The sequence below is a fragment of the Megalobrama amblycephala genome, linkage group LG3 (genome assembly GCF_018812025.1).
Source record: "Megalobrama amblycephala isolate DHTTF-2021 linkage group LG3, ASM1881202v1, whole genome shotgun sequence".
NCBI lineage: Eukaryota > Metazoa > Chordata > Actinopteri > Cypriniformes > Xenocyprididae > Megalobrama > Megalobrama amblycephala.
The window spans coordinates 23,891,797-23,963,885 of NC_063046.1; the positions used below are offsets into that span (position 1 = coordinate 23,891,797).

Consider the following 72,089-nt stretch of genomic DNA (forward strand, 5'->3'; position numbering starts at 1 on the left):
GTCCCACGATTCATAGTTTAATTTAAATTTGGGGCCCCAGATTTCACAGCCGTACAAAAGAATGGGCTTGATGATGGCATCAAAAATTTTCATCCACAGTTTTATGGGTGGGTTGAATTTGAACAATGATTTTCTTATATTGTAATAAGCCCTGCGTGCCTTATCGGTCAGATCTTTCATTGCCATTTCAAATTGTCCAGAAGCTGAGATTGTGAGACCCAAATAATTATAATATGTGACATGATTGAGAAGTGTTCCCCCGATTGTAAAATTATATTTTTTGTCAGTAAGGCGAGGTTTTTTTTGGAAGATCATGATTTTGGATTTGTCCATGTTAATTGGTAAGGCCCAGTCGCTACTGTACTGCTCTAGAATTGAGAGGCTTTCATGCAGTCCTTCTTCATGAGGTGACAGCAGCAGAAGGTCGTCGGCGTACAGGAGGCATTTGATTTCTCTGCCCTCGAGGGTCAGACCAGGACAGGAGGACTTCTCAAGTGCTGATGCCAACTCATTGATATATATATTAAAGAGAGTCGGGCTGAGGCTGCAGCCTTGACGGACCCCTTTATTTTGACTGAAATAATCAGTTCGTTTGTCATTGATCTTGACACAGCATTTGTTCCCGTTGTAAATGTCCTTTATGATATCATATGTCCTTCCTCCTATTCCACTTTGGATAAGTTTTAGAAAAAGCCCATCATGCCATACAGAATCAAAGGCTTTTTTAAAATCAATGAAGCAGCCGAATATTTTTCCTTGTTTTTTTTGATGAACATATTTTTGAATTAGTGTGTGAAGTGTGTAAATGTGATTTGATGTTCTCTGATTGGGCATAAATCCAATTTGACAATTCTTTAAAATTTTGTGTTCTTGAATGAACTGAACTAATCTGTCATTAATAATGGAACAGAATAGTTTTCCGAGGTTACTGCTCACTGTGATGCCTCTGTAATTATTTGGGTCGTACTTCTCACCTTGTTTAAAAATTGGAGTTATCAAATTTTCTTTCCATATTTCAGGAAATTTTCCTGATTTTAATAACAGGTTGAACAATTTTAGAATGGCATCTTTCAGTTTGAGGCTGCTGTGTTTCAGCATCTCATTAGATATTCCATCCACGCCACAGGATTTTTTGTTTTTTAGGGATTTCATCTTGTCTGTCAGTTCATTTAATGCTATGGGCTGGTCTAAATTATTTAGCTGGTCTTTTATAGTGCGTTCCAGGTTATGTAGTTGGGAGGTCAGATGTTTTTGGCTAAGGGTTGGTTGGTTTGGTGAATAAAGATTTCCAAAATGTTCGGTCCAGATTTTAGGGTCATAGATGGGAAGGTGTTTGGCTTTTTTGGATTTGTCTAAATTGTTCCATAATTCCCAAAAACAATTTTGATCTACTGCCTCCTCAATCTTGTTTAGTTTTATTTTCGTGTGATCAGCTTTTTTCTGTATTAATAATGACTTGTACATTTTAAGGGTTTCTTGATATGTGGCTCGTATTTGTTGGTTTGCTGGGTCTCTGTGTTTTTTGTTTGATAATGAACGTAATTCTTTTCTTACTTTTTGGCATTCTTTATCAAACCAACCAGCATTAGCCATTTCTTTTTTGCTTCTATAATTCTTTCTTTTTCTCAGGGCTTTTTTGGCCACTGTAGAGAAGATTTTTGTTAACTGTTCAGTTGCTAAATTGGTTGTCGTCTTCTCTTCACTAAAAGAAGTCAATAGAAATGAGTCTATCATGTTCTGAACATTAGTGCTTTGGAGCGCAGCTTCATACTGGACAGGACTGTCTTTACTCCATATAAATTTGGGGGGGAGTGGATACAGTTTAACCTTCTGATCTGAAGATGGCAGAAGATTCACTGACCTGTTCAGACTGAGGACCATGTGACTGTGGTCTGATAACGGTAGCTGTGGCATCACTGTGAAATAATTGATTTTATTTTGGTCTATATCTGTGATGGCGTAATCTACCGTGCTGCTGCCTAAATGTGAGCAGTAGGTAAATCGACCCAGAGAATCACCCTTTGTTCTGCCGTTAACTATATAAAGACCCAGGCTTTTGCAGAGTTGCAGGACTTGTTTTCCATGTCTGTTTATTGTGTTGTCATAATTCTGACGTGTTTTAGTATATCGTTTTTGTTGATGATTAAGTGGACCGTTTATATATTTGTCTCCATCAGAGCTGATGTAGTCCACTTCCTTCCCCGTTCTAGCATTCAGATCCCCCATTAACAGGACTGATCCTAGAGACTGAAAGTAAATGATCTCTGACTGTAGGGTTGAGAAGATGTCATCATTATAATAAGGTGACTCATATGGGGGGATATATGTGGCACACAGGTACAGGTCCTCGTCTAAACACAAAAGCTCTTTTTTAAGTTTTATCCAAATATGTGTTTTCCCTTTTTTCACAGGTTGAATATAAGGCCACAGATGGTCTTTGAACCAAACTATGATTCCTCCTGAATCTCTTCCATTTTTAACATTAGGCTTTTTGATTGAGGGTATTCGTAGCTCTCTGTAGTTTAAAGGAGTGCGGGTTTTGGAGTCTAAACGACTCCATGTTTCAAGTAAAATTAATATATCTGAACTATATACAGTATTGACAAAATCAGGGTTAGTCATTTTCTCTCCAAAAGCTGAAGAGAACATCCCTTGAATATTATAACATGTTATTTTAAACGATGACATTGAAAAATATTGTATTTACCGGAACAATGTATGAATTTATGACCAAATCATGTTTTAAAATATAGATTAATCAATTAAAAAAGTAATATAAAAGGTATATAGAAATATAGTGAGTGAATTAATTTTACAAATGTTACATTTAAAAATAAACTAATAAAAAGAAATAATGAAATCATTAAGAAATAATGATCATACTTGACTACAGACATACTGTGATTCCTTAAGCTAACAGGTTGTCACATATCATTTTTAGCATGTGTTTTATCTGGACCAGGTCACTGGTGTCTGTTCTACCTCGTCCGGACACTACAGCGGCGTAGCTGTCTGTCTGACTGACCCTCTCTTCGCGGTCAGGATGTGTTTTCTGGGGGCTTTTCAGGGCTGACTCCTTGATGGTTTTTGCAAACAGTCTCATGCCCTCTTGATGGATGTGGATGTGGTCGTACAGATGCTTGTGGGTGATGCGCTGATGGTCGGCTATGTGGACATTCGGCATTGGAGCGCAGACTCTAGCTATCTCCGCATTGATTGTGCTGATGATCCTGTGTGGCACGTCTCTGCGAGGTAGAAGGGTTGAGATGATGACCTTGGCTCTGGGGTAGATCCTGCTGGCTGTTTTCACCACGTTGGACAGGGCTTTAGTGACGTCCACCCTTCTAGCACTGAGGTCGTTTGTTCCGGTGTGAAGAATGATGTGTGACGGTACACCCAGAACACCCTCTTGCAGCAGTCTCAGAGCAGAGTGTGAGGTGGGACACCAGAACTTTTTCACAGATCTCCCCGGAAACAGTCGTCTGGGGTCAAGATGGTGGCCGTTGGAGTCACAGAGGATGACGATGTTGTCTTTACTCTTCTGTTCTCTGCTGGTGCTCATGGGTGATGTTGTTGTTGTTGTTGTTCGTGGTGGGTGACTCTGTGTGGTGTTGCTGTTCTCTTTCCTCTTGAGGCTCTGAGGGGCTTGAGGAGACTGACGAGTTGCAGGAGTGAAGGAGCTCTGAGGTTGTGTGCTGACTCTCTTCTGATGTTGAGTTGAGTTTGGGACTCTTTCAGGAGAGGAGGTGCTGTGTGTTTGTGTGCTGACACACTGCTGATGTTTTGTGTGTAGCTGGTTCCTGGTCTCCTCCAGCAGTCTCTCCAGAGTGTGGCTGTGTTGTTCTCTTATAACCAGTTCCTCTCTCACCCTCCTCAGCTCCTGGCGCAGCTCTTGATTGTCCTCCTCCAGTTGTCTGACAGCGGAGCAGAGCTGTTGAAGTTGTTGAATGCTGTGGTGGCTGTTCAGGTTCAGGAGCTGGTGGAGGTTGTTGGTAGTTTCCTCTTATACGCAGATGAATCGCCTGCGATAATGAACGCGATATTGCGTGGCTTGTCCGTGAACTACGGCTCCGTCTATTAAAAGGCGCTCCGTTTAAAAACAGGTGATGGCGATTTAGCGGTAATCAGGGAACCGGCTTTACTGACGAAATGCGCGTGAGAATAGCATGCGATTAATCGTGCAGCCCTACCCTCTTATATTGCTCATTTAATTCAGGAACAAAAGCCTTACGATCTGAGTCACATAAACTTCTTGTTGTTCCCCGGACCAAGATGAAATCTAGAGGGGATCGCGCGTTTGCGGTTGCTGCCCCTAAATTATGGAACAGCCTGCCATTATACATTAGGAACGTACCGACGCTCGGCAGCCATTTAAAAACTTATTTCTTTACGATAGCGTTCAATCATTGAAGTTGCGGAGGTTGCGAGGTTACTAGTATCATGCCCTTTCTGATCCTAGTATAAGATGTATTTTGATTGTCATAAGGTTTATTTATATTTTTACTTAGGCTATATAACTATATGGATGTGACCCTTTTTTATAAGTTGTTTCTTACTGTGTCATTGTTTGTACAGCACTATGGTCAACATCGCTGTTGTTTTTAATCAGTGCTTTTTAAATAAATTTGAATTTGAATATAGATTTCTGAAGATCAATTTATTTCCAAAGTATGAAACATGATATGGAAGTTATTTTGCATAAATGATAGTTAGAATTAGTGGTTTTGAAGAACAGTTATACCAGCCTTACATTTCTTCATTTAGAAGATGCTTTTGTCCAAAGTGACTTACAAATGAGGAACATCACAAGCTAAAGCTACAGTTATCTGTGTTTACAGACTTTTAGTTTAATATTCCTTTAGTCTTGTTGCATATGTGTTCACTATTTCCATGTTTTGTTCCTGTTTTCCTTGGTTGCCCTAGTTGACAAATATTGCTTCTAAAATTAATTTTGAACCCTCATCTTTATTTGACAGGTTTTATGATATTTTGAGACTTGAATTTGGAAACCCCAAAAGTTAAACATAGTCTTTTATCAAACTTCAAAATTTCTTGTGTTTATTTATTTATTTATTTATTGATGATGATGATGATGATGATGCACTGTTCTGTGAAGTGTGAAGCTGTAGAATAATTTGTCCACATGCTTATCCAGGTCTGATTAAGAGATGCAATAGGCTCTTTAACAGTCAGTAACTTTAAGTCAGAAAAAAAAAAAGAAAAAAAAAAAACGCTAAAAAACCTTTCCTAAAATTGCATAAATTCGTCTTTGTTTCATGGTCCATATGTAAATGTGGCTAAAGGTTTGCCTTTACTCACAAATTTGCTGATCTGAGGTCAGTGTTGTATTTTTCTCTGAGTGTGATGATTGATTTTAGGTAAAGCAAAAATTGTTTAGATCAACATTTATGAGAAGACATTATTTAGAGTGTTGCTCCTCTTGGTCCATCAGAATTGATATGTCTGCCCTCAGAGACATTGGTTTAACCTCGCTGCACACTGTGCTGCAGATGGCATCTGAAGTTCTTGAAAACAGGGAAATACAAGCACCAAAGGGCCATTTTAAAGGGCATCTGGGGGATCAGGGTCTCTCAACGGTCGATGGGCATATGCCAAACAAGTGGCTACAAAAATAAAGCATTATTTGGAATCCATGTATTAAAACATCTTCCATGATAATGAGAAGATTTTACTCTTTTACTCTACTGTTTAATATTATCATCTTTATTGCAACTCTGTCTACCAGACATATATGGATGGACCTTTTCGCAATAATGACCTTCATAAATCTAGAAAAGTTTTTTATATTTAAATTTTATAAAAAAAAAAAAAAAAAAAATTGTGTCCATTTACACCAATGTTCAACAGTTATCAGCAAGGCTGCATTTATTTGATCAAAATGCAGTAATATTGTGAAATATTATCATCTTTTTTTTTATTGTAATATATGTTAAAATATAACATATTCCTGTGATCAAAGTTTCAGCATCATTACTCCAGTCTTCAATGTCTTTTTTTCTTTTTTTTCTTTTTTTTTTTGTATGTTGAAAACACTTGTGTAAAGTAAAAATGTAGAGGGAAATTTATTACAGTACAATTTAGTTTTCACTCTAAATTATATAATGATTTGTTATTTTTACTTAAATAAATGGTACTTAACAGTATTTTACTGCAAACTTCCTAGAAACTTAAGGTTAGATCTATTAAAGTTTCCTTATATATTGTAAGGGACCTTACTGTTAACTAGTTAACAGGTTTTTACTTTTTTACACTTAAAATTACAATAATTTTTTATTCTCCCTTATACTCCTATAGAAGTTTACCCTGCTTAGACCCAGCTTTACAAACCCAGAAATGTGAAAAGTGCCCATTTTATCTGCATATTCTGTTAGTCTAGGAAAGTAAACCTTTGACTTGTGACTTTGTATGTTTGGATAAGGTGAAACATGAATGAAGTGAGTGTTTTAAATCCTCATAGGCCTATAAACCTCAACATTGCTTGATCTGATCTGACCAAAAGAGAAATGGGCACATATGGTAATTGCAGTGAATTTAGGCTAATTATATTGTCAAGAGGTTTTATCATCCATTAGAAATAGCAGAATTTACTACTCAATAAGCATGCCAATGTATGCACATCTGCCTAGCAGTTTGGAGACTGAATTTTGAAGTTTATGCTGATGAAATGATGTTAGCATGGCCATGTGTTCATAGCCAACCTTAAAAGTCTATAGTGTAGATAATGACTAGAAAACCCAATATAACAATTAATGGACAAATGAATGGAGTCGACTAATGCACCCAGACACACTTTCAGTTAGAGTGCATATTATTTTTGTCTAATTTTCCTAAAATCTATAAAAAATGGTTTTATACATTAAAATCTATACTTGTCATGAGTGATGAATTAGATTCTTTCCAAAATCTTGGAAATAGACTCCAAACAGACACACAAAAACGTTGTGGGGGAGAAATGAAACGCTGTTAGTGAATTGTTTTTCAACATTTCATCTGACTCGCGTAATAGCAAGGCGGAGGAATACTAGGCTATCCGACGCCATCGCGTAATTACCTCAGATTATAGGTAAGCGTTTGGGTTTTCTGTGTGTGGGCCAAAAAGAGAATTTCATTTTAAATGTGTGTTTTTCACTCTATGGAAAGGGTTTCTCTTTCAGACGAAACAGACCACCCATTTTAAAGGTAATAATTTACCCGTCAAGATCGCAGCGGAAGCACAGCAAGACGCCACTTCACTGAGGCACTAATGGAAAAACCATCTGTTTATGTTCCGGAGAATCCCTGAATATTCTTGAATCGGTGTTAAATGTAACTAATCTACCTTTATAAACGTAATATCGTCTTTGTTTCCAATCTCGCAGTCGCAACACATTATGAGGAACTCGGCTAAATTTCTTCATGATTCATTTTTAGACTATAGGGATCGTTACACATAAAAAGGTCTGTTACGTGAGGTGGTTTGAAATGAATCACGCACTTACCACCTCATTACATGGTATTAAAAAGAGAGTATTAAAATAGCGTCTTCTTCCTCATATTTGCTAATAGATTAACTAAAGATGATAAAAAGGGCTACTGTGAATTTGTGAATACTGTGTTTGTGAAATGACCCATGAGAATGTTTATACAAGTGCGCCACCGTCTGATAAGAGTTTGAATTACAGTAGTCCTATATTGCATGTTTGCTGTCATTCGCCTACTCTTTTGTAGGGTGAATATCGGTAAAGTGGGACACTTTCAGATAATTTGTCTGGTAATTTGATTCAAATGTCTTAGCTCCTCATATGATACTATTCTAAATAGAGCTCTGCTAGCTATACAATACAGAATAAAAAAGAAAGAAACATTAAACACAGGATGGCTGACTCTTCCTTAAACACACATTAACCCCAAACCACATTTTTCCATGCACTACTGTCAAACTGGGACACTTCAAACACATCAAATTGTTATTCAAGTGCAGGCCTAATGAATTAAATACACAATAACAATATAATTACAATATAAATATTTTGGCCCTTTTGTTTCTCATTTATGTGCTGCTACTGGGTCAGATCAAGGAATGTTATGGTCTCAATTTTCATAGTTACGCTGTTGATATTCAAATTTATTTTACGGTTAAACCCAACTCAGTTTGCCCACCCCTTTCTGTTATTTGTTGTCTTCAGGAACTTAAAACCTGTATGTCTGATAACGTTTTACAACTTAATGCTGATTGCAGGAGCAGTGCAAGACGAGCATTTGTGGTTAAAAAGTATATACATTTTATTTTTATTTTTTTTAATAAAATGGCTGATCGTTTTTTCTAGATAAGACCCTTATTCCTCATCTGGGATCGTGTAGAGCCCTTTAAAGCTGCAATGAAACTGTAATTTGGACCTTCAAGCTGTTGAACCCCACTGAAGTCCACTATATGGAGAACAATCCTGGAATGTTTTCCTCAGAAACCTTTTTTTTTTTTTTTGACTTAAGAGAGAAAGACATGAACATCCTTTAATATGAATGTGATTTAAAAAAAAATCGGATTCACCATTACATCCTGTAACAAATATATAACAATTACAAATGAACCATGAGTTATATTTTTATTTGTATAACCTTAACATTATTCACCTCAGAATGCTGTCATTTTACTTATCATCATGGTTCACTGCAAGGTTGTTGAATATGGTGTGCCACAACCCCCCAGAAGTGATGTCATAGCCACAGAACCTATATTTTTTTTATCGCATACTTCATTATGATGAGCTCAGTGTTGATTTTTTGTAATGGAATCATATACATGTAAAAATAGAAACTATAAAGCTTAACTGTCCCACTTTAACCATTGTTCCACTTTACCAGTATTCACTCTACATAAACACAAAGTCTTTTTATAATCTTGTTTATTTTCATTTGTACTGCTAATCACATATATGTTTAAAGTCGAGAATGTCAAGACAATCTACCAGACTATATCATAATTTAAATATTATTAACAGTCATAAAGGCTCACTTTAAATTCTCTATTTCAGTCCAGTTTGTAGTAATGTCCATTGTTTCCTCCAAGCAACTCCTCAACCTTGTCCAGCAACTTAACCACGTGAGATTCCCGATGTCCGTTGTCAAGCACATGGCATCTATTCCCACACTTCAGAACCAGCCGCTCCAGGTCACCGTTTCTCTTCACATGCTGATGGACACTCTCTCCTAATGTTTCCCCCCAGGTGAGCAGAACAACAGCGTGCTTCCACGATGCTTCTCCTAACGCTGACATGGTACGTTCCACTGCACGCATGTACTGACCAGTGAATGATACATAAGCAGGTATTACCAGGATGAATGCATGTGGTCCAGGTTGACACAGAGAGATACTTTGAAAGAGATGTTTTTGAAATGTGCCTTTACTGTCAGTCCCATATCTCCATTTCAGGTCCTGAGGCTCTACAATGGTGATTTGCCTGCTGGATATTTCTCCCCTCCAAGGGTTGCTTCCATTTGCATCAGGCCCCACAATTGTACATTTCGCTGGGTGACGGGGCGACCAGGAGTCTCCTAAAAGCATCAGCCTTAGTTCAGACACAGGAAAGGGTGTACCTCCGGTAAGTTGGAAACTAGCGCTTGAAGATTCAAAGAAGTCTTCCTCACTTTTGCTTTCAGAATTGTCACTCTCACCATCTTCCTCCAGTGTTCGTTTAACCCTCTGGTTCTTTACTGATCTGTTGTTTGCACAGTTTATAGTAGCCAACTCCAGTCGCTCTTCACTTCTTGTGTCTGTTGCGTCACAAATGCCACCCTCCACTCCTACTTCTTGACACAATCCATGGATTTTTTCAGCTTCCATGTGTTTCCCATTAATTTCAGTGCTGTTTTTCCATTGGCGATACCCTGAGAAAGGCTCTTTTTGTATCGATTTGAGCTCTGTGTTATACAAATACTTCTCCCATTTCTCAAGTTCCTCTCGCTTCTTTTCCAGCTTGTCTTGTTCATTATTTAGCTCCAGCGTTCTGCTGTCCAGTTGGTTTTGATGTTCCTCAAGCTCTTTTTCTCTCCCATCTAGTGTTGTTTTTAGGAGTTCTAGCATTTGTGTTTTGGCCTCAACATCGCTCTCTTTTTTCTTTAGATCTAATTCTTGGTTCTGTAAATATTGGTGTTTATTATCTCTCATAGAGAGCTCCAATTGCAGTTGATGCAGATCTGTTTCTCTGGTATCTAAAGAGCATTCTCTGTCTTTCAAAACATCCTGCTGTTTCTTCAGACCGTGTAACAAGTCTTCATGATGTTCTTCCCGTTTTTGCATGACTTGCTGTCTTTTCTCCAAAAAGATTTCTTCACTTTTCAGCTTCTGCTCTCTTTGAGAAAGTGCTTCTTCGGCTTTTATCAGCTCTTGCTCCCTTTTTCCTAATGCTTCTCTGATGCTCTCAAGCTCCAGGTCATGCTCATCAGGTGAAGCTGTCTGGTTTTGCTGAGTATTGTCCTGTTTTTCCATATCTCGTTGTTGCTCCATCAGTCTTTGACCTTTGAGTTCAAGGTCCTGCTCTCTCTGAACAAGTTCTTGCTCCTTTTCTTGCAATCCTTTTATTTTTTGCAGAAGATAATTTTCCTTATTGCTCAACTCGGCTTGCCGTTTTTGCATGTTGTGTTTGTTATCATCAAGTTCCTCTGAGCTCTTTGAAAGTTCTTTGGTTTTTACTTCCCACATCTGCTCCCGTTGATTAAGTTCATTTTCTCTCATTTCCAGATTTGATCTGAGCATCTCCAAAGATTTTTCTTCTTCATTAAGGCTGTGTTGTTTTTCAACAAATTTCTCCTCTGTTTCAAACAGCTCTTGTTCTCTCCTTTCTAGCTGCTGTCTAAGGTTTTCCATATTTTTCTCCTGCTTTTCATTCAGATCTTTTATTTCCTTTTCCTTGTTCTCCAATATCCTCTCCATTGCTTGTAGCTCATCCTTTTTACATTTTATTTGCTGCTCTTGCACCTTTAATTTTTCCTCTTCGACCATAAGCTCTTCCGCTTTTTTCTCAATCTCTTCTCTCATTCTCATCAGATCGACAGCCAAACGCTTGTTATTCTCGCCCTCGTTTACCAGATTCTTCTCCTCTTCTTTAATCCTGTACATTTGCACCTCCAAATTCTGCTTTTCATCTGTTAGTGCTTGCTCTCTCCTAGTAATTTCACCCTCTCTCATTAACAAATCTTGTTTGTTTTGTGCAAATTTTTCTTCTTTCTTTTCTACCTCCCTCTCTCTTTTGCAAAGCTCTTGTTCTCTCTCTGTCTCATGCTCTTCATGCCTCTCTATCAGTCTTTTCTCATAATACACCTTAATGTCTTGCATATCACTCTCTTTCTCTTTCTCCTTCTCATCCATCAGCCGTTTTAACTCTTCTAGCTGTTGTTCTAACCCTTTAGTTTCTTTCATCTGTATCTCATAGCGCTCAACTGAAGTCTTTAACTGAGTCTGAAGTCCCTCACATTTGCTTTTCAGCTCTTTGAATTCTTTCTCCAGTTCTGTGTTCAAGTTTTGTAGGACGTCGTTTTGTTCTTGCTGTTCCCTGTGCTGTTGTCTCAGCTCTTCTGAGCGTCTTTCATTGTCTGCGTGTTGCTGTTGTAACTGACTGATTATATTCTCTTTCATCTCCATTATTAGTCTTGTTTCCTCATACTGTTTCTTTATATTTTCCATCTCCTTTTCCATAACTGTATTCTTTCTTTTGTAGACCTCCATCTTTACGTCAAACTCCTCCTCTAGAAGTTTTAGTTGAGCAGCACCTTGTTCAGTATTTGCTTGAACACAGTTTTTCAACTTTTCTATGTCTCTTATATGCTTTTCATGGACTGTTTGCAGCAGTGTCTCCATTTCTTTGTCTTTCTCCATGTCTCTCTCATTTAATTTGGTTATTTCATTTTCTTTTGTTTGTAGCTCCTCATCTAAATGTTTTAGTTGAGCTGCACTTTCCTCAATATGTGCTTGAATATTCTCTCTTAACTTTTCAATGTCTTTTTGTTTTTCACAAATGTTTTCCTGCAGTGTGTTCATTTCTCTGTCTTTCTTCAGGTCTCTTGTTCTTAATTGGATTATTTCCTCATCTTTTTTTTTTAATTCTTCCTCTAAACGCTTCAATTGAGCAGCACTTTCTTCAATATTTGACTGAAGACTGACTTTAAATTTTTCAGCGTCTTGCTGTTGGCCAATAATATTTTTCTTAAGTGTGTGAATTTCATTGTCTTTCTCCAGGTCTCTTTGTCTTAATTTGGTTATTTCCTCTTCTTTCATTTTCAGCTCTTCCTCTAAATGCTTCAGTTGAGCCACACTTTCTTCAATATAGTCTCTTAACTTTTCATTGTCTTTCTGTTTTTTGCTAATGTTTTGCCCAAGTATGTCAATTTCTCGTTCTTTCTCCTGGTCTTTCCGTCTTAATCTTTCATTTTCCTTTTCTTTTACTTTGAATTCCTCCTGTAGATGTTTAAGTTGTGCAGCATTTTCTTCAATATGTGCCTGAACACTGTCTTTTATCTTTTCAATATCATTTTGTTTTTCGGAAATGTTTTGCTTTAGTTTGTCAATGTCTTTGTCTTTCTCTAGGGTTTTTTGTTTTAATTTGTCTATTTCATCTTTTTTTGCTTTCAACTCTTCCTCCAAAACTTTAAGTTCAGCTGTGTGTTTTTCAGTATTTGTCTGAACAGTGTCTTTTAACTTTTCTATATCCCTCTGTTTTTCGGTAATGTTTTGCTTCACTGTCTTCAGTTCTCTGTCCTTTTCTTGATCTCTTTGTCTTAATTTGACTATTTCGTCTTCTTTTTGCTGAAGCTGCTCTTGTGTTTTAGCATTTCGATTCAGCTCTTTTTCCTTGTCTTTCATCGTTTGCTCTATTTCTTTGTCTTTCCCTACAAGTTTATCTATGAGCGTGTTGTATTTCTCCACAATGTCTCCACGCATTTCTCTCTCGGCTTCTGTTGTTTTCACTTGCTCTTGATAAGACATTCGTAGCTGCTCCATCTCTTTTGTCATCATCTCCATCATCTCTCTCAGCTTGTCCATCTCTTTCTCTCTCTTCTCAACCTTTTCCCTGAATTTCTCACTTTGTTCTCTTTCTCTGCTCTCAGCCTTAAGTTTCACCTCCTCAATTTCTCTTAAAATGTTTTCAATGTCATTGTCCTTCTCTTTCAATTTGCTCTCTATCTCTTGCTTTTGCTGCCTGGCCTCTTCTTCATACCTGCGTTGTGAGGAATCCATCTCTTTTTGAGTTTCATCAGCCTTGCCTCTCATACTGTCAATCTCTTTTTCAGCGTCCAGCAATTTGTTTTTAAGTTCATTCATCTCGTCCAAGTGAGCTCGCTGAATTTCGGTCTCTCTCTCTTTTCGTTCTTGCTCTTTCATGGCACCCAAACGCTCCAGTTCCAGCAATTTTATTTGAAGCTCGTCCACTTTCTCTTTAAGTTCTTCCCCCTCGCGTTCTCTTTCCTCTAATCTCATTAGCAGTTGCTTGTTCTCTTTCACTCCCTGATGGTGAGTCACCATGACTTTGCTTATTTCAGCGCTCAGCTCTTGTATCTCTCGCTCCTTGTCTTCCGTTAACCACGCCATCCTTTCCTCCAGCTCACCCATCACACTTCTCCTGTCATCTTCGCCCTTGTACGGTGACTCTTCCCTTTCGGCCTTCTCAGGAGATTGTACTTTGTCTTTTTTGCGTCTATCGAAAAACCACCGAATGCTCTTGACCTCTCGTTCCTTCATCTTCTTCAGTTCTTCCTCCTGCCGTTGAAACTTTTCGCTAAACTCCTTGATCTTCAGTTGAAATTTTTCATTTTTTTGTCTCCCTAACTCTTGAATCTCATGCACTAGTGGCGAGAAGGCCTCACACCGATTTCCCGCCACCATCTTCTCAATCTTCTCCAGAAGTTCTGTTATTTGTGCTTTGGAATTCTGTGATTCCAAATAAGAATTGCTGCTGATGACGTGGAACCTATTCGAACATCGTTCCACCAACCAGCGAAGTTCCTTTCCTCCTCCTTGGATGTGCTGCTCAATTGTGACTCCCTCTCGTAGCTGGTCGCCCCTTGTGAACAGAAGAAGTGTATGTCTCCAAACCGTCTCTCCCAGAAGCTCCAAGTGCTCCCGCACCGACTGTGCTTGGACGAGTGCGTCCACTCTTAATGTCAAAAGAAACGCATGAGGTCCAGGAGGACATAACGTTACGCTCATTCCAATCTCTCGCTTCACTCTCTCTGGAGTTGTTCCCTCTGGTCCGTCCTCCCATCCAGGCACATCCACCACCATCACCAGTCTATTAGATACCTCTGTCTGCTGTCTCGAACACTCCTCTGTCGCCGCTCCACTTTGAAAGTATCCTGGTCCTCCGAGGATAGCGTTTCCAGCCGAGCTTTTCCCCGTTTCTCTCTCTCCCAGCAGAACCAGTCTCAGCTCCGGGAGACGCCGTGAACCTCTGGAGAAGAGATTCTTCTCATCCTGGTCTTCAATTTGAGGATTGTCATCTAGAGGGGACAGGAGACACAATACACAAAAACAAATAAATGAAGTTGTTACTTGTTTCTTTTGTTGACATATCATTTAGATGGATTTTTATGTTATTCAAATCTTTTTGCCAAACAAAGGTTATATACATCACTGTGCTAATGTATTATGTAGGCCTGTATTAAAATCTTACAAAATTGTAGTGTCTGCATACATTCAGATCACACATAGAATTTATGAAATTCCATCATTCAGATTTACATAATGATTGACCTTAAAGGGTTAGTTCACCCAAAAATTAAAATTCTGTCATTAATTACTCACCCTCATGTCGTTCCACACCCGTAAGACCTTCGTTCATCTTCAGAACACAAATTAAGATATTTTTGATAAAATCCAATAGCTCAGTGAGGCCTCCATTGACAACAAGATAATTAACACTTTCAGATGCCCAGAAAGGTATTTAAAACAGTTCATGTGACTACAGTGGTTCAACCTTAATCTTATGAAGCGACAAGAATACTTTTTGTGCACCAAAAAACCCCCCAAAATAACGACTTTATTCAACAATATCTAGTGATGGCCGATTTCAAAACACTGCTTCATGAAGCTTCGAAGCTTTACAAAATTACAAATCTTTTGTTTCGAATAAGTGGTTCAGAGCGTGTTTCAAACTGCCAAAGTCATGTGATTTCAGTAAACGAGGCTTCGTTATGTCATAAGTGTTTCAAAATGTTTCAAAATTTCAATGGTTCACGTGACTGGCAGTTTGATACACGCTCTGAACCTCTGATTCGAAACAAAAGATTTGTAAAGCTTTGAAGCTTCATGAAGCAGTGTTTTGAAATCGCCCTTCACTAGATATTGTAGAATAAAGTCGCTGTAAAGCTTTGAAGCTTCATGAAGCAGTGTTTTGAAATCGCCCATCACTAGATATTGTAGAATAAAGTCGCTGTAAAGCTTTGAAGCTTCATGAAGCAGTGTTTTGAAATCGCCCATCACTAGATATTGTAGAATAAAGTCGCTATTTTGTTTTTTTGGTGCACAAAAAGTATTCAGTCGCTTCATAACATTAAGGTTGAACCATGTCTTTAGTACTTTTCTGGGCATTTTAAAGTGTCAGTTATCTTGCTGTCAATGGAGGCCTCACTGAGCCATTGGATTTTATCAACAATATCTTAATTTGTGTTCTGAAGATGAACGAATGTCTTACGGGTGTGGAACGACATGAGGGTGAGTAATTAATGACAGAATTTTCATTTTTGGGTGAACTAACCCTTTAAATGTTCAGTATTTTAATTATTTTTTAAGGAGCAAAAAAAGAAATTGTTTGCTGTAACAGCACTAATATACAGCACTAATATACAGAGCATCTGGTCTTTAGCAGGTCTTAAAATTAGGTAAATACAACCCTGCTGGTGTTTGATTAGCAGTGCCTGACTGCTACTTTACACTTTTAATTCCTATGGAAGCAGAAAGGGTGTACTTAGTTTGTCACACATTTTTGTTAAACACACACACGCTTTTGTTAAATAAACCATGACACGGTGTAATATGTCATGTGCTGTTGTCATCTGAGGTTGTATTTACCTAATTTTAAGAACGATTTTTATTATTTTTTATTCTGATACGTAAAACCATAGAATTCAAAATTGCATACTTTCCTTTTCACATGACTCTACATGTGACTGTTTTTTCTACATATGGTAACACTTTAGAATACTGATCCTTCATTAATGAATAAATGAACAGGGACAAATGAGTAATGCATAATTAACACTCTAACTACTATTAAATGTGCTAAAGAGGATGTTTTGTTTTATACATTTTTGCAATATTACTTGAAACTGTCTTTACTAACTGATGATAAAAGACTATTTATTAGGTGCACTGAAAGGAATAATATTAATATACATCATCTGTGCACGAGGTAGGGCCTTAAAAACATCAGCCAATCGATTGGCCCTCTGGCTTTTCAATCACTGCCATTACGTTCCTTGTGAGAGACGTGTGCGTATTGGCCCTCTGGCTTGTCAGTCACTGCCATGACATTCCTTGTGCGAGACGTGCGTGGATGTGCGTTCCGGTAACTTTCCACACTCTACAGGCGCCACATGCAATGTTTTTGTCAGGAGACAGGAGTAACAACTGCAGATTATGAGTTACCTGCGGTGAGTCCGACATAATGAATCCACTAACATGACACAGCGAATGCTGGTGGTAAACACTTGTGTTCTAATACTCGTGCACAAGTTTTGGGAGGCGTTCCCTCAAAATGAGCTGTGAAGCTGTGAAACTCAGTAACAGTCTTTGGTTTCTCAGTCGACGAAAATATCCTCTTTAGCACCTTTAACTAAAGTAACTACTGTTCCCTTTCGTGGGAACTATCGACGCTGTGTGGTAACGCATTGGGAACCTTCTGCGTGATGTCGTCACTGAAGCACTCATGTATCTAGCCAATCGCGAAGCGAGACGTCAGAGACGGGTGACGTCACGGACCAGGAAACTATAAAGCACACTCGGATGCAGAGCACGCCAGCTTCTGTGTCTTCAGCAAGCGCTCTATGTTATCTTGTGTGTCTTATTTGGTGTTGTTTGTCCTGCTTATTTTTGGAAAACATTATCTCTTCGTCTGAGGACAAGAGTGTTACTGTGCACCACACATATATATATATATATATATATATACATATATATAGTGAATAAGACACGAGTGAAATGGCGGAAGGCAGACAATTTAAAAAGTGTGTTCACCCATGCACACGGTATATTCCAGATGGGGACACTCACGAGATGTGTGTTGTCTGCCTGGGGGTTGAGCATGCACAGGCAGCTCTCGAGGGGGCTGTCTGTGTTCATTGCGAGAAGCTCACCCTCAGAGTTTTAAGATCACGCCGGGCACTCTTTCACGATAAAGAGGGTGCTCCGGTCGGCGTTCCCCGCGGATCGGGTCCCGCTGTTGCTGAGGCGCAGCGGCGGCTTCATTCGTGGGGTTCGCAAATGGAGCTGGCAGAGGGGGTTGAGACGGGCCCAGCCTTATCTCGCCCTTTACCTGCCAGCCCCAGTGCCTCTTCTCAGGCGGCGGAAGCACGCGCTGCGGTTTCTTCCCCCCAGAGAGAGGCACCCGCGCTTCATCTCTCTTCCTCTGAGGAGGTTGATGTGATGAGCGTGGGGGAAGAGGAACCGCCACCCTCTTGCCCAGCACATGAGGAGCTCCTGGAGGTAGTGACCAGGGCTGTGGCCAAATAAAAAATTGACTGGCCAGCAGAGCGGGCAGTTACTAGACCAAAGAGTAAGCTGGATGAGCGCTTTCTGCCCGCTCGGTCACTACCTCAGCGTCGGGGTTTGCCCTTCTTTCCGGACCTCCACACCGAGGTCTTGAGGTCTTGGAAGAAGCCGGCATCATATCGCGTCTTCAGCCCCCAGACCTCAATGTATAGTAACATCGTGGGGCTGAAGCAGCAAGGCTATGCGGCGATGCCTCGGGTGGAAGAGACGCTTGCGGGCTATCTCTCCCCCGAGTCTGCATCGTCGCTGAAAACCCCGACGTTGCCCACCAAGCCATTAAAAACTACATCAGGCTTGGTGGGCAAGGCTTATGCGGCAGCAGGTCAGGCAGCGGCATGTCTACATACCATGTCGCTCCTACAGGCATATCAAGCCGACCTGCTGGGGGAAGTGGAGAATAGCGGGGAGGCCACGTATGAGTGCATCCAGGAAATCAGGATGGCAACTGACCTGGCTCTCCGTGCCACCAAAGAGACGGCAAAAGAAATCGGCCGCTCTATGGCAGCATTGGTGACTACGGAGAGGCACTTGTGGCTGAACCTCTCGGACATAAGGGAGCGTGACAAAGCCTCCCTTATGGACGCGCCGCTGTCTCCTGCGGGCCTCTTCAGGGACGCCGTTACAACAGTCGTCGAGAGGTTCCAGGAGGCTAAGAAACAATCTGCGGCGTTCCAGAGGTTCATCCCCTGCAAACCAAGAATCCCTCCCCCCGAGGCTGATGAGCGGGATCAGCCTCGGCCGTCAACGAGCTCCTCAGCGCACCACAGAGCGCAAAAAAAAGATCAGCGTGGCCGCCCGTGCTCCCCCGCAGAGAGTTTGGGGATCGAGTCGGCCCGCTCAGCCGAAGCCTTCTAGGGGCAGAACGGACCTGCGCGCCGTTATCCTGGCCCGGAAGGCTTCGAAGCGGTCCTGATGTCTGTGGGTCAGGAACCGATGAGGACGGCCCCCTCCGAAGGGAGCCGGCGAAAAATACATCTAAAAGCCGCTTCCCTTCGGCGCCCTCAGGGGATCGTTATGCCAACCCTGCCACCCAGTGTGCGTCAGGGCGCAGCGGTCTCCACCGACCCTCCGAGGAGGGCCGGCCACTTGATTCGATTGTTCTCTGCCGGTGCGCCGCTTCAGAGCGTCGAATCAGGTGCTCAAAAAACACCAGAGGCCAGTCTCGAGAGACTGGTTCCCTTAGTAAATTTTCTGGTAGAATGGAAACTTCTTCCGAATATATCAAAATGGGTGCTGCTCACTATAAAAGAGGGTTACAAGATCCAGTTCGGGTCTCGCCCACCCAGATTCAACGGGGTCCTTCCCACAGTGGTAACCCCCGAGCAGTCTCTGGTTATGAAACAAGAAGTTGCGACACTTTTGCGAAAAGGAGCTATAGAAAGGGTTCCTCCTCCCAGGAATCAGTCAGGGTTCTACAGCCGTTACTTCATTGTTCCAAAGAAGGATGGAGGTCTACGACCTATTATAGATTTACGTGTGCTAAATCGCTCAATACAAAAGCTCAAGTTCAAGATGCTGACACTCAAACAGATTATACCACAGATCAGGTCCGAGGACTGGTTTGTGGCAATAGACCTGAAAGATGCTTACTTTCATGTGTCCATCCATCCTTCTCACAGGAAGTTCCTCAGGTTTGCTTTCGGGGGCGAAGCTTACCAGTACAGGGTTCTTCCGTTCGGCCTATCATTATCACCCCGCACATTCACGAAATGCGTGGAAGCAGCTCTGGCTCCGCTGAGGATCCAGGGCATTCGCATACTGAATTATATTGACGATTGGTTGATTCTAGCTCAGTCAGAGCAACTAGCAGTTCAGCATCGAGATGCTGTTCTGTCCCATATGAAGAGGCTTGGGCTGAGGCTCAATGCCAAAAAGAGTGTGCTAGTTCCAGCTCAATCCACCAACTATCTGGGTGTAGTGTGGGGCTCCACCACGATGCGGGCACATTTGTCTCCCGCTCGGGTGAGTGCCATTCTTATGGCTATGAAAGGGGTGAAGTTAGGCCAGTCACTCACTGTAAAACAGTTCAAGAAACTGCTGGGTCTGATGGCAGCTGCATCCAACGTGATACCTTTTGGCCTTCTGCACATGAGACCCCTACAGTGGTGGCTCAGGACCAGGGGGTTCTCCCCGAGGGGAAATCCCTTTCGCATGATCAAAGTCTCAAAACGATGTCTTCGTTCTCTGACCATGTGGAAAGACCCCCGGTTCCTGTCCCAGGGACCCGTGTTGGGGGCCCCTACTCGTCGAGTAATGCTTACGACGGACGCCTCCCTCACAGGCTGGGGAGCGATCATGAGTGGTCGCTCAGCTCAGGGTCTTTGGGAAGACCATCAGCTCTCTTGGCACATAAATCGGCTAGAGATGATGGCAGTGTTCCTAGCTCTGAAACACTTTCTCCCAGACCTGAGAGGTTACCATGTGTTGGTTCGTACGGACAACACTGCAGTGGTTGCATATATAAATCATCAGGGGGGTCTGCGGTCTCGCCGACTATATTACTTGGCCCGTCAGATCCTCCTGTGGTCCCAAGGGAAGCTGCTCTCGCTGAGGGCAGCTTACATCCCGGGACATCAAAATGTGGGAGCAGATGCCCTGTTGAGGCAGGGGCCAAGGCCCGGGGAGTGGAGACTCCACCCAGAAGTGGTGAGTCTCCTATGGAAAAATTTCGGTCGAGCGGAAGTCGACCTGTTTGCCTCGGGAGAGTCAACCCAGTGTCCGCTCTGGTACTCCCTAACACATCCAGCACCTCTGGGTCTGGATGCTATGGTGCAGACGTGGCCGAGGCTGCGCCTGTACGCATTTCCCCCGATCGCCCTGCTCCCGGGAGTTCTGGAAAAAGTACGCCGAGAAGGGGCCAATCTAATACTGGTAGCCCCATTCTGGCCAACCAGGATATGGTTCTCAGACCTAGTGTCGTTACTCAACGGCTCCCCAATGGAGCTTCCTCTCAGACAGGACCTCCTGTCTCAAGCAGGCGGCATGATTATACATCCCCGCCCAGAACGACTGAAACTATGGGCCTGGCCTCTGAGGGGGCCAGACTCATAGATGCTGGTCTCCCAACCGAGGTTGTGGAGACCATTCTTAACTCCAGAGCTCCCGCCACGAGGAAGTTGTATGCCTACAAATGGAATTTGTTTTCTACCTGGTGTAGACACAATAATACGGACCCTGTCCTTTCTTCTGTTAGCTTTTTGCTAAAATTCCTCCAGAAAAAATTCTCGGAGGGCCTATCTCACTCAACCTTAAAGGTTTATGTTGCAGCAATTTCAGCATATCATGCTCCTCTTGAGGGGAATATCTCGGTAGGTCGAGACCCCCTCGTCACACGCTTCCTCCGTGGCACACTGAGGTTGAGGCCTCCAGTGCGCACAAGGGTGCCAACCTGGGACTTGGCTGTGGTCTTACAAGGGTTAGCTGAGGCTCCCTTTGAACCATTAGAGGAGGTTCCTGAGAGGTTCCTCACTCTGAAAACGATTCTTTTATTAGCTATCACTTCTCTGAAGCGGATAGGAGATTTACAAGCACTTTCTGTTGCTCCCTCTTTCCTTGAATTTGCTCCAGGAATGGTGAAAGCATTCCTGTATCCTAAACCGGGGTATGTCCCAAAGGTCCCTACCAATGTCCCAGGCCCCATTGTGCTTCAGTCTTTCTATCCTCCTCCATTTGAATCTGCGGATCAGGAAAAATTGAATCTGTTATGCCCGGTAAGGGCTTTGGATACTTATGTCCACAGAGCTGCCCTGTGGCGTAAGTCAGATCAGTTGTTTGTCTGTTATGGGTCCCCTAAAAAAGGGGGCCCAGCATCAAAACAGAGAATGAGCAAGTGGGTGGTCGAGGCCATCTCACTTGCATACGAAGCGGCCGGACAGCCCTCTCCCTTGAATGTTCGCGCCCACTCTACCAGGGGTATGGCGGCATCAAAAGCTCTGATGTCAGGAGTCTCCATGAGTGACATATGTGATGCAGCTGGATGGTCATGCCAGCACACATTTATTAAATATTATAACCTTGATGTTGGCTCCACTCCGGGGTCCTCTGTCCTGTCAAGATAACCTTGGCAAGTGCTTGAGCTACGGCTCAGTTGGGATTGCGTTCCCAATGCGTTACCAGGCAGCGTCGATAGTTCCCACGAAAGGGAACGTCTCAGGTTACAGATGTAACCCTGGTTCCCTGAGTAGGGAACGAGACGCTGCGTCTCTTGCCGTACCCCTGCACACTTGCAAGTGCTTGCTTCAGACTTACTTAGAAGCTGGCGTGCTCTGCATCCGAGTGTGCTTTATAGTTTCCTGGTCCGTGACGTCACCCGTCTCTGACGTCTCGCTTCGCGATTGGCTAGATACATGAGTGCTTCAGTGACGACATCACGCAGAAGGTTCCCAATGCGTTACCACGCAGCGTCTCGTTCCCTACTCAGGGAACCAGGGTTACATCTGTAACCTGAGACGTTGTTTTCATACCTCCCAGAGAGCTACTAAGAACTACTATATACAGGTTCATAATTAACATGAATGATGCATAATATATAATTAATTCTAAAGTGAAGATCGTGGTAACCCACCAGTAATGACTGAAGTATCACCAAATCCTTCAATAGGAATTATTAATTATTTGGATCAGTATTCTAAAGTGAGAAACATGATAACTCTCTAGTAACTACTGAAGTCATTGTAAACTTTTGAGGATTTTGTACATTGTACATTAAGAAAAAGAAAAAAAAAACCTAAAGTCAGTCTGTTGAATTTGATACACTGCAAAAAGCACTTTTATCTTGTTTTCCAGTATGATTGTCTAAACATTCTTTAATTAAGATACATGACATAATGTTTTCTAAGGAAAAAAAGATCAAAATAAGTTTAGAAAAAAATCAATTTATTAAATAATTCAAAGGCAAAATGTTTTCTATAAGCATATACTCTTTTCATGTAGATACATTTTAGGTTTAAAATATTGTCATTTTGCTTCTTGATTTAACCCTTAATCGTCTGTTAGTATCATTTTGACCCGAAAGTATGTAATTTAAATAATAATAATAATAATAAATGTGTTCATCTTAGTGGTACCAGACTTTGCTTAAAGGGTTAGTTCACCCAAAAATGTAAATATGCGCAAAAATAAATAATTTAAAACTCTCAGATTTCATGAAATATATCTTAATTTGTGTTCCAAAGATGAACAAATGTCTTACAGGATTGTAAAAACATAAGGGTGAGTAAGTAATGACAGACCTTTTATTTTTGAGTGAACTGACCCTTCAAGTATGTTTATATATTTGTACTGGAACTCAAGACAAAAATATTGAGGAAGAACACATTTCGCAGGCTGTTCACTCACTCATCAGCGCAGCTCTGATGGTTCCTCTGAGTGTCTGCACCTCCATCAGCCTCTGTTTCTTCCTCCTTTCTCGTGCCCTCCGTTTACTCTCCACCTCCAGTTCTAGAAGCAGCATATCTGTCTCATAATATCTCCCTCCTCTCTCTCCGATCAGCTCATCCAACTTCTTCATCAGTTCCTTCATCTGCGATCCATCATCGACACGCCGCTTGTTCTCCAGAACGTGAAACCTGTTCCCACACCGTTCCAGGAGCCTCTGGAAGGCCTTGCCGCCATTTTGAATCCTCTGTTCGATGGGAACAGAGCCCAGTTCGTCCCCTCGTGTGAACAGCACCAGTGTGTGATCCCACACCGCTTTGCCCAGCAGCTCCAGGTGCTCCTCGATCTGCCGATGATACTCGGCTGTCACTGACGTACAGGATCGCACCACTAGAAGAACGGCATGAGGGCCTGGTGGACACAAGGACATGCTTCGCTTAGTTTCTCTCCTCACCCAACCGGGAGTCCCATTCACTGGATAGTACCATTCCCAGCCCGGGGTGTCCACAACCGTGACGCGCCTTCCTGCCACATCTGCGCGCCTCTTCACACACTCCTCAGTCGGTTTATTCACCTCAAACCCTCCTGCCAGGCCTAGAATAGTATTTCCAGCTGAGCTCTTCCCAGCACCTTTGCGGCCTAGTAAAACCACACGAAGTTCGGGAAGAGGAGATGGCTGGTGACTGAGACTTCCTCCATTGGCCTCAACTGTCTGCGGTGTCCTGTCTGTGAGAGATAAGTAGTTTAATTTTAATGCATGGTCGCAGTACAATCCAAAAGTAATTCATACTTGTATTCAGCAAGGATGTATTAAATTGGTCAAAAGTGATATTAAAGACATAACATTAGACATAAAGCCATGTGGGTGTTGAAAATGAGGACAGTCTGTACACTCTCAGAAAAAAAGCTGTGACATTTTGTGTAGGTTTGTCGTTAGTGAAGGAAAAAAGGTTCTGAAGAAACACTTGCTTTGATGTATTGTTTGTCTAATGCAAAGAAATTTAGACATGTTTTCACATGTGTGCATGTCATCTTCAATCATGATCATATTTATCTCACCCAAGAATGAGGGATCCTCCTTCTTTTTTTCCATCTTTGTCTGTCTGCATTCGTCCTCCTTTGCTCTTCGTTTTGAGCAATATTTTTTTACATTGGCATCGTTTTACACTCCAGTATCTTTCAAGCGTAATCGATTCACTTCCTATCAATGCATGGAACAACAGTAGAGCGGAACAGAGCGCTGAACGTGGAAGCTTGGTCATGTGACTAACCTGTGGTTTTCTGTAACTTGCACAGGAAACACCATGTACTGCTTGCATGGGTATGGCGGAAATCAAAAAAGAGCCTTGTGGTCAGTGCTGCTCATTTCATATGTGCATGAAACACATATGAGACTTGCTCTATATCATGACGCTTTGTTTTGAATCATTATTCAGTCATCAGGAAGATTTATTTGTGACTTTTTCTTTCAGGGGAAGTGTCTTGATAAGTATATATATATATATATATATATATATATATATATATATATATATATATATGACCTGCTAGTTCTGGCCCACCGAAAAGTTTCATAAAAAGCCCATTTATAAGCCGTAGACCACGTCCACCCTCTGTTATGCAACTACATGTAATTTGCTAAGGTCAGACTGTTTTGACAAGCACTCGTATTGTACCAACGCATTACATCTTCTGCATTAAAGTTCATGGTGAAAGAAATTTGCCTGTTCTCCAATCTAAAGGTGAGCTCATGCCTGTGACTCACAGTCTCCGAAAGCATCCCAAGGGGTCCGAACAGCATGTTTTCTCTCAGAAAGTAAGATTTTTCCATACTGAATGCCTGAAGCAATGACTCAAACTGGCCATAAGATCCATAATGCAGTGCAAAAATGGACATTAGAAAATGGAACAAGATGAACTTCAACATATATTCTCTGAAAACAAGTCTTAATATACCATCTTTTGCTTCTCAAGTGAATATATCTTACTTTAAGGATGTCTTTTTACTGGAAAGCTGATCTGATTAAGAGTAATGTTTTACTGTAGAAATACAGGGAACTTTTTAGTATAATAACCCATAGCTGCACTTATACAGCCTTACAAAGGCAATATGCAGTAACTCTGAAGCACTCGAATTTAGAATTGCTATGATGTTATTTGAGTGAATTATGATTACATTTTTTATATATATTTTCCATCTTTTTTTAATTTCAGCACGATTAGCCAAAATCGTCTGTCACAGGAATCGATCACAATCTAAGAGACCTGATTTGAGTTATATTTCAGAAAAATTTAAATTTGTATTAAAAGTTGTTGTCTTTGCACAGCAATATAGAGCTTGCAAGTTTTGCAAAAAATAAAACTTTTAATATTTTTGGCATCACATTTGATTATAAGAGTCTCGAGTCGGTGCCAAAAGACATTTCACATTTCACACTTGTATCTTTATTTGGTCGCAATTCTGGTCGCTACAAGTCACACAAACTCACACACACAGTAGTTTGCACTTCAACTCTAATCTCACACATACACTACACACACCCTCTGCTTTTATAATGTCATGCTAATCTGCATAAATAGACACACCCACCGTGAGTTTTCAGACACACACTATTATTCCAGCCCCATATAAAAGTGAAGGCAGAAGTCATCCTGATGTGATCCCAGACTCCAGCTTGCAGTGTCTGCAGACCAGTGCCACCTTTCTACCTAAACATAAACCAGGTTAGTATGCTTTGACATGTTTAATAATAAAAACATGTGAATATCTTTTTATATGTGAATATCTTTTAAAATGTAATTCATTCCTGTGATCAAATCTAAATTTTAATCATCAATTTTCCAGTCTTCAGTGTCACAAACATTTATTATTATTATCAGTGTTGGAAAGTTGTGCTGCTCAATGTATTCTTGAATACATAGAAAGTTCAAAAGCGATAGATTTGAAATAAAAATCTTTTGTAGCATTATAAAGGTATTAACTGTCACTTTTGTTCAGTTTCATGCATATTATTTTTTTAAAAAGTAGAGTATATTTGCAATAATCCAATTACCTCCTTTTTTTTTGTGAATAACATGCACATATAATTGCAATAATTGGATACTTGCAAAGGACAAGTTATTGTCTTTAAAGATAATGTTTTAATTTTGAAGATATTTTAAGTGATTAATGTATTTATATTTTGGATTTTAGTGCAGGTTTGTGTTTGCATTTTGTGTATGTGTTTGTGAAAGTAATTCTGTGAGTGTTTACATGCAGAACCAATTTTCTGTGTAGTTTGCAAAATGTAACTATTTTAATGTTTTCCACCATCTGTTTTATATCTTCGTGGTAACCTCAGAAAAAAAATCTTGACAAATCTTTTTTTTAAAAATCAGCTGTTCCTGTTTAGTTTACCTTGCCAAGATGCCTCGCCCTGTGTTCAGCAGTATGGAAGTAAATCAGTAGCAAAACACGAGAGGTTGCTGATTTGAATGTGAGAACTTGTCGTATTAATATTTGTATTTGTAAACTGAAATTTACACTCACAGCCCTGATGTGAAACGCTGAATGTTTCGATTTGCACACGCAGACAACAATCAAAACACCCGTGTTACGAAGTTGTAGTTGCAGATTAATAGTTACAAATGTGTAAAATGGCATTCACATAAACAAAATGACAGACACAAATGTGTGAGACATATTTACTTTTACACTTTACTTCAGTTTCGCTGTACAGCTTCAAGTCGCCGCTTACAACCTCTCAGATCTGGCAGTACAAGTTCAATTCCTGACGCTTTGACTTTTGCTACTCTTTTTGCGATATTCCTGTAGCAAAACTGACTTGAGCACTTGAAAGCAGAAGTGAGAGAGCAGAACAGGGGTGGGGGGTGAAGGCGTTTTATTGGTCGATGCCTGACCAATGAACAACGCCATCCAGTGCGACTTGGCATGCGGAAAGAAATAATTGCATATGTATGAGACAATATTTTCATTAAAATATCATTAGTTTTAGCAGGTTTTTAATGTTACAGTAAAAGAGTAGTAAAGTTTTGGACCAACAAAACAGCGGGTTTGTGTGTTTTAAAGTCAAATGTGTGTATGTGCGTGCATGGTGGGCGTGGGGGATATGGGTGAAAAGAAATCTGATTGGATATGACGTTACAGATGGTTAATGTTTAAAAAAAACAGGCTCAAAATGAGTAAACGCTCAATAAAACAGCTAAATTCGACTGAAAAAGGCCTAAAACCATTGAGTAGGGTAAATCCCTGTTTTCATTCAAATTAAAATATAATTAAAATATCATTAATCACAAATATCATCGGCCAATGAAATGGGACATTTTTGTATGCAATGACGTCACTACATAGAGCAGATCGCGCTGTTTTGGTGGTGCAAAACTTTACTACTCTTTTACTGTAACATTAAAAACCTGCTAAAACTAATGATATTTTAATGAAAATATTGTCTCATACATATGCAATTATTTCTTTCCGCATGCCAAGTCGCACTGGATGGCGTTGTCCATTGGTCAGGCATCGACCAATAAAACGCCTTCACCCCCCACCCCCGTTCTGCTCTCTCACTTCTGCTTTCAAGTGCTCAAGTCAGTTTTGCTACAGGAATATCGCAAAAAGAGTAGCAAAAGTCAAAGCGCCAGGAATTGAACTTGTACTGCCAGATCTGAGAGGTTGTAAGCGGCGACTTGAAGCTGTACAGCGAAACTGAAGTAAAGTGTAAAAGTAAATATGTCTCACACATTTGTGTCTGTCATTTTGTTTATGTGAATGCCATTTTACACATATTTGTAACTATTAATCTGCAACTACAACTTCGTAACACGGGTGTTTTGATTGTTGTCTGCGTGTGCAAATCGAAACATTCAGCGTTTTACATCAGGGCTGTGAGTGTAAATTTCAGTTTACAAATACAAATATTAATACGACAAGTTCTCACATTCAAATCAGCAACCTCTCGTGTTTTGCTACTGATTTACTTCCATACAGCAGTGACTTTAAGTGGTTTAGAAGTGAACAGAGACTTCACTGTTCACGGCTCTGGTGGGGTTCAGCGGGCCAAACATCTCCTCAAACTTCACACCTCATTCAAGGAGACGCCCAGTTTATGTAATCCATCATCACACAGGTGTTTGTGTGTTTGTGGTGGCATATTTTGACAGTGTAAAAGCAGCCATTGTGCAGCCTATCATAAAAATAAGTTTTCCACATTTAAATGCCAGGAAATGCAGGAATAGGCTATTAGATGAGAAAATTCTGCCTGCCAGTTATTTTTTTTTCTCTCCCTTCATTCTCCCTTCAGAAGCATTAACAGCACCAAAGAGGGAATCACAAGGTGTGATATAAAAACTCACACTGTACTTAGTCCCGTATGTTTGTGTTCTTAAAGTCACCATGAAATCAAAATTGACAATTCTTATTTATTTATTTTTTTGTGGAATATTGCAGCAGTATTTATTATAAATGACTTGTCTATGCACATATTTAAAAAAAATAAATAAATAAAAATATATTGTGCCTCGTAATCTTTATCAAAAAAACTTCCCCCTCCCTCTTACAGCAACATCTCTGATGAAGTGTTTACTGGCATGAAGGAACCTGTCAATCACATGAGATCCACCAATAGCAAACCTCACCCTTCCAATCAATTAATTATGGACAAAATCAAGCCCTGCCCTACATTTATTCTTGTTCAAGAAGCAATTTCACTCAGATATACATCACAATAGGGAAAAAAAGACTAGTGCAACTTCCGTTTCATGATGACGTAAATGTACAATAAATAAAAAAATAAAAATCTGGTTTAGATTATTTTTAATTTTTTTTTTAACAAGTCAATTTGTTATTTCCACAAGTTTAATAGTTTTTTTAAAGTTTTTTTTAGAAGTTTCTAAATTTGAAAATAAAGGACAAAACCAGATGCAGATGCAAAAGCAGATGCTTTTTCAGTAACACTTTAAAATAAGGTCTCATTTAAGGTTAGTTAATGCGTTAGCTAACATGAACTAACAATGAGCAATATATTTTTCAAACCATTTATTAATATTTGTTGTTCACAGTGCATTAACTATTGTTAACAAATACAACGATTTTGTATTAGTAAATATAAAATTATCATTGACTAAGATTAATAAATACTGTAGAAGTACTGTTCATTGTTAGTTCAACTATTACAGTTAACTAATGTTAATGAACAAAACCTTATTGTAATGTATTGCCACTTGTTCTAAGAATGACAGAAAGAGAGAAAAAACAAACTGCATCTTACTCATTAGTCTAGCTTATGTTTCTACATTGGACTTTTCATATGCTGCAATAAATGAAAGGAATAAAGGCCAAATCCTGCAATAAAACTGTGCTGCAGCACATGCTTTGAGTTTATCTTTGTATGTATGCAATGTGTGCAGTTGACTTGTATATGTTTTTTTCTGAGTTTAGTATCTCAACCGCAGCAGTTTAAGTGGCAACAACACCAGTACCTGCCATGGCTGATCAAGAGGCTCGAGAGAACCCGGCCCCCGCCGCCACACCTGCCGTTCGCCCCAAACGCGTGTCCCACCGTGGTCGCAGTGCAGGAGCCAAAATCAGCTCTAATCAACAAGAGGGGAAAGTGGAGGAGTTTGAGCCCTTCATGTTACTGCCCAGAGGACCACCACCACTCAAGGGTGAGAATCAGAAAATCTGTACTTTTCATCGGCTTCTCGAACAGGAAAAAATGTTGGGCGGAACTTTTTGTCTATTAGGAATTGATTGGGTGGTTGTGGTGGTTTGCTATTGGTGGATCTCATGTGAGTAACAGGTTGCCCCGCCCTCACGCCAGCAAACACATCAGAGAAGAGATGTCGCTGAAAGAGGGAGGGCAAGATATTTAGATTAAAGATTAAGAGGCACATACATTTTAAAAACAATGATGTGTGCAGATAAATCATTCATAATAAACTGCAATATTCCAAAAAAAAAAAAAAAAAACATTTCCATTTTGATTTCATGGTAACTTTAAAGTGCTAGAATATTTCAATCTTGTCATAGTAAGATGTATTTAGAGTAAATTCTGGTAGTATCTCTTATATATGGTGTGGCTTTTAAAAAAATCACATATTCAGAATGTTTTAAGGTTGAATAGGCAGGCAAGCAATTGTTATTGCAATACAATGTCATATACAGTGGCATGAAAAAGTATGTGAACCACTTGCAGAATCTGTGAAAATGTGAGTAATTTTAATAAAATAAGTGAGATCATACAAAATGCATGTGATTTTTTATTTAGTACTGTCCTGAGTAAGATATTTTACATAAAAGATGTTTGCGTTTAGTTCACGAGACAAAACAATAGCTGAATTTATTAAAATGGCCCCATTCAAAAGTTTGTGAACCATTGAATCTCAATACTGTGTGTGGTTACCTGATGATCCACAACTGTTTTTTTGTTTTGTGATGGTTGTTCATGAGTCCCTTGTTTGTCCTGAGCAGTTAAACTGAGCTCTGTTCTTCAGAAAAATCCTCCAGCTCCTGCAGATTCTTCAGTTTTCAAGGATTTTTTGCATATTTGAACCCTTTCCAGCAGTGACTGTAGGATTTTGAGATCCATCTTTTCACACTGAGGACAATTGAGGGACTCAAACTCAACTATTAAAAAAGGTTCAAACATTCACTGATGCTCCAGAAGGAAACAAGACGCATTAAGAGTTGGGGGGGTGAAAACTTTTGAATTTAAATATCAAGGTAAATTGTACTTAATGTTTCTTCCGGGAAACATGCAAGTATCTTGTGTTGCTTCCGAAGGGCAGTACTAAATGAAAAACAACGATATTTAAATATAATAAGAAAAATTGTGAAATCTTCATCCTGTTCAAAAGTTTTCACCCCCCAGCTCTTAATGCATTGTATTTTCTTCTGGAGCATCAGTGAATGTTTGAACCTTTTTTAATAGTTGAGTTTGAGTCCCTCAATTCTCCTCAGTGTGAAAAGACGGATCTCAAAATCATTCAGTCACTGCTGGAAAGGGTTAAAATATGCAAAAATTCTTGAAAACTGAAATTTCTGCAAGACCTGGAGGATTTTTCTGAAGAACAGAGCTCAGTTTAACTGCTCAGAACAAACAAGAGACTCATGAACAACCATCACAAAACATAAAAACAGTCGTGGATCATCAGGTAACCACACACAGTATTGAGAATCAAGGGTTCACAAACTATTGAATGGGGTTATTTTAATAAATTCAGCTATTGTTTTGTCTTGTGAACTAAATGCAAACATCTTTTATGTAAAATATCTTACTCAGGACCGTACTAAATAAAAAATAACATGCATTTTGTATGATCTCACTTATTTTATTAAAATTATTCACATTTTCACAGATTCTGCAAGTGGTTCACATACTTTTTCATGCCACTGTATCAGTATCAATATTCTTGCCATTTTTGTCTGTGTAAAATTTTTCTCTATTTTGTCCCAAATCAGAGAACTATTGAGTTAGACAAGGTCAATACTGTAATAGAAACTTTATTTTAAACAAGTGATGTCACTCACTTAAATATGATGTCTTTTTATCAATATGATCATGCCATTATCAATGTGTGTTATTGTTAACTAAAACCTGGAATAAAGCTGAAATAAACAATTTACAAAAAAACAAAAGAAAAATGATAAATAAATCAATAAAAAACATAACAAAATTACTAAAACTTAAACCAAAATAAATATAAGAATATAATAAAATATTAATATATAGTATATAAATAATATTAAAATAACACTGGACATTATCTTTAAAGGGGAAAATGTCCCATCATCATATAAATTCTGATATAAACTGATATATAATAATCTGATATAAAAAAATTGGCTGATATAAACAAACATTTAAAAGACTGGTTTGCATTACATGCACAAAAATTTAAAAACTGTCTGAGTTTGGCATCTAATTCATTTTATCAGTAATAATTATGCAGACACACTTGGCACCATTTCTTCAGAGTGACCCATATTTTATCTAATCAAAAGCCCTCAGCTGAAAAGACCATTTCCTCCATATTTACCAGTTGAGCTCTTGTCCCAGTGATAACATTTATTGCAGGAAACGCAACACTTTTATCTTGTAACATCTTGACTTTTTTTTTTGTCATCCTCTTCCTTTAAAACCCCCAGAGATAAAGAGATGGAAGACATCCTATGTGAGAGTGTCATGCCACTGTTTTTGCAGAGGGTTTTTTATTGTAAAAAAGGCTCATTTATGGCTGAGCCTGTAATGTGTTGACAGTCCTGTTTCTGTTCTTCAGAGTTTCTTGATATCTGTGATGTCGATGTGCTCAAACGACCTCAAGAGGTCAATAAACAAGAGCACCACACGCACCTGTACTCCAGCGACTTCCTCATTGTGCGTCGGGCTCAAGAGTTCCAGATCAAGATCACCTTCGATCGGCCCTACAAACCGGCTGAAGACAAGTTTGCAGTTGAGTTTGCCATAGGTGAGTCTTCAAAGAATTCAGGTGAATTTGAGGCTGAAAAGTCTGAAATGAACATTTTTTTACAAGTCTTTTGCCCAGACGTGGACAGTAATGAAGTATTTTTACTTCATTATGTTTCGAAATTTCAAGTAGCTGTAGCTGTTTCTTTTGGGAAACTTTTACTTCAGTACATTCCAAAGCATAATATCATACTTTTTACACCATTTCATAAAAACATGTCGTTCCTTGCTTTTTCGAAGTAAATAAATCGCCACCCGATACCCAAGAAGATGAACGAGCTGAATCTTTCCATTGAACCCAATGAATTGGTTTATTATTAAAAAACAATTACCTTTGTACTTTTTCTCAAGTAATATGGAAAATATTGAAAATGCTTATATTTTATTGGATAAATATTTTATGACATTCTAAAAATCCTGGGTTGTTTCAACCCATGTTTGGGTCAAATATGGACAAACCCAACCACTGGTTTAAATACTTTTATTGGAGTAATTAAAATATTGTAAAATAATGTTCTTCACACTAAGAAAAAAAAAAGTTTCTTCTATAGCATCGCTGTGAAAACCCCCTTTTGGAACCTTTATTTTTAAAGGATTAGTTCACTTTGAAATGAAAATTACCTTAAGCTTTACTCACCCCTCAAGCCATCCTATGTGTATATGACTATTTTCTTTCTGATGAACATAATCTGAGTTGTATTAATAAATATCCTGACGCATCCGAGCTTTATAATGGCAGTGAACGATACCAACGAGTATGAGCTGAAGAAAGTGCTTCCATCATCTTTCTTCAGCTCATACTCATGGATCCCGCTCACTGCCATTATAAAGCTCGGATGCATCAGGATATTTATTAATATATCTCTGATTGGGTTCATCAGAACGAAGATAGTCATATACAACTAGGATGGCTTGAGTGTGAGTAAAGCATGGGGTAATTTTCATTTCAAAGTGAACTAATCCTTTAAGAGCATAAATGTTTTTTTAAGCTTCCTTCTACTTAAATGATCAGTTTCCCCCTTTTGCAATACCTAATAATTATTTAAAGAGGCAAATTGTCCAGCACAGCAATAAATGTAATTCACTGTGCATTTTCTGCATATATTTGACATTGAAATTTCACAAGAGATGCCATTGTTCTGCAACTTCTGAGCACCATCATCACTTTCCCTTCTCGTTGGCGCACTTCCCTTTGGTGGCAAAACCTTGTGCACTTCTCTTTTTTTCTTGATAATATTTAACACATCCAGATATTTGCACACTGGCACTGATATTTAAGGAAACTGAGCACACGACCTGAAGGAAGTCAAATAGATGACTAGTTATGCAATGTGCTATTTACTGGAAAATGCCCTCCCCCCCCTTTCCTTAGACAGGCAAACATTTTGAGCAAACCTAGTTGGGTCAGGACAGACTTTGCCATTTGTCCACAATAATGAAGCTCTTAATATTAAATATCTTACTGTGATCTGTTGTCATTGTGCACTAGGACCAAGTCCTCAATACAGCAAGGGCACCTACATTCCCGTCTTCCCCACTGCGGAGCGACAGAGTATTTGGAAGGGTCGGGTCATAGAGACTAGCGACAAGGTTGTCACGATGGGCATCACACCCTCACCAGAGTGCATTGTGGGAAAGTACATGATATATATCGGTGTGGTGACGCCCTACGGCATCCGCAGGACCAGGAGGGACCCAAGCACGGACGTATACATCATTTTTAACCCGTGGTCATCAGGTTTTAAATTTCTTTCTTTCTGGAGAAGAACCCATATTAAATAGGCTCTCTTTTTGGTGTTTCAGTACACATTTAAATTTGGTGCATGTGAAAAAAAGAAGATGTGAGCCTGAGCCATGATAACTGATGTTTCTTTCAAAGCTGATCCTGTGTTCTTGGATGATGAGGAGGAGCGTGAAGAGTGTGTTATGAACGAGCTGGGGATCATCTATCATGGAGCATATGACGATGTGTCCGAACGTGCCTGGAACTATGGACAGGTGTGCATCACATTTGCTGCAGCTTCTTTATGTTCTTTAAATGTTTAATGTGTTTAATTGCACACTTTTGTCTAATGTTCAAGAATAAATGACTGCCTGCTTTAATGTGTCCTACATAATTTATTAAACTTGACTTGGGACCAATTTAATCTTTGTGAAAAATAGACATAACAGATATTTATTATTATGCATGCACTTTTATTACAATATTAACCAATATTGATAAACCAATAATTAGTTTAATGTTATGGACAATAATTGATTAAATTAAATTCTGCTAACACAATAAGGTTTTGTTTGTTACCATTAGTTAACATGAACTAAGAATAAACAATACTTCTACAGCATTTATTAATCACAGTTAATGTTAATCTTAACATTTACTAATAAATTTTTTTTTAAAAAGTTAATTTATGCAATCACAACTTTATAATGTACAGTATGATGAATATTTATTGTAAAATTGTCAAAAATTGATTACAATTTATATTGTTAATAGATATTAGTATTTTAAATTTTTAACAAAGCTACAAAGGAATATTTTGACAAAGGGATATTGTGCATCCTTGTTAATTATAAATAAAGGCTGTAATAATATTATGTTTATAAACAGAAAAATTGCAATATTCTGTATTTTGTTTGTTTTGTAGTTTGAGTTTGGTGTCCTGGATGCCTGTCTGTACATTATGGATAAAGCAGATATGCCGCTGACCAACCGTGGTGACGTCATTAAAGTGACCCGCGTCGCCTCAGCCATGGTGAGAAACTGAGAGACTTGAACCAGAGAACTGCTGCTAGAGTTTACAAAACACTCATTGATCCTCTTCCCTTATTGTTTACCATCTTATGAGGAACTGAGCTTTGCTGTGCCAAATTTGGTCTATATTATAAATGCTCATAGCTAATGGTAAAGCATTGAACTGTCATATTTTGACAGAAAAATAATACTTTTATTCAGCAGGGATACATTACATCGATCAAAAGTGACAGTAAAGACATTTATAATGTTTCTGTTTCAAATAAATTATGTTCTTTTAAACCTTCTATTCATCAAAGAACCCTGAAGAAAATATATCACAATTTCCACAATGTTTTCAACATCGATAATAATCAGAAATGTTTCTTGAGCAGCAATTCATCATATTGTTATGATTTCTGAAAGGTCATGTGACACTGAAGACTGGAGTAATGATGCTGAAAATTCAGCTTTACCATCACAGGAATAAATTACATAATTTTAAAATATATTACAATAGAAAATAATTATTTTCATTTGAAATAATACTTCACAACATTACTGTTTTTGCTGCATTTTTGATCAAATAAATGCAGCCTTGGTGAACAGAAGAGACTTTTTCGAAAAACAAAACAAAAATACAAGTAACTTTTGAACATTGAAGCTCTTAATACTAAAAATGTTTATTATTATGTGTGCTATTGGTCAAACAACAAATCTTTTTCAACTTTCATGAACTTATTGTTGACCTTGCCTTTTCCGTGGCTCAAACCAGCTGAACTCCCGTGATGATGACGGTGTGTTGGTGGGAAACTGGAGTGGAGATTACACATACGGCGTCCCGCCGACGTCCTGGACCGGCAGCGTGGAGATCCTCCTGGACTACTTAAACACCAAGGGAACACCGGTCTGCTATGCCCAGTGCTGGGTCTATGCTGCCGTCTTCAACTCCTGTGAGAGCTCACTTCACCAGGACAAGTCATTAATTCATAGGTCACATGATCGTTGGTCTATATGTACAGCATAATGTACATCTAGCTGGTTGTTATTGCAAAATAAACCTTGACAGGGTGATCAGGTCTCGTTTGACTTTGAAGGGGTTTATTTTGCAATAACATCCAGCTGGATGTACATTATCCTACTTTCCCAGCTAGCAAAATTTTCCAGTCCAAAATCCAGTCCAGTTTTCTTAATGTTAGCAGAATTTTTTTTAAGGTTAGGATGGTGTTCCTGAAGCTTAATTTTTATTGAACACTTCAACAATATTTCCTACTATTAATACTAAAGTTCTCCAGTTTCATATTACAGTAAATACAGTCAATAACTGAGTTTGTGTTTAAATGAAAGGAGAGAGAATGTGTCCCTCCTCCGTGGTGTGATACAAGAGACGTGAAAGAAGCGCTGCCCTCAAATACCCGGATGAATGATCTGTTATAAGATGTTGCTTTTGACAATGGTCATTATTGGTAAATAATCAGTGTTGGGATAGTTACTTTTAAAAGTAATGCATTACAAAATTGAGTTACTCCCTAAAAAAGCAACTAATTGCGTTACCTAGTTACTTTTTATGAAAAGTAATGCGTTACATTACTTTTGTGTTACTTTTTCCTCATCTGGGCTAGGCTTGCTTGTTTGTTTTTTAACCCTCTGGTGCTGATGATTTCTGAAATTTCAAAAAAATGTTCTCTTTGTCCAAATGGCATGAGACTTTGTACAGCTGTCAACACTTTCTAGATCTACAAATAAAAAAATTAATCGGAATGATATCTGTTTTTATGTTAGTGTGAAAAAAAAAGTAACAATCCTGCTGTTCAGGGTCTCTGAAGGAAGAGGGCAAAAAAAATTTAATTTGTAACAAAATAATTGTTTGTTTTTATTTTAAACAAATTTAGTTTTACTCTGTTTATTAATGTTTTTACTCAACATTTATGCAGTTTTGGAGGATTTATAATATATTTTAAATTTATATTAAGAAATTAAAAAATATTTTTTTAATAGGTTTTTATGCAAAAACAGCTTTTTATGTAAAATTCACTTTATAAAAGACCCACATTTCTAACTTTCATTCGTGGGGATAACATGGATAATTCGACTTGGTTTAGTGTAAGATTTTTGCCCGTCTTTTGGAAAATGCAGTTTTAAAAGTAAACAAATTGTCACTTTATCCAGTAGATGGCGGCAGAGCTCCACTATTTGCTATGTGCTATTTGACTGACTGAAAGACATCATTGTATTCATATCTAAATATTATGAAATCAGAATTATAACAATATATTTTTTTTGTCAAAGTTTAACATTTTTTGTACTGAAGGAAATCAGTTTTTCAATAATGTTATATTACATGTGTCCACAGCTTAGAAAATGGACAAAATTCATCCTCAAAATCAGAAACAATGCAGAACACACAGACAGAAATGAAGTGGCACACTTTAAAACATCCACAATGCAAAATGATCCATGTGCTTTATTTGCTCATTTTTTATTGCTGTTCAGTTAATTGCATTTTGATGTTTATGTCATGTATTTGTACTCAATATGTAATATAACTGATTTATTTTTTTCAGTACAAAAAAATGCAAAACTTTGACAAAAAGTAAATTTTAATATGTAGCTATAAATCCAACTGCAAAAAAAAAAAAAAAAAAAAATGTGAAAGATGTCTTTCAGTTAGTCAAATAGCACAAATAGCAGGCCATTTACTGGATAAAGTGATGCTTTTTTTTTTTTTTTTTTTTTTACTTTTAAAACTGCATTTTCCAAAAGATGGGCAAAAATCTTACACTAAACCATGTCAAATTATCCATGTTATCCCTATGAATGAAAGTTAAAAATGTGGGTCTTTTATAAAGTGAATTTTACATAAAAAGCTGTTTTTGTATAAAAATTTAATTATTTATATAAATGTAAAAAAATATCATAAATTCTCCAAAAACTCCACAAATGTTGAGTAAAAACATTGACAAACTGAATAAAATTGCATTTGTTAAAAAAATAAATAATTATTTTGTTACAAAATTACATTTTGTTCCCTGGGTCTCCAGAGACCCTGAACAGCACGAGTGTCGACCCCAAACGAACAGCACCAGAGGGTTAATAACAACAAAAAAAGTTATGTTTTTGGTTAATGTAAAGCCCCTTTCACACCAAAAGTGAAATAAATAAGCCTCAGGCTGAAGGAAATGCATATTTACACCTGTACAGTAGAGGGCATAGCTCAAACAAACTTTTCAGCTGTGCTGCTATTCTGGATTAAATAAGTATAAGTTCAACAGTCTTATTTCTAAGTACTTTTTGCTTATTAGTATGGTTGAATTGAATCACTGAAGGTCAGCCACAAAGACATTTGTTAATAAAGTGAGATTAAATACATAAAGTATATTTGTGTATTTATTTATTTATTTATATTTGCATTTCACTGTTTTTTATTAATTTTGAGGAATACTGAATGTTTTCGTGCAAGTGAGATGAGTACATGCATATTCACATTTAGCGTAGAACTAAAATAACCATCACGTACACACAGCGCACACAACACCTCTGCACTTTATTTCTCTCAACATGGGGACAGGAGAGCTGTCAGTCAATAAATGTGAAAACAAAGTAACTTGTGTTACTTAGCCTATTTGAAAAAGTAACTTAGATATTTTGTTGTAAATTAAAAAAGTAATGCATTACTTTACTAGTTACTTGAAAAAAGTAATCTGATTATGTAACTCAAGTTATTTGTAATGCATTACCTCCAACACTGCAAATAACTGACTTCGGGTTGTTGCAACCTGCCAATCAGAACTGAGCATTTCAGAGAGCTGTGTAATAAGATTTATCTCCTTCCTCCCAACAGTCTTGCGTTGTCTTGGGATCCCCAGCAGGGTCGTGACGAACTTCTTCTCTGCCCACGACAATGACGGAAACTTGAAGATGGACATCATTCTGGATGAAAACGGAAAACTGGACCGGAATCGCACCAAGGATTCTATCTGGTTTGTGCTCTTTAATTTTTTTATTTTTTTTTTTTACTAAATATGAGCTAAAATATTATAGTGAATTAAAATTACATACAACATGTCATGGTAACACATTTGGCAGGGAAGAAATAAGAACTGTCGTTGTTTTGGATCAAATGTTTTATAAGTGGCACACATGTATTTACACAATTGCATAATATTGATATTGTAATAATGATTACGCCCTGCATTGTGATGCAGTGTGAGTAGATCTAAATGTAATGCTGCAATTGACACTTTTCACTAATTTCATTTCACTTTAATTTGTACACTGGCTTTTTTTTACCTGAATTTGAGGAGCATTTTTTGTTCATTTTGGTGGTATTTTGATCCCAAGGCCACGTAAATCTCTGACCCTGCTGCTCAAAGACTACTTGTTATGCAGTAGATGACTTGCTTTATCTTCATCTGCAGGAATTATCATTGCTGGAACGAGTGCTACATGGCGAGACCCGATCTGCCTTCTGGCTTTGGAGGGTGGCAGGTTGTGGATGCTACGCCACAGGAGACAAGCGATGGTAGGACATACACACAAAAAACACTGTATCAGTTTGCTGTTCTGTGATGTTATTGAGGTTGTTCTTCTGTCAGGTATGTTCAGGTGTGGACCTGCATCAGTAGCTGCCATTAAAAACGGCCAGATCTGCTACCCGTTTGATGCCCCTTTTGTGTTCGCTGAGGTAATGCAAACAATGTGAAATCTTGAGTCTTTTTGCTTTTAACCCTTGGGGAACCACTGCAATCACTGTATTACTGTTCCTGCAGGTGAACAGTGATGTGGTCTTTTATCGTAGACATAAAGATGGCACTTTGGACGTAGTGAAGGTGAATCAAACTCACGTGGGCCGCATGGTGCTGACCAAAGCCGTGCTGCACGGTGGACGTCGAGACATCACCAATCAATACAAGTTTCCTGAAGGTGAGAGAAGTTGTTCTTGGTTATAAATGCCAGCTAACCAGGATCGACTTCAATTTTAGAGCTTTATTTCCTCAGGGACCCCAGAGGAGCGCACTGTGCTGGAGAAGGCAGAGGAGTTCGGCTGTCAGAGGGAGAAATCCTCTCTTTCTAAGGGTGATGTAGATATGGAGATTCTTAGTCTGGATGTTCGTGTAGGGGACAACTTTAACGTGACACTGCAGTTTAACAACCACAGCGACCAGCGGCGCACTGCAGACGTGTACGTCACCGGGACTGTGGTGTATTATACCGGAGTCCCGAGTGCTGAGGTTGTGTTTAATACACCCAAAGTCAAACTGGAGCCACAGCAGAGTGAGTAAATGGAGGAGAGAGTAGGGCTGGGTGCACAAATTTCTTGATTCAATTTTGACTCACAAGTTTGCAATTCAGATCTCATTTTGATATTGATTCATTTGGATATTAATCAGTTTTACAGTACATATCAAAGAAGAAAAAAAACAACTAATGCTGTAAACTATATCGGGAATCCTGTCATTTGGTACATTAACAATTTTTAAAGTTAAAATTAACACCCCTGACAGCAACATATTTTCGGCACAGATCCGGCCCACATCTGGTCCGCGTGTAATCCACATGTACCAGATGTGGGCCAGATCTGGGGCACACAATGTTGCTGTCTGGGACCTGATTTGTATACAAACATTTAAAATCGTTATAGTAGTAATAACGTTATAGTAATAATGACATAATTATGTTTGAAATATAAACATTTACACAGTGGCTGTCAAAACTTCCTTTTAAATGATTTTTACAAACATACATTACATTATGAAGAGCTAAAAGAAGTAAAATATATATAATGAATATGTAATATAGTGCATATATTTAGCAAAACGCTTCTCTCTAGAGTGCTTTTTTTCTAGCTAACACTCAACCCAAGTTGACAAACCCAACGGTTGGGTTAAATGTTTGCCCAACATCCTGGGCAGTTTTATTTAACCCAACTATTGTTTGAAAATTGCTATATGGCTGTCTTAAAATGAACCCAAAAGATTGGAAATGAAAAATCATAATTGCTAGAGGCAGCAATAAAAATCAAATGGTGAACATTTATTAACCCTTTAACTGCCCGCTCGACCAAATGGTTGAGCACATTGAGTCACTATATTTCATTGAGAGGAGTACCTAATTTAACTCAAGCTGATTGAGCTATCTCTACCATCTGATTGAGGTATGTAAGTTATGCCAAAAAAATCCACTAGATGTCTAGATGTAATCACTAAGCAATTTAATAAATGTTTATTGTTTAATTATTATTCATTAAACTTATTAATAAATGTTCATTTATTAAACATATTAAAATTAATTTTGGGTTAATTTTAAGCAAACAATACAGTAAATTTTAAACAGTACTTGAGTAAAATAAAACTACCCACCAGGTTGAGCAAACAACCCATTAGCTGGGTTAAAACTACCCAATTGCTGGGTTTGTCCATTTTCAACCCAACTTGGGTTGTTTCTAACTCAGCAATTTTTTTACAGTGAACTATCGAGTTTATGGACTTTGAACGGCTTTTCTGAGGTAAATCTAATGTTAGCCTACCTGGTATATTGTTCACAAGTTGGATTTCCACGGTTGAACACTGAGAGAACTATCAAGTTTATGAAATTTGGATGGCTTTTCTGAGGTAAATGTAACGTTACCTTATATATTGTTCACAAGTTGTTGAACACTTGACTGATTCGTTCATGTTTATTTCATGCTGTAACTAGTAAAGAGGAAAAGATCATTGGTTCACGTACTGCTTGAACTGAGACGCTACAACTCTAAATTTAGTAATACAAATTACAATTGACAGAATTTAAAAGCCGAGACTTTGAGGTCATTTCTTGGGATTTTAGAAATTATAATCAGTATAATAATGAGATTTGATTAAAATCAAGAAATTTATATTGTCAACCCAGCCCCAGGAGACAGTATAATATGATTGTTGTATCAATACTCGTGCATTAAATGCTCCCCCTGCTGGCGATAGGTAAGGAGGAGAAAGTGTTGGTGCGCAGTGAGGACTACATGCACAAACTGGTGGAACAGGGAAACATCTACTTCATCGCTACAGGAAAGATTAAAGAGACGCGACAGATCATAACAGCGATGAAAGTCATCACAATGCACAACCCCAAACTCATTGTGAAGGTCAGACTTTGTACACCTCTATTACTGTACCTCTCCTTTACATTAGATCTAGGGTATCACAAACTGGCATTGATGAGGGAACTGAAAGAAAAGTATTTCGTTTTCATAAAAAGAAAACTAAATACTTTATTTTTTTAAATTGTCTACATGCATGTCATGTGACCACTGATCTACATTACAGAACTCTGAACGTGAATGTGCTGTTTATTATTAAAATATTCACTTAAAAAGGGGGTACTTCAAGTAAATATTTTAGGTTAAAGAGTTTTAGTGGACAAAAAATGTTTAAACAAATTAATTAAACACCAGACTTAATAATGTTAAATGTATTATTAAACTTAAATATAAAATATAAATATAAAAACAAAATAAATGTAATAAGTTTGATAATATTATAAGTTTAATCATATTAAACTGTATTATGTCTGGTATTAAATTACATTTAAATTTAATTTGTTTTTTGGGGGGGGGGAGACAAACCCCTTTGACCTAAAACACACTTGAGGTACTACTGAGATTTTAAGTTTCACATAGGGAACACACAAACTGAAAAAAAAAAAAAAAAGTTTGAATGGACTTTGAAAGTTGCTTTTGATAACTGAATGTAAATTAATCTGCTGCCCTCAACTGGTAGATTAGAGACTCATTCATGTCTCTCTTCTTTTTTCTCTCTTGACTCTTTACAATGTTTCTCTGTAGGTGACCGGTTCTCCAAGAGTGAGCGAGGAAATGTATGTGTCTGTTGAGTTCACTAACTCGTTTAAGTTCAATCTGGAGAATGTGGATCTGCGTATGGAGGGTCCTGGAATCATGGCCTTAAAATACAAGCAGTACAGGTGAACACTGTCAGACCGACACCATTACATAAAAAATAAAAAATAAAAATAAAAATCTATCTGTACTGCATGTTTTGTGTCATTGTGACGTGTGTGTGATGTGTTTTTCAGTCTGATTGCTCCAGGCACCTCTATAACGTGGACGGAGACATTTAGTCCCCGCCGGGCCGGCTCTACTAAGCTGATGGCCAGTCTAGACTGCGCTGCTCTCAGACAGGTGTATGGAGAGACTGAGCTCACCATCCAACCATGAACACCACAAAGAATGAGGCTGAGAGGCTGATCTGTAGTCTTTGACCAAAGAGAAATATCACGTAAACTCCAGCATAGCATGTAATCTATAAACATACTGAAGCATGTTATCAGTGCATTATATTATGTTTAGTCAAAAATAGTTATTACACATAGATAATAAACAATCAACAAAATGTTTTTTTTTTTTTCTTGAATATAAAATGCATGGATGGAAATAAGTGCAAACAACTTAGAAGAAAAGTAGAAAAGTCAAGCAAAAGTCACTCCACAACATTTCTTTTGGAAAAAAGACTAATTGGAAGAGATGAGTTGATTTATTTCTAATTAAATTGAAATCAGACACAGGTTTTGTGCAACCTAGCAACATTTTTAGTTTCAGTTTCAGTTCTATCAAAAGATGATGAAATGTTTTGTGATCCATTTCCTGAAAATTTATTTAATTTGGCCATGATTTGGACAGAAATAAACTGTGCTTGATTCAAATCTAGATTCGTAAAGGTTTTATGTAGCTCAAGCCCCGCCCACTACATCTAGCTATATTATTGGTGGCTGTAAGTATTTTAATCCAGTGGTGCTGTTTACTGCTATGTGTTTGAAACACCAATAGGATTATTGTTATTGCTGCAATGTAATATTTAATGACTTAATGTAGATATGTGTATCTCCATTTTTGATGTAAAATACACCAAATATGCAGTCACTTTTTAAATACATATCAGCTTTATATCTGATCAGGATCAGAGGACAGAGATGGTACCAAACTCATTACTATCAAGCTCCTGTTGCTTTTGTGATGAACAAGCCTGGTATTGTTCTATTTATATGCATTTATCTGAATCAGGTTATTTCAACAGTTGTTTTAGGCAATGTATAACCAATTTTATGTTCCAACATGTCACTGTTGAAAAAACCAGCATATGCTGCTTTGAGCTGGTCATGAGCTGGTCCTAAGCAACTAGCTCCAGTTCAGGACCAGCTTAGGACCAGCACTTGACCAGCTTAAACCAGCTAAGGACTAGCATAAAACAGCTCAAACCAGCTTCCATGCTGCAAAACATACCTATCCAGCATATGCTGTTTTTTTCAACAGGGGTATGTTTTACTGGCTGGTCAAATGCTTCAGTGTTAATGCATGGTGAGATCACTACTCTTCATTTCTACTAATAGATTTTCTTTTTTTTTAGATCAGAAAAAGCTTTGCTTTAGGTTTGTGCATTTGACTATCCCCTGCATACAGTGTGTTGTGATTTTGTACTTGTCTGTGCATATCACTGCTCAAAAGTTTCCGTCAGAATGTTCTTTATAAAGACTGTGCAGAATCCTACAAGAAGGAGCTAACATAATAGTCTGAGTCAGAGAAGTAATACATATGCAGTCCATAGTCAAGGATTTATGGGACAACACAAAAAAAGTAATTAATGTATTAACTAATATGAACTAACAATGAGCAATACATTTGTTAGTAATTGTTCATCTTTTTTAGTATTGGTTAATAAAAATCCAGCTGTTCATTGTTTGTACATGTTAGTTCACAGTGCATTAACTAATGTTAAATACAACTTTTGATTTTAATAATGTGTTAGTAAATGTTGAAATTAACATTAACAAAAATTAATAAATGCTGTAAAAGTGCAGTTCATTATTAGTTCATTTTAACTAATGTAGTTAACCAATGTTTAAAACTAACCTTATTGTAAAGTGATACCGTTACAGTTAAAAAAAAAAAAAGAAAAAAAAAAAAAAATGTATATATCGGAGAGACAAGCAAATATTTGCAAGAACTGCAGTGCAAACACAAATTAGATTGGTCATTTGTTTGATTAAACTGCCTGTCCGCAATCACATTTACACATGAACAAGTGAGTTGTTGCACTGTGCATCAGTAGGCTATATATTCCTGGATATTGAAATATAAATAAAACAATGAATGGGCAAAAATGATAATAAATGGTGTCTCATGTTATTTGGCATAACAATACAGTAAAGTTTGCAGTAAAAATCACTGCACTAGGGTTATGAATCGTATCACATGACTGAAAAGAACAAAGGAAAAAAAAGAGACGGAAATGCACTGGGGATTATATACAGTCAGACAACAAAAACACCAAGTCATAATTATCTGTAATTCTGTACTACATTGGTATTAATATATAAAACTAACTAATGACTTTTGGACTTTCTCATCTCAAATCATTATTCTGACAAAATTCTGACAAAATTTTAACTGTAATAACTATAATAAAACACACACATATATATATATATATATATATATATATATATATATATATATATATATATATATATATATATATATATCAATCACACAGTGGGTACGGAAAGTATTCAGACCCCCTTAAATTTTTCACTCTTTGTTATATTGCAGCCATTTGCTAAAATCATTTAAGTTCATTTTCTTTTTCCTCATTAATGTACACACAGCACCCCATATTGACAGAAAAACACAGAATTGTTGACATTTTTGCAGATTTTTAAAAAAAGAAAAACTGAAATATCACATGGTCCTAAGTATTCAGACCCTTTGCTGTGACACTCATATATTTAACTCAGGTGCTGTCCATTTCTTCTGATCATCCTTGAGATGGTTCTACACTTTCATTTGAGTCCAGCTGTGTTTGATTATACTGATTGGACTTGATTAGGAAAGCCACACACCTGTCTATACCTTACAGCTCACAGTGCATGTCAGAGCAAATGAGAATCATGAGGTCAAAGGAACTGCCTGAAGAGCTCAGAGACAGAATTGTGGCAAGGCACAGATCTGGCCAAGGTTACAAAAAAAAATTCTGCTGCACTTAAGGTTCCTAAGAGCTCCTAGAGCTGGCTGTCCAGCTAAACTGAGCTATTGGGGGAGAAGAGCCTTGGTGAGAGAGGTAAAGAAGAACCCAAAGATCACTGTGGCTGAGCTCCAGAGATGCAGTCGGGGGATGGGAGAAAGTTGTAGAAAGTCAACCATCACTGCAGCCCTCCACCAGTCGGGGCTTTATGGCAGAGTGGCCAGACGGAAGCCTCTCCTCAGTGCAAGACACATGAAAGACCACATGGAGTTTGCTAAAAAACACCTGAAGGACTCCAAGATGGTGAGAAATAAGATTCTCTGGTCTGATGAGACCAAGATAGAACTTTTTGGCCTTAATTCTAAGCGGTATGTGTGGAGAAAACCAGCACTGCTCATCACCTGTCCAATACAGTCCCAACAGTGAAACATGGTGGAGCAAGCATCATGCTGTGGGGGTGTTTTTCAGCTACAGGGACCGGACGACTGGTTGCAATCGTGGTACAGGGATATCCTGGACAAAAACCTTCTCCAGAGTGCTCAGGACCTCAAACTGGGCCGAAGGTTTACCTTCCAACAAGACAATGACCCTAAGCACACAGCTAAAATAACGAAGGAGTGGCTTCACAACTCCGTGACTGTTCTTGAATGGCCCAGCCAGAGCCCTGACTTAAACCCAATTGAGCATCTCTGGAGAGACCTAAAAATGGCTGTCCAACAACATTTACCATCCAACCTGACAGAACTGGAGAGGATCTGCAAGGAGGAATGGCAGAGGACCAGAAATCCAGGTGTGAAAAACAAAAAGACTCATGGCTGTATTAGATCAAAAGGGTGCTTCTACTAAATACTGAGCAAAGGGTCTGAATACTTAGGACCATGTGATATTTCAGTTTATCTTTTTTAACAAATCTGCAAAAATGTCAACAATTCTGTGTTTTTCTGTCAATATGGGGTGCTGTGTGTACATTAATGAGGAAAAAAAATGAACAAATGATTTTAGCAAATGGCTGCAATATAACAAAGAGTGAAAAATTTAAGGGGGTCTGAATACTTTCCGTACCCACTGTATATATATATATATATATATATATATAAAATACATACACATGTGAGCTCTCATTTGAAGATTGTATGAGGGCCTTTAAAAAAAATTGAAATGAGGATGAAATTAATGAGGATCTGGTAATGACAAAGCAGATGTTGCCAGTCCACAGAAGGATGACCTTTTCAGCTCACTGTCTTGGGTTACGTGGGCTAATGGTGGCATCTCTGGCCAGCTGGTTGGTGTCTGTCTGAGGAAAGCTGGACCTTGGTACCATTGGTTGTCTTTGGTGAGATTCAAAGACTTTCCTCTTATAATGGCATCCACTAGGTTGTTGCTCGGCTTTCCATAGCGCCAAGTATCAGATTCAGTTAAGTCCTGGTTCTCTGTTACTCTGGTCCCCACAAAAAAAAAATATTAAAGCAGCAAAAATCTGATAAAAGCCAGGTCTGTATTGTAGTGGAGTCAGACCTCAGAGTGATGCTACTGAGTGGTAAAGTTAGCTCAGCTTTCAGGACTTTAGCTAGCTGTGCCCCTGTGAGTGCTGCACACAGCTCATGACGAGGAATGCTCTGTTGTTTTTTGGGGGCGACACGGGATCTAGCGGTTACAAAGGCCACCTCCACTTTACCTTGAGGGCTCTCTGTTCTTAAGTAAGCCACAGAGCCTTAGACCTTCTCTGTGGCATCACAAAAGATGTGAAGCTGCCTAATACTAGTAGAGCAGTCTAGATCATTGCTGCAAAAACACCTGGGCAAAGTGATGTGTTGCAGGTCTTCCAACTCGCTCTCCTAGTGTTTCCAAGTGGCTAGTAGGTCCTCTGGAAGCTGTGGGTCATACCACTCCCTCCTTTTGTCCCACAACTTTTGTACTATGACCTTAGCTCGAGTGGTGAATGGTACAATATAGCCAAGGGGATCATATTGGCTAGCAAGGATCTGGTAGACGCTTCTCATTGTGGGCACTTGACAGTCAGGTTTGCGTTGTTTGTAGGAGAGGGTGTCCGACTGGCAGTTCCAATGAAGAGACAAGAGTGGATTCCACAAAGGAATTTATGACTGTGTTTTGGACTTGAAAATGTTTGAAAACAATCAAAAAGTATTCAAAAACGATGCTTAAAACTTTAAAATGCAAAACAGTGTATCAGGGTGACAGACAAGGTTATTCAAGGGCTGTTTTTATTAAAGAAAGTTTTGTTTTTCACATATTTGAATGTTTTTAAGAGATATTAATGAAATGTACAATTAAAACACAGACATTTTAAACGTTATCAGAAAAATGTAAAACAAGTTGGATGATATCTTTCACACAAAATTTTTTTTTGAAAAGACAAATGGGTTTTCAAGTAAAACATTTCTAACACTGCAATTTACTGTTAAAGTTTTGTTTTAGCAAAAAATATTTCTTACGGACATCCGGGACTCGCTGTCAAATGCAGAATGAAGTCAGAACGGCCTGTGAAATCGCTCCAAAGTCTCCGCCCCCAACACGCCCCCCCAACAGTGACGTCAGCCGCCCCCTAACATGCCCCTCAACACCAAAAGATAGACTCGTACAGATGTGTATATTTAAATAGAAGTTAAATAATTAAACAAGATTTTAACAAAAAGTATCAAACAAGTGCATTAGCATTAAGTATATCAAACAATAGTTGTTAAAAGACAGATGGGTTTTCAAGCAAAACATTTGTAACACTACAATTTACTAATATTAAAAATAGTTTAACAAAAATAACTCTTCCATGAAAGACATCCTCTCTCCACGGTTTGTCGAAATGTGTTTATAAAAAAAAAAAAAAACATGTAAAACATTATGCTTTAAAATTTTAAAATGTGAAACAATGTATTGGGTGACAGTGACAAACATTAGGGAGTCAAGGGATGTTTTTATTAAAGAAAGTTGTTTCCACATTTGTAATTTTTTTTTTTTAAGACAAAAATAAAGTGTACTGTTTAAAACACAAAGGCTTAAAAGATATTTTAAAGAGGTTACCAGAAAAAGTAAAAACAAGTTAGAGAAAGCATTTCAATTGCATTAAAAATATTAAAAACCAAAAAGTCAAATGTTCAAACATTTAAAACAAATTTAAAACATTGTTAAAAAGATGAATAGTTTCAAGCAAAACATTTTAACTGTTACGTAGCGGGACTCAGGCAGGGATCCAATTGCAGCGTTTTATTAGAAGTAAGAGTGGTCGTACAGGCAAGGGTCAATCAGGAGCAAACAGGAACAGCAAGGGACAGGCAGAGTCGTAGTCAGGGTACAGGCAGTAGATAGAGGCAGGCAGATAACATTCACAGAACAGTATACAAGGCAAGAGTCAGGACAGGCAGCAACGGGTCAATAAACAGGAACAGGCAAGATCAAACACAGGCAGACAGGAAACAAGGAAACGCTCAGAAATGACACACTGGGTAATCAAGACTTCGCAAACTGGTGGTGTGAGTGTGAGTCCTTTATAGTCCTGATAATGAGCTGCAGCTGGGTGTGGTGATCAGTGTGGTGTGCTAGGGTGGATGTGGCAACAGGTGATAGGTGGAGTGAGTGCATGTGATTGACAGGGGGGATGATGGGAAATGTAGTCCGGAACTGACAGGATTCGTGACATTAACATTGCAATTTGCTGCTAAAGTTTTGTTTAGTTTTTAGCAAAAATATCTCTTACACTGCTCCATGCAATACATCTTCACTCACCAGCGAAAGTAGAATGAGAATAGATCGGTGTGCGACACCACACCCAGTATCCGCCCAAATAACCTGCCCCCCAACATCGGAGGATAGACGTGTGCAGAGGTATACATTTAAATGGTAGTAAAATAATTAAACAAAATAATGTTTATAAATTAAATTAACTTTTTTTGTTCATTAACTTATTGATTTATTCACTCTTTGATAGCATCATCTACCTCCCCCACTGGGGGGAATTTATATGTTCCACTGTTTGATCATTGTTTAAAACTATGTGCTTTAAACTTTAAAAACATGAAACGTGGGAGGTAAACAGTTTTTCACACACATGTAACACTTTCACATAAAACTTTAAAGTGATGCAGATCTTTAAAAATTAAAACGTAGTATTCAGACACAGTAAAATATTATCACAAAAGGTCTCTGAAAACCATGTAAAACATTATGCTTTAAAATTTAAAAATTGTGAAACAAGGTTGAGGTTAAACAATGCAATCAAGGGTTGTTTTATTAAAACTCTTTTCACATATACATTTGAAGTGTGTTTTCCCCACAACAACAACAACAACAACAACAACAACAACAACTTTTTCACATGATTAATCTCAGAAGAGGTAAAATGTTTTTCTAAAACAATGTTTCAAACATGCGGTTATGTGGCAGCTGAAGACCCAGAGGCAAAGGGGCGATTTAATCATGATATATTTCACATTGCATGATCACTCATTAGCCGGCACAAACTCCTCTCACTCAATAGCAGCAGCTAATTTTAGCCCACGCAACGTCTGTTGATATCCGCTCCATTGCTATCTGAATTTGTTATCCATACTGCTGCTGCTGCTGTACAAAATACAGTACTTGCTGTAGCTTCGTTAGAATGTGATACAAAATTAAACCTGTTTCCATTTAAAGTTCAGCAAGCTTGTCTCTGTATCATTATACATATGCATATGCGCTAGCTGCCAAAATGCTTAGTAATTCTCTCGAAGCATTAACAGACTGTTGACATGACAATAGAATTGATAAAGCAGACTACACAAAAAAATGCACAGTGATATAGTGTAAAACTCATGTACTTATCTTAGATGATTTCTGAAACACGTTGCGCTACTAAGCAATGCTAACTCATGTATTTAAAGATTAAGCATACAGCTCATTGGTGTTACGGCTGGTGGTGTAGAGATGAGGCAGATAACGGATTTCCACAAACATACAGGGTTTTAATATAAACAAAGGCAGAGTACACCAAACAAGCGTCTAACATAAACAGAGAACGGACAAGGAGTGCAGGGAGTGAGTGCATTATAAAGGGAGTGCAGATGATCAAGTCCAGGTGCAGGTGATGAGTGCTGATGAGGAGCTGACGAGGGAAGTGAGTGCAGGTGATGAAACAGGAGGATTATGGGACATGGAGTCCAGGGGAACAAGGGAACTGTAACAGTACCTCCCCCTCCCGGTAGGCGCGTCCTCGCGCCGTAGATGTAACAACCGGGAGGGGGGCGGGCGCCCTGGAGACCTCATGCCGGTGCAGGGGGAGGAGTAGACTGGAGTGGAGGTCTCCAGGGCAGGCTCAAAAGCCATGGCGGGTCAGGAGCCGAAGGCGGCCATGGTGGGTCAGGAGCCGTGGGCAGCCATGGCGGGTCAGAAGCCGAAGGCAGCCATGGTGGGTCAGGAGCCGTGGGCAGCCATGGCGGGTCAGAAGCCGAAGGCAGCCATGGTGGGTCAGGAGCCGTGGGCGGCCATGGCGAGTTAGAAGCCGAAGGCAGCCATGGCGAGTCAGGTGCAGCGAGCAGCCATGGCGGGTCAGGTGCAGCGGGCAGACATGCAGCAGGCAGACATGGCGAGTCAGGTGCAGCGGGCAGACATGGCGGGTCAGGTGCAGCGGGCTGCCATGCAGGGTCAGGTGCAGCGGGCTGCAATGCAGGGTCAGGTGCAGCGGACTGCAATGCAGGGTCAGGTGCAGCGGGCTGCAATGCAGGGTCAGGTGCAGCGGGCTGCAATGCAGGGTCAGGTGCAGCGGGCTGCAATGCAGGGTCAGGTGCAGCGGGCTTCCGTGGAGGGTCAGGTGCAGCGGGCTGCCGTGGAGGGTCAGGCGCAGCGGGCTGCAATGCAGGGTCAGGTGCAGAGGGCTGCCGTGGTGGGTCAGGTGCAGCGGGCTGCCGTGCTTGGTCCGGGGCCGAAGCCGAATTGCCGACTATCCCAGGTGGCGGTGAGGATCCGGCGGGACAGGGCGATGCCGCAGGTTCGGCCGACCGAGGCGCAGGCGGGGCTCCAGAAGGCCGCAGTGGAGCCAGAGCGACAGCCGACCAAAGGGACACAGGAGGGAGTGAGGAAGCCAACGGAGCGTGAGGGACGAAGGGACGAGGTGCAAACCGAGGAGTGTGGTCCAGAAGTGAAGGAAGGCCGACGAATGACAGATGCGGAACCGGGGGGAGGATGGAGCCTGGCGGAACTGGTGGACTGATGGGCCAAGGTGGAGATGAGGGAGGTTGGAGCCAAGGGGGAGTATCTGGACCAACGGGCCGAGGTGGAATCCTGGGTGAGGTGGCTTGAGGTGGAGGTGCAGTGTGGACAATAGTGGAAGGAGGTGGGAGAGGGAGGCAGGGAGGGAAAACAGTCTTAGCAAAGTTCCTAATAGGAGCGGCTGGCTCGGCGGCGGCTGGAGCGGCTGGCTCGGCGGCGGCTGGAGCGGCTGGCTCGGCGGCGGCTGGAGCGGCTGGCTCGTAGGCGGCGGCTGGAGCGGCTGGCTCGTAGGCGGCGGCTGGAGCGGCTGGCTCGTAGGCGGCGGCTGGAGCGGCTGGCTCGTAGGCGGCGGCTGGAGCGGCTGGCTCGTAGGCGGCGGCTGGAGCGGCTGGCTCGTAGGCGGCGGCTGGAGCTGAGGGCTCGTAGGCGGCGGCTGGAGCTGAGGGCTCGTACATCCCCTCAAATACAATTAAAATCCCCACAGGCACTGGAGCTGGCACTGTGGGGACTGAAGCGGGCTCTGGAGACACTGGAGCGGGCTCTGGAGATACTGGAGCGGGCTCTGGAGACACTGGAGCGGGCTCTGGAGATACTGGAGCGGGCTCTGGAGACACTGGAGCGGGCTCTGGAGACACTGGAGCGGGCTTTGGAGAGACTGGAGTGGGCTCTGGAGAGACTGGAGCGGGCTCTGGAGACACTGGAGCGGGCTCTGGAGATACTGAAGCGGGCTTTGGAGATACTGGAGCGGGCTCTGGAGAGACTGGAGCGGCTTTCTTCCTCCTCCTCCGCTTACTGGGCCCAGTAGAGGAAAGTGGGTCCAGCATGGGGCAGGTAGGGAGTTTGCTGGAGGGGTATGCGGAGGAAGACGGAGGTTGACTGACTGGCCCGGCCAACCGTGTTTCTGGATGAACTAGAGACAGACACCCATCCAGAACCCAATCGACAAAAAATTTGGAGTCATTTAACCATAAAATGGAATTTATAGTTTCGCTTAGGGAGAAACGATAATCGGGTTCACCAAAACGGATGGTGTCATCATCTAGTCCATCCAGAAACAGAGAGATCAAACATGCTTCAGGCCAGTCAGACAAAGAAGCAAGCTCAACGAACTCCTCCACATACCTCTCCAGCGAACGACCCACCTGCAGGAGCCCGATTAGGCGATCGCCGGATGACAGGGTGAGAGGTGTTGGAGGAGCTGGAGCCAGGGAGCCGGGGAAAGTCTCCATATTGTTCCTTTCTTTTTTTTTTTTTTTTCCTGTGGAAATCCAGTCGTTATTGGTCCGTTCTTCTGTTACGGCTGGTGGTGTAGAGATGAGGCAGATAACGGATTTCCACAAACATACAGGGTTTTAATATAAACAAAGGCAGAGTACACCAAACAAGCGTCTAACATAAACAGAGAACGGACAAGGAGTGCAGGGAGTGAGTGCATTATAAAGGGAGTGCAGATGATCAAGTCCAGGTGCAGGTGATGAGTGCTGATGAGGAGCTGACGAGGGAAGTGAGTGCAGGTGATGAAACAGGAGGATTATGGGACATGGAGTCCAGGGGAACAAGGGAACTGTAACAATTGGCTACTAATACAGCAGGAACCAATCATCTGTGACCTATAGATAATGATGTGATAATTAGCAGGTGTGTTAAAGGACCTATTAATCTGCGCCATCTAGAGTTTCATGCCAGAAATTTGTATTTGTTTTGTAGTATTTTTTAATTTAATAACATACATTTCAACATACAAACACACATTTGCAACTCTTGCACATGTTTTCTTTTGCTGTGTTACTGTAGATTAGGTGGTTCATTCCGGAAAACAGACACACAAAACCTTACAATCACAAGCAATACGCTGAAAATGTTGATGTTAAAAATCAATAAACAATTTCTAAAACAGTAAGTTTCAGGAGAAATGCAAACAAAAATCAAAGAATCATAAAAACACAAATGTCTCCAAACTGTTACAGTACATGCTAATATTTGGTATGGTTTCAGATTCAGTATACTACTAGCATTGTTACATGTTGGGGAATAACAATGTTCAATTAATATAGAATTCAGCCTGCCTGAATGTGACTGAGCATGTTTCACATATAAGTCACATAAATCTCAGTAAAAACAGTTGCATTTGCTAGCTAACTATTGAAATTTACGATATGTTAAAACATTTTTGTATTCTGCTGAAACCGTTAGTCTGCTGTGAGTGAGAGATGGAGAGGAGGAGCGCTAAAGTAAAACTCTGCCCTCTGTTCAATATTCTGTTTCACTTGGAAATACATCACAACACTGGAGAAAAGTTGTTTGCAACTTCCGGTTCACGCGGACTTTAAAGCAGAACTAAGTAACTTTTTTTTACCTTCATAAATAGTTTTCTAAGTCCTTACGATGGTTAATTGACTTGTAGTGGTGTGTTTGAGGCGTGCACTAACCCCCTCTGGCATGTCTACGCCAGAATACAGCACTTGCAACTTGAGCTGCACCGACCCGAAACAATCTCGCCTCATGTTCACGTTCACGCGAGAGTGACAAAATGCTTTACGGTAATTCAAAAACAATGTATATTATGACTTTATAAGACAATTTCGAAAATTACCCACCTCCATCGAGTGTACTGTATTTGCAAATTACCCACCTCCTCTTTCTTGTACTGTATTTGCAAAACTACTGCGCTGGTGAGCGTTGTAGTCGTTGTAGTCCAGAGCTGCGCTTGGAGTATTTACGACCGTGTGATTCACTGAAGGAAACTGTAGGGGGAGCTTCGCAAATCCTACTGAGTTCTGCTTTAAGCAGTGTCATGTAGAAAGGCTGTCATTTAATTCTCTTTATGCTGTATTTATGTTTTCATGAACTGTTTGACCATGCTTAGAGAGGAGTCTTTACAAAATGTACAAATGGTAAAAAAGGATGTCTGCATTATTTATAGCTAAACGGCTCTTTTCAAAGATCTTGGCACAACTATTTGCACACATATGAAGTAGGAGAATAACTAACTGTACATTGTGTCACTTTGAACACCCCATTACCTGTTTATGTGTGGCCAAATAAGATCCTTAGCTCATACATCTCTTTAATTTGTGCTGTCCTATATGCCTTATACACACTTTTGTAGTAAACTGATCTCTTGAATTTACTTTTGTGCAAGCACAATTTTTAATTTGGTCCCACTTTATATTAAGTGGTCTTAACTACTATGTACTTACATCAAAAAATAGGTACAATGTACTTATTGGGTTCATATTGAATTGCAAATCACTTCTGCTGCTATTGAGGTGGGATACGGGTAAGGTTAGGCAAAGCTTTGATGGTATGGGTAGGTTTAAGGGTAGGGGTAAGGTGTAAGGGATGGGTCAACAGTGTAATTATAAATGTAAATACAGAAATTAATTACAGATGTAATTACATGCAGGTGCATTGTATCAAATGATTAATTTAAATGTAAGTACATAGTAGTTAAGGCCACTTAATATAAAGTGGGACCTTTAATTTTAGCTAAGGGTTTTACCAGAGTGTGGGATGCTTTTTAACAGCCTCAAACTCTAATGAATGTGCAGCTGTCAGTGAAATAGTCAGATGTGATCCAGTTGTAATAGTTTTAAGTGTAAAACAGCATGGCTTACTTTTCGTGTGATCCCCCATCATAGATAACTGGAAATTTGCACTAAACGAAATATCAATTTAGTCAAACACTCTCAAACAGAAGGACTATCACTTAAATCCTTAATTTTCCTTAATTCCTATAAACACTAAATGTTGTCAGCTCTCAAAGAGTTTTTACCTAAAAAAATGCAGTCCAACAAACAAAATATGAATAGTATCATCTGCTATCTGAACAAGATGTCTAAAACTAGTGGAGTAATAAAAACATAATTTACAAAACCATATTTTGGTTTGTTAAAAAAGTATTAGCAAATAACAAACAAAAATCTTTAAAGCAACATGAAACCATAATATTCATATTGAAAATATTGTATAACATGTTGAAGCACACTCACAGTTTGACTTCCATAATATTTTCTCTTACTATGAAGCTTTGTCTAGAGCACCGAACACAAAGTTTTGTGTTCTGGGTGAGAGCTCACAAACATTACACCAAAATGGGCTTTCTTGAGCATTGCATGTTTGAACTATGCCTGTAGTGATCAACATTTTAGGTCTGAAAAGTACAACAAAATAAAAGGAATAACTATAGAGGCCTATGGCTAATTGGGAAAAATAACTGTTGGGGGTAAATGAAACAATCTTTTTGTCTTGTTTCAGTAAAATAACAGTACTTGATAAACTAAAAGTTCCAGTATGTTACTATTTTCATCAATTTCTTGTAGAGAAAACCTACATTTTTATATATATATATATATATATATATATATATATATATATATATATATATATATATATATATATATAAGATGAATTCAGGGTGATTGGGACACATTTTGCCATTGAGATGACTTGGAAAAAGTGTCCCAATCAACCTGAATTCACCCTAGGTTTACAATGCCAAACAAAGTTCACAATGCCATCCAGAGTTCACAATGCCAGACTCTCCCAGATTCACCAGAGCTGCTATAAATCACCCCGAAACATCCTTAGATATTTTACAGTCTTTGAAGGGCTAATATCCACGCGTTACTGATTCTGCGTCCCGACCTGACATCCTTTCTCGTTATCTAACAGCATGATACAATCACTCGTGATGTCGTAAAAGTTTAGATGTTCAACTGTGTTTGTGTGTGTGTGTTGTTGTTGTGAATGGGGGAGAGCCTTGAAAGTATTATAGGCTTGAAAAGATCTAAGAGAAAATATAACTAAAATAACTAAAATGAACAAAAATCTAATTTTTAAATGTTATTTTGTATATTTCATTAGGCTATTTTGTTTGTTGTGTGTAGGTTATGTCTTTCCTTTGGATGTACGTGCTGCTTTACACACTATCCTCTTTCAAACGCTTGTCGTTTGCGAGTGATGACATCTCAAATGGGACAGATTAAGCTACTGTTAAATGTTAAAAACGGAAAAACTTCTTGGACATATTTTAACCACTGTTGCATGTTATGTTTAAAGGTGCCCTCGAATCAAAAATTGAATTTTCCTTAGCATAGTTGAATAACAAGAGTTCAGTACATGGAAAAGACATGCACTGAGTTTCAAACCCCATTGTTTCCTCCTTCTTATATAAACCTCATTTGTTTAAAATACATCCGGAGAACAGGCGAATCTCAACATAACACCGACTGTTACGTAACAGTCGGGGACTCCGCCCCCAATATTTGCATATGCTCATGATCCAGGCCAGGCGGAACCGCCCAGCGGAATCATCGGAAGTTCTGCAAGCAGAGTGAAGAAACAAGCCAAGCGAGGATAACAGCGAAAATGGCAGATCATGGAAATAAATGTTATGTTCCAGGCTGTGAAGGGGATGTGAAAACTTTTCATAGTCTTCCTCCAGAAAAAAACTGTCAAAAGGCATGGCTGATGTTTATCTATAACCGGATACCGGAACAATTTAACTCAAAGTTGTTAGTTTGCTCTGCCCATTTCACCACGGACAGCTTTTCTAACCTGGGACAATATCAAGCAGGCTTCGCTCAGCGTTTGACACTGAAGAAAGGGGTAATTCCAACTATATTCCCGCAAGCAGTAAGTAGTGCTTTTATCCACATCTTGGCTGTAGAAACTATTTCTGATTAAATGTAAAGTTTCTTAGTGAGCTAACAACATTAACGACCATGTACCCAGTGTTGTCTAGATCTAATGCAAGATGCTAGTACAGTAACAAATAGCAAAGTTTACGTAACTCCTATTAACGGTGAGGTTAAAATTTATTACTGTCTTTGTTATATAAATCTATAACATAACCGTAGATACATATGCCAATTCTCTTTTGTCGGATATAATTATAATTTGACCTATATTTAACCAACAACACATTAACGTTACACCGAAGCTAACTATGTTAGTTTATTTGCTTACAGATAGCTACAGATACTCGATCCTTCTAGCTAACTTTCTACACCGTTCAAACTGAAACGATAGTCATTTGACAAGACATTTAGTCACTTTTTTTCAAATATTTTTATTTTTGAGAACTTGTATGACTTGTATGCGTACACCTGTGGAAAAAGATATTTATAGACGATGTAAGTTTTTGTTACTAATAGCTAAATCGTAATCACACTACGGCAGCTGAGTAGTAAACATGACACTGCTTTTTTGGAATGTCTTCTATGCTTTACTTTGGTTGGCTAAATAAATCAAATTTAAAATCATATCGGTAATGTCAATATATTAGAAACAAATTTTCGTTCGTTGTTTAGAGTTGTTATTGCAAAGTGAAGAAGCTATCATTGTAAAACCATACAGCGACACATTATTACAATTATTTTTTTTTACAATGCTAAAAACAAAGTTGCAAATACTGACGTTATGAGTTATAGTGTAAAGTTAACGCTATATGCTAGTTCCATTGACGTAACAGTTACGTTTTGCAGGTGCATACTGAAAATAAAGACTAACTTACCACTCAGAAACGTCTATGGCCAATCGCAACAAAATTGGTTGTTCCTCTACATCTGCATCTTCGTCAGAAACAGGCTCAAACATATAAGGTTGAATACCAAAACTCTCCATCGTTCACGCCGTACAGTACAGATTTGTTCGCTATCAGTGTGAGCTACTGGAAGGAGCCGAACAGTGAAACAGCCAATCAGAGCGGAGCACCATATTACTATTCATGAGCCTTCCAAATAAGGCAAAAACAGACCTTTTCATTCTAGGGGCTATTTGTGGGGTTATAAATGGAGCTGTAAAACCATATCTGGACAATTTTCGGCCATAAAAAAGCCACATACCCTCTATGTAGATATCAGGGAACAATTTAAAATGTTTTTTCAAATCACTCAAGGGCACCTTTAATGCTTTACGCATTGTAACACTCAATTTCATCATTCAAGGTCATTTGAATTACAATGACAACTGCGCATGTGCACAGAGGGACGTAGCTCAGGTGAGCAGCAGAAGAGATAACTGCATCTCTTTGTTTAATTTTCCTCTTTTATTTGTGACCCGAGTTGAATGTTTATTTGTATACTTTTTCCTCACTCAAACCCCCATGTATGCGGACATTTAAGTTTTGCTATATTAGCCTATTAAACCCTGGGGCATGGGAAATTATGACAGCTCTCTCTTGTGCATCTTTTCGTCCGGTACAACACTGTTTTTCTCTCTGGACTACGGAACATTTTAACTTTGTGTTACAGCATGTTTGAAACATTGTTTTAGAAACACATTTTACCTCTTCTGAGATTCATCATGTGAAAAACTTTTTGATTTGGCTTTTGTTGTTGTTGTTGTTTTTAACATTTTTAATTTGGTTTGTGGGGGGAAAACACTCTTCAAATGTATATGTGAAAAGAGTTTTAATAAAACAACCCTTGATTGCATTGTTTAACCTCAAAACCTTGTTTCACATTTTTACATTTTAAAGCATAATGTTTTACATGGTTTTTCAGAGACCTTTTCTGATAACATTTTACTGTGTCTGAATACTACTGTCACAATTCAGGGTGTAACACTGGCTCTTCCTGTTGTTTGTCTTGTCCTGTCAATTTTCAGCAGCTCGTGATTGTAGCAATCAGCTGATCTCCCACACCTGTCGCTCGTTCCCTTTACCCTTTATATGCCCAGCTGTGTCTCCCCTTGTTGTCAGTTGATCACTTCATGTCGCGTGGATGTTACGTGTCTGCTCTACATTTTGCTCTGTGTCTCACCTGTTTGTTCTTTGTGTTCAGGACCCTTAGACGAGGAGTTTTCATGCAAGTATTTTCTCTTGCTGGGCTCGTACTCGTCCTCTGCTGGGTCATCTGCTCTCCTGCTTTTTTCAGTGGTCTCTCCTGCCCCTGTCTGCTGTGTGTGCACAGATACCACGAGAGCCACCAGTTTCCTCACACTGCCACCTGTACTTTGACTGTTTCATTTGTGTGTGTCATGTTTGGTCCTGAATAAACTTATTATTTTTGTTCACCGCAATTTGAGTCCTCCCTTCATCCACCTCCCGACAACTACGTTTTAGTTTTTAAAGATCCGCATCATGTTAAAGTTGTATGTGAAAGTGTTACATGTGTGTGAAAAACTGTTTACCTCCCATGTTTCATGTTTAAAGCACATAGTTTTTAAACAAAATTCTCAAACAGTGGAACATGTATAAATTCCCCCCAGTGGGGGAGGTAGATGATGCTATCAAAGAGTGAATAAATCAATAAGTTAATGAACAAAAAAAATGTTAAAACTTTATGTATAAACATTATTTTGTTTAATTATTTTACTACCATTTAAATATACACCTCTTCACACATCTATCCTCCGGTGTTGGGGGCATGTTAGGTGGGCGGATACTGGGTGTGGCTTCACACGCCGATCTATTCTCATTCTACTTTTATCGCTGGTGAGTGAAGATGTATTGCATGGAGCAGTGTAAGAGTTATTTGTGCTAAAAACCAAACAAAATTTAGCAGCAAATTGCAGTGTTAAAATGTTTTGCTTGAAACTATTCATCTTTTTAATAATAATGTTTTAAATTTGTTTGAAATGTTTGAACATTGACTTTTTGGTTTTTAATGTTTTTAATGCAATTGAAATGCTTTCTCTAACTTGTTTTTACTTTTTCTGGTAACCTCTTTAAAATATCTTTTAAAGGGCTAGTTCACCCAAACCTCCGTGAGGCCTTCATAGGGAGCAATGACATTTCCTCTCTCAAGATCCATAAAGGTACTAAAAACATATTTAAATCAGTTCATGTGAGTACAGTGGTTCAATATTAATATTATAAAGCAACGAGGATATTTTTGGTGCGCCAAAAAACAAAACAAAATAACGACTTATTTAGTAATGGACGATTTCAAAACACTGCTTCATGAAGCATCGGAGCATTATGAATAAGTGTATCAAATCATGATTCAGATCGCGTGTCAAACTGCCAACGGCTGAAATCACATGACTTTGGCGCTCCGAACAGCAGATTCGACACACTGATTCATTGTTCTCCAATGCTTCCTAAAGCATTGTTTTGAAATCGGCCATGACTTTATAAGTCGTTATTTTTTTTTTTTTTGCCGTACCAAAAATATTCTCGTCACTTTATAATATTAATATTGAACCACTGTACTCACATGAACCGATTTAAATATGTTTTTAGTACCTTTATGGATCTTGAGAGAGGAAGTGTCATTGCTCCCTATGAAGGCCTCACGGAGCCATCGGATTTCAACTAAAATATCTTAATTTGTGTTCCGAAGATTAACAAAGGTCTTACGGGTGTAGAACGGCATGAGGGTAAGTAATAAATAACAGAATTTATTTTTGGGTGAACTAACCCTTTAAGAATTTGTGTTTTAAATGGTACACTTTATTTTTATGTCTTCAAAAGAAAAAAAAAATACAAATGTATGTGGAAACAAAACTTTCTTTAATAAAAACATCCCTTGACTCCCTAATGTTTGTCACTGTCACCCAATACATTGTTTCACATTTTAAAATTTTAAAGCATAATGTTTTACATTTACACTTTTTTTTTATAAACACATTTCACCTTTTCTGATAACATTTTACTATGCCTGAATACTAGCCTTGTTTTTATCGATCCGCATCACTTTAAAGTTGCATGATGTGAAAGTGTTACATGTGTGTTGAAAAACTGTTTACCTCCCACGTTTCACGTTTTTAAAGTTTAAAGCACATAGTTTTAAACAGTTTCAATATACTTTACTCCAAAAACACATTCTCAAACAGTGGAACATATATAAATTCCCCCAGTGGGAGAGGTGGATGATGCTATCGAATGGTGAATAAGTCAATTAATGAACTCAAATTAATGAACAATTATATGTTAAGGAACTAAAGAATGTTAAAACAACTTTATTTATAAACGTTGTTTTATTTATTTTATTACCATTTAAATACATCTCTGCTCTCATCTATCCCTCTGGTGTTGGGGGAGTGTTAGGGGCGTGTTAGGGGCGGCTGACGTCGATGTTGGGGTGTGTGTTATGGGCGGAGACTTGGGAGCGGCCTCACAGGTCATTCTGACTTCATTCTGCATTTGACACCAAGGAGAGAAGATGTCTTGGAGCAGTGCAAGAGTTATTTTTGTTAAAAAACTATTTTTAATATTAGTAAATTGTAGTGTTAGAAATGTTTTGCTTGAAACCCCATCTGTCTTTTAACAACTATTGTTTGATATACTTAATGCTAATGCACTTGTTTGATACTTTTTGTTAAAATCTTGTGTTTAATTATTTAACTTCCATTTAAATATACACATCTGTACGAGTCTATCTTTCGGTGTTGAGGGGCATGTTAGGGGGCGGCTGACATCACTGTTGGGGGGCGTGTTAGGGGCGGAGACTTGGGAGCGGTTTCACAGGCCATTCTGACTTCATTCTGCATTTGACAGTGAGGAGAGAGGATGTCCGTACAAATGCGCGTAAGAAATATTTTTTGCTAAAACAAAACTTTAACAGTAAATTGCAGTGTTAGAAATGTTTTGCTTGAAAACCCATTTGTCTTTTAACATCCATTGCTTGATATACTTAATACTAAGGCACTTGTTTTATACTTTTGTTTCAGAAAATCTTAAGTTAAAATCTTGTGTGAAAAATATCATCCAACTTGTTTTACATTTTTCTGATAACGTTTAAAATGTCTTTGTGTTTTAATTGCACAATTCATTAATGTCTTTTAAAAACATTCAAATATGTGAAAAACACTTTCTTTAATAAAAATAGCCCTTGAATACCTATGTCTGTCACCCCGATACACTGTTTTACATTTTAAAGTTTTAAGCATCGTTTTTGAATACTTTTTGATCGTTTTCAAGCATAGTGGGGGTAGTGGGGGTATTGGGGGGGAGGATTAAAACAGGTGTCCAAAACAGATGGTCAAAACAGGGGACCAAAACAGGTGTCCAAACAGGTGTCCAGTCCGGAGGGAGGGAGGGGCGGGGGGAATAGTTTTATTAGAGTAATAAATCAATCATTTTTGACACAAGGTAACCTATTTCTCTCTTATCTTCATGTCTTTGTTGAGAAGCTTGAAGTTGTCACAACCATTCAAATAATGCTTGTTGTTGTCAGTATGGACAAAAGGCCTTAACCTTCCCAAGGAAAATAGTAGTTAGCCTTGCAAGGCTGCTTAAGGCCCCGGTATACTTCAAACGAAGTTCTTTATTCACACCTCCTATTACGTTATCGTCACTGACCAATGGTAGTACGAAGGTGTTTTGCAGCTGGAGCAAACTTTTCCTGAAAATTTGCTTTGGCAAGCCGTTTCGAACTTCCAAAAAGAACACAAAACAAACTTCGTTTTGGCCTGATTTTGTTCAAAATTACGTCACATCAGTTCGTTCTTCAATTTCGTTTGAAGTATACCGGGGCCTTTAGGCTCTCTTCTCACTCTCTGATGCGTGCCGAGGAGTCCTACTTTGAGTGACAAGCATTGTTCCATCTAAGCTGCGCACTTCTGATGCCGCGGCTGTGCAGAAAGAATAATTGCCGTGCAGAGGACAGAAATCATGTGTGGGAAACTTGGGGAAAATCCATTCGATTATAGTTTAAATGAGAAATAAGTGCAGTGCAGTGCTTTGGTCAACCGCTATAGAGTTATCGTCGCTATAGAGTTAGAACCGGTGAATGCGGTTTACAGGTTCCCTTTCGATATTTCACTCGTACTGCGTATGGGGGAAAAGTCTCCCTTTTTCCCCGCTACTGAAGCCTTTTCAATAACACAGTGTAACTGCACCGTCATTAGCGAACATTACCGCCAAAAGGGGCGGGGTAATGTGCTATATAAGCAAGTGTTTCGCCATAGGCCATCAGTCCTTTCTCCTTCAGCGACGACTGAAACTTCTCTTCGCTGATCCTCGCAGAAGCCTGCTCGCCGTGAAAGAAGCTCGCCGCCTTAGAAGACGCTCTGCCGTCCTCGAAGAGGCCCCGCAGTGGACCCAGCTGACTCGCCGGATCCTCGCAGCGCCTGCGCCCTCGCCGACTGCCGCCTTCGCGCCGTCATCGAGTCGCCGCCTCCTGCTCCCGCGAACCGGCCGCTACAGCGTGTCTCCTGCCGCCATCCGGCGCGCCCTGAGAGCATCTTCCCGCGGTCACTTTACCGCGCCCCAGAGCACTTTCCAGCGGTTTTCACCGCTACGAGCCTGGCCCTCGCCGTTATAAGAGCCTCCCAATCGCTGTTTTCACTGCGCCCCCGCATTTTTCAATGCCAAGCCACTGTGCTACGTGCAGAGCCCCGCTGCACGAAGAAGCGGGGAGTGTGTTGGATGTCTGGCCGTTGCCCACGCGGATGACGCACTTGCCGGCGGCTCATGCCCGCACTGTGAGTGCATGAGTTTAGCGTCTCTGCGCTCGCGGGCCGCCTTCTTCTCAGAGAGCGACCCCCCGTTCGCGCCCTCCCATCTCCCGCGCCTGCCAGGAAAAGACCGCGGGGCAGAACGGTTCAGCGCATGGAGGTGGGCAAGCACACGTCGGCCCAGCACCCGCGTGCCTCGCCCCCTCCCAACCGAGGGCATCTGCCATCCGGCGCCATTTAAAGAGCATTCCCGCGGCTTAACGCCGCTTTCTAGCGGTTCTAACCACTCTAAAAGAGCTACAATCGCCGTTTTCACGGCGGCGGCGTTGCCTCAATGCCGCGCCACAGTTGTGGCACATGCAGAGCCTCGCTCCGCGAATCTTCGCTCCCTAGCAGCTGTTCAACGCGCCGCCCTCATGCAGCCTCCAGCATCTGAGAGCATTCAGCTCATCCCCTGCCGTCTTCCGTCAGATGAGTATAGAGCTTGTTTTTCTACCTTCTCGCTGGCGTTTGCTCAAACGCCGTCTCTCCGGACGTGTCATTTGCCGGGTCCTCCCCCGCAAACCGCGTTCATAGAGGATGCGTGCTCTCACTCGGGAGCGCGAGAGCGAGCTCTCACTCTCAGCTGAATTGACGTGATGTTCTCCCCTGATTTAGGCGAGACTCATGATACATTTTCTGTCTGAGTGTATTTCTCCTTATCTCAATGCGCGTCGCTCGCCGGTCCCTCCCCCGCAAACCGCGTTAGTTCAAAATATGACATGACTTCTTCCCTAGCTTGAGTGAGAAATATGTTATATGCTTAATTTAATGGAGCATATTCTGCTTCTCTACTCGTTGTTTGCCGGTTCTGCCCGCGAGCTGCGTTTATTAAGAAATATAACATGCTGCTCTCCCTCCTCTTGAGTGACACCCTTGTTATATTCATTCAGTTTATACAGCAGATTTTTTGCAGAAGTTTGACATGTTGCTCTCCCCTGACTTAGGCGAGACTCATGATACATTTTCTATCTGTGTGAGTATATTTTTCCTTCTCAATGCGCATCGCTCGCCGGTTCCGTCCCGCATGCCGCGTCGACTGAGAAATATGACATGACGTTCTCCCCCGACTCGGGTGAGAAGCATGTTTTTATACTCTATTAATGGAGCTGATTCTGCTGTTTGTGCTGAGTTTCTCTAAACGTTGCTTGCCGGTTCCACCCCGCAAGCCGCATTCATTGAGAAATGTAACATGTCGCTCTCCCCCTGTCTCGGGTGAGACATATGTTATATATATATATATATATTTCAGTTATTACAGTGTTTTTCTGCCGAGTTTTTGCTGAATTTCTCAGCGCGGTGCTTGCCGGTTCTGCCCTGCAAACCGCGTTCTTTGAGAAATATAACGACACTCTCACCCATCTCAGGTGAGAACTATGTTTTATATATATTCAGTATATCAGTCGATGTAGCATATTTATTTCAGTCTCTCTGCGTGTCGCTTGCCGGACCTGCCCCTGCAAGCCACGTTCATGAGGACATATGCGCTCACTGAAAGCGAGCTCAATGCTCACTTGTGCTCGGTGGAACTAACATGTTCATTATGTTGGAAGACCCCCTCCTAAGCGGGCCGTCATCCGATATTATTCTCCCTCTCGCCACCCGGGCCGAGGCTTGGAAAGCCATCCCCGGCGTGTCAGACTGGATTCTGAAGGTCATAAGCCAGGGCTACTCGCTCCAATTTGCCAGAAGACCTCTGCGGTTTGGCGCACATGTCCTCCGAACCGAGGTTTTAACTCTGTTGAGAAAAGGGGCTATAGAAATAGTCCCCTTCCCAGAGAGCGAGTCGGGCTTCTACAGCCGCTACTTCTTGGTGCCGAAGAAAGACGGCGGTCTCAGACCCATTCTGGACCTCAGGTTGCTGAACCTTTCCCTCATGAAGCGAAAGTTCAAAGTCCTGACACTGAAGCAGATCCTCGCGCAGATTTGCCACGAGGACTGGTTCTGTTCACTGGATCTGAAGGACGCTTACTTTCACATCCAGATAGCCCCCCATCACAGGCGATTCTTGAGATTCACGTTCGAGGGTGTGGCTTACCAATATACGGTCCTCCCCTTCGGGCTCTCCCTGGCTCCTCGCACTTTTACGAAGTGCATGAAGGCGGCTCTTTCCCCTCTTAGACAGATGGGAATGCGCGTTTTGAACTACCTCGACGACTGGCTCATCCTAGCCAGCTCGCGCACAGAACTAGAGCACCACAGATCTGTGCTTCTCAGCCACCTACAGTGCTTGGGTCTCAGGGTCAGCCCAGCCAAGAGCTCACTGCTTCCCACTCAACGTATCTCGTTCCTGGGCGCAGCCTTCGACTCGGTCCGTATGACAGCAGTAGTCTCGCCAGAACGCACTCTGGCCATTCAGCAGCTCGCGGCCTCCATCAAGAACAAAGCCTACCTCCCTCTGAAGCTGTTTCAGAGGTTGTTAGGGCTCATGGCTTCCGATGCTGGCAGTGACACAAGCCCTCCATGCCTTACAGGCTTATCTGACGGATCGCCACGTCTTAGTCCAGTCGGACAGTATGACAGTGGTCTCCTCTAAAATCGCCAGGGGCGTCTTTCGTTGGCGAAACGCCTTCTGGAATGGGCATCCCCAAGGGTTCGGTCGCTCAGAGCGACTCATATACCCGGGAAGAACAATCTGGGAGCAGATATGCTGTCTCGGAACAACGTCCCCTCAGATGGGTGGATGCTCCACCCCCAGACGGTTCTCACTATATGGGAGTTCTTCGGGAGAGCGGAGGTGGACCTCTTCGCCTAAGAAGACAACTCTCATTGCCCAACGTATTATTCGAAGGAGGACGATGCATTGGCCCACACCTGGCCCAATACCCTTCTTTATGCCTTTCCTCCGATCGCCCTGATCCCTCAGGTTATCAGGTGAATCAAAGAGGACGAGCACAGAGTTCTGTTAGTGGTCCCACTCTGGAGGAGCCAGACCTCGGAGCTGTTCCGGCTTTCCACAAAAGCCCCATGGCCAATCCCCCTGAGACGGGACCTCCTCTCTCAGGCAAACAGAACAATCTGGCACCCGCAACTGGAGCTTTGGGCTCTACATCTGTGAATCCTCAACGGGAGCCACCTGACCTCCCGAGGGAAGTGCTAGATACCATTTCACAGGCGAGAGCCCCGTCCACAAGACGCCTCTATGCCCAGAAGTGGTCGGTCTTTGTTAGCTGGTTTTCCACACGCAGCATAGACCCGGAGGTATGCAATGTTTCTTCCATTCTAACCTTCCTCCAGGAGCGTTTGGAGTCGGGGCGAGCCCCCTCCACACTTAAGGTCTACGTAGCAGCCATTGCAGCGTTTCACTTGCCCATCGCTGGACAATCAGTGTGGCGGAACGATCTGGTCAATAAGTTCCTGAGGGGCTCTAGGCGATTACATCCTCCTCGTCCCCTCACTGTTCCCCCCTGGGACCTCTATGTGGTCCTCAGAGCTCTTAATGGTCCTCCTTTCGAGCCACTGCTTCTAGCGGGCCTCAGACCCTTAACACTCTGAGGTCTGAAAACGCGCCGGCGCGTTTTGCAGGTTTTTTTTCACATTGCAGCAAAACAGACTTAAAATACTCCGTCATTTTTTGTCATAGAGACATAAGTAATATATCAATTGAAACTATAGAATATCTTCTTTTATTTGTATACACTCAGAGTAAAAACACAATGTTGTGCTTTTTGTAAAATAAAGAAAACTAACATGATGCGTGATTTCTCCTCTCCCTCTGAACGAAGTCCAATCTGATAGTTCTCAGAAAATGAACTGTAACTTAGTGAATACTAATCACAGAAAAGTTAAACTTATGTCTAAAAAAACGTTAAGATGTCAGGTTTTAAATCATTTAAGTCAAATCGAAAACAAACCTTCTGTGTTTATGTAATCTGTATGAAAAGAGAGCCATGTCAGAAGTCCGTGATTCAGCTCATTATCTGCTAATGCGGCCACGCCCACGGAGCCAGCGCTATTCAGACGCAAATTCAGAGGCAATACATGCATTCATCGTCTCAATCGTGTATTTATTGTCTTGAAAAGTGTTTATCTGGATGTAAAAGTCATGGTTAGGGAGCTCTAGAAGACATGCAGTTAGTTCCTGTTTTCTTTTCTTCTACAGATGAATTTTAGATGAGTTTTTGTTTCTTTAGCACCCTCCGGCTGCAGTATGAATTGGAAACTCCATTCATGGAATAGCCTCTTCTTCTTTTAGATGAATTTGTGGACTAAAAATGCACAGAGAGCGCCCTCCGACTTCAAGGATGAATTGAAAACACCAGCACTCATAGTAATGACAATGAATATTAAATAAATATAACTTCTCTGTATAGAAAATTGACATAAGCATATGAGAATCCAATATTTCTCCAAATGTGCATGCTTTTAAACTAAAAGCCTATATTCAGACTCTTTGCATCACAGAAATACATTATATTTTAAAGTATAATATAAAACCATTACTTTATATTGTAATAATATTTTTCTGTATGTTTCATATATCATGATGAGCTTGAGACATCACAGAAGGTTTTTTTCACAGCCTACCTGACTGAAATGCCTCATTAATATGCAAGTCATTTCAGCTCATTACTATGCAATTCTTTTGTCTTCTCAGGTGAGAATGGCCCATTTTTCAGTGGTGATTCACGCCTCCATGCATACTGTGTTTCTTGGCAAAACGTGTCTTACAAAAACTAAATCAATATATTGTTTTATATGAAGGAGTAGGCAGCATAATTTTTACATAATTTTGAAGCAAAAACTCTAGTCTACAACCTCCAATACCCAAAAGTCTTGTGAACACAGATTTAATATACTTATTTTGGCCTTATTTCAGTGACTTAAGTCTTTTGTTTTTTCAGTAACCACGCATAAACATTATTCCTTCAAAAACACAAACATGTACATACATGTTCCTCACATATTATTGTAGCCTAGTTTGTGCTGAATACAGTGTAATGACACTTTTGTCATTTATATGTTTATGAACAACTGAAAAAAGCACAAATGTCAGAGCATGTCAAAACTTCTCCAGGCCCCAAATCAGCCTCAGACTCCAGAGGGTTAACGCTCAAAACCGCCTTACTACTTGCTTTGGCATCAGTAAAGCGTGTTGGCGATTTGCAGGCACTCCATGGTCGTTCTGAAACCAAAGGTTGGCTACGTTCCCAAAGTGCTCTCAACGCCGTTAACCCTTGTGCACTGTTCGAATTCTGTGTACACTCGTTATGGAGGGGGACAAATTGACCCTCATTGGATTCAATACAATTCCTCAAAAATTACACTATGAAAAAAAAACATACAATCATGTTTAAATAATTAACTTTTAATATCAATATTTTTCACACATTACAAAGAATAAATATCTGAATTTATGATTAATAAAAATATTTTTAACCACAATTTTTAAGACGGCCCCTCCCCCGACCTATGGGACATTTACCATTATACATTTATAACAATAATATCTTAGTCTAAACCTAAAGTAATCTTGACAAACTATATATCGTTTGAAAGCTTTCAGACTCTAGTTTTCATATTTGGTGACTGATTTTCAAAAGAAACGACAGAGCAATAGATAAATAGCGATAGATTCTTCATTTGTGATGTGGTGCCAAACTATAACACGCTCTGATTCTTTCCTTATGTTTTTTTTATGTGTTTTAGGGATCGAATTCAAATCAAATATTAATATTACTGCCCAAACCTCTAATGAATAGGATGTCTACTTCATAAATATTTTGAAAAGTATGGAAAATATGGTTCAGATCACTCAAACCATATATGGACATCGAGTTACCAGTGGAGTCTTGATGTCATCTAGTGAAAAAGTTTGGTACTGCGCACAAAAAGTCTTACTAAAACTTGTTTTTTTGAGATATCAACCTAAAATTCAGCACAGAACTTGTTCAGATATTTAACTTTGATTTTCTTGATGTTTTAGAGTTGAAAATGTTTTGTAAAATATATATTTTATATAAAATATAAAAAATATATATATTGTATATTTTAAATTTTCATAAACTTCTATACTTTTACAACTTTTTTTTTTACTTTTTACTTCTACAATAATCTGTGAAGTTTTCCCTTTAAAAAGATACCAAACTTAAGTCTGTGCTCTGAAATATTCAAAATTTTTAACAATTTACCCTAGTGAAAAAAAAGTATACTAAGTATACTTGCAGCAAGACTAATTATTAGTATATTTCAAGTATGTTAATGATTAGTTCATTTAAAGTGTGCTATTTTGAAACAACTAATTTTGTACTAAGTATATTTAAGTTGAAATTAAGTAGTATTAAAATACAACTTTAAGTATATTTAGTATGCTTATGTGTACTAAATTGGAACAACTTCAAGTATACTTAGTACACTTTAAGTATATGTCTGTGTAGGGACTAATTACATGCTTGATTAGTGATATTAAAGTGTACTTAATTTGTGTTATAAGTATACTTCATTTGTGTTAAAAGTATAATTTTTTGTTATAGTATACTTTGCATTATAAGTATACTTTATTTGTGTTATAAGTATACTTTTATTTGTGTTATAAGTATACTTTATTTCTGTTATGAGTACACTTTGTGTTATAAGTACACTTTATTTGTGATTTAAGTACATTACAAAACACAAGCAATATACACTGAATATATTATAGTATATACTGTATGCTCAGTACCTTTGGCTTATTCCAAATATTAAACATTACACACTTTGCAGTCAATAACTATACACTTTGTTATTACTTCTACTTTGTATAATATAGTCAACATTTGAAGCGGATCAAAACCATTAATCAAAGTTGTCCTAACTTTTTTGATCCACTTCAAATGTTGACTACTGTACTTTGAATTACATAATCTCACACAATACAGTTGTGCTACTATTTAAATACAGTTTAACACATTTTCCCAAAGTTGAATGCATTTGTTTTCAAGGCCACTAAATTAAATAAAATATAAGAACATAATGAAGAGACATATTTCATTGACAAATACAATGGTTTTTATTTAAACTTAATATAGATTCAGCAAAACTTACCATGTTTTTCATTAAAGAAAAAAAAATATTGGACCATGGTGACCCTCTATACACAAATACAAATTACACATTATATTCCATGTTCTGATGAGCTTCTCATTGTGTCTGATGGCACAATGATGACCGCAGAGACTCGTGAAGAA

General features: G+C 39.5%; 2 protein-coding genes across 2 annotated transcripts; one reads left to right on the forward strand and one right to left on the reverse strand.

Annotated features, from left to right (window-relative positions):
• Positions 1 to 8,888: 8,888 nt before the first annotated feature.
• si:dkey-185m8.2 (trichohyalin) lies at positions 8,889 to 24,373 on the reverse strand. The gene is made up of 3 exons (XM_048184683.1): positions 24,194 to 24,373; positions 23,096 to 23,860; positions 8,889 to 14,490 (listed from the first exon to the last, which is right to left on the reverse strand). The coding sequence occupies exons 1-3, from the start codon at positions 24,225 to 24,227 to the stop codon at positions 9,029 to 9,031; spliced, it is 6,261 nt and encodes a 2,086-aa protein (XP_048040640.1). The 5' UTR covers positions 24,228 to 24,373; the 3' UTR covers positions 8,889 to 9,028.
• A 1,383-nt stretch (positions 24,374 to 25,756) lies between these two features.
• Positions 25,757 to 43,806, forward strand: f13a1b (coagulation factor XIII, A1 polypeptide b). Its single transcript, XM_048184684.1, has 15 exons — positions 25,757 to 25,858; positions 29,571 to 29,797; positions 32,411 to 32,599; positions 34,088 to 34,336; positions 34,478 to 34,596; positions 35,247 to 35,354; positions 36,108 to 36,285; positions 39,174 to 39,312; positions 39,751 to 39,854; positions 39,928 to 40,016; positions 40,102 to 40,255; positions 40,331 to 40,606; positions 42,292 to 42,452; positions 43,152 to 43,288; positions 43,400 to 43,806. Exons 2-15 carry the CDS (start codon positions 29,617 to 29,619, stop codon positions 43,539 to 43,541), a joined length of 2,226 nt encoding a protein of 741 aa, XP_048040641.1. The 5' UTR covers positions 25,757 to 25,858; positions 29,571 to 29,616; the 3' UTR covers positions 43,542 to 43,806.
• The last annotated feature ends 28,283 nt before the right edge of the window (positions 43,807 to 72,089 follow it).

Coding starts and splice junctions, on each gene's coding strand:
- si:dkey-185m8.2 (XM_048184683.1), bottom strand. CDS start 24,227: ATGGAAAAAAAGAAGGAGGATCCCTCATTCTTGG. Junction 23,861..24,193: donor GGAGGATCCCTCATTCTTGG/GTGAGATAAATA, acceptor TATCTCTCACAG/ACAGGACACCGCAGACAGTT. Junction 14,491..23,095: donor CATCAGAGCTGCGCTGATGA/GTGAGTGAACAG, acceptor TGTCCCCTCTAG/ATGACAATCCTCAAATTGAA.
- f13a1b (XM_048184684.1), top strand. CDS start 29,617: ATGGCTGATCAAGAGGCTCGAGAGAACCCGGCCCCCGCCGCCACACCT. Junction 39,313..39,750: donor CGCACCAAGGATTCTATCTG/GTTTGTGCTCTT, acceptor CTTCATCTGCAG/GAATTATCATTGCTGGAACG. Junction 40,017..40,101: donor CCCCTTTTGTGTTCGCTGAG/GTAATGCAAACA, acceptor CTGTTCCTGCAG/GTGAACAGTGATGTGGTCTT.